The sequence below is a fragment of the Lissotriton helveticus genome, chromosome 4_2 (genome assembly GCF_964261635.1).
Source record: "Lissotriton helveticus chromosome 4_2, aLisHel1.1, whole genome shotgun sequence".
NCBI classification, from domain to species: Eukaryota; Metazoa; Chordata; class Amphibia; order Caudata; family Salamandridae; genus Lissotriton; species Lissotriton helveticus.
The window spans coordinates 131547246-131619334 of record NC_136064.1 but is presented as its reverse complement, the minus strand read 5'-3'; the positions used below and the strand labels follow the sequence as shown (position 1 = coordinate 131619334).

The following is a 72089-nucleotide window of genomic DNA, read 5'->3' as shown; positions in this document are numbered from 1 at the left end:
CCCTTTCTTGCATGAAATCAGTGAATGCGGCGACCGCTCTTTGTAGCCCCAATCTTGTTTGGGAAAGAATAGCCGCATCATCGGCATACAACAAGATTGGGATAGCTTGGCCTCCCACTTTCGGATAATCACATTCGATATTTTTCAAATGATCCCCAATGGCATTTATATAGAGGGAAAAAAGCAGGGGGGCTAAAATGCACCCCTGCCTAACCCCTCTATTGGTGGTAATCCTTGGTGAACATTCTCCTTTCAGGCCAAACCGCACCCTGGCACCCGCATCTCTATAAAGTTTCATAATGAAAGTAAGGATTGATGGATCCATCCCTAGGTGCTCAAGGACTTTCCATAACTGTTCATGGACCACACAGTCAAATGCTGAGCTTAAGTCTATATATGTTACATAGAGGTTGCCCTTCTTTACCTCTACATATTTAGACATAATAAGATGTAAATTCAAGCTCTGCTCGACTGTGCCCCTTCCAGTTCGAAAGCCATATTGGAGTTTTGAGAGTATATCCTCCTCTTCCGTCAATTTGTGTAAAGGTTTCAGAATGATTCGACCCGCGATCTTCATTAAAGAGTCGAGCAAGGAGATTGGCCGATAACACGATGGCAGGTGCCTATCTCCTTTTTTATATATGGGTATCACTATTGCTTCAGCCCAAGTTGGAATTTGGCCAAAAGCATTCGCAGAGTTCAAAGCAGCAGTTAAAATTGGTGCCCAAAAGTATATTTCAGCCTTGAAAACATCTGCGGGGATGGCGTCTGGACCAGGTGCCTTCCCGGACGGGCTCTCCCTTATAGCCAACATCACCTCCTCACAAGAAAACACAATGTTGGGAAGATTTTTTCTCATAAGCCTTGTGGTTATATATGAGGGGAGAATGGAATCCGATGTGGTGGTATTTGATGAAGTTGGTTTGCTGTATAATTCTTGGAAATAAGCAGCCCATGTATCTCCATCAATTGCAAGGTCCAAAAGCCTCTCGGGCATTTTTACCCATGGAAGTGGGGTGTTTAGAAATTTCCAGAAGGCTGAGGGGTCACGATTTTCGCTGGTTTCCAAAAGGGTCTGCCACGCTTCCACCTTCAAAGATTTTTTCCTATTTTTAATGGCTAGATGATATCAGAGTCTGGCCTGACGTATCTCCGTTATTGACTTTGGTGTTGTGTGTAATGCTTTCTTCAATGATTTTAAAGCTCTTGAGCAGTCTTTATCGAACCACCCTTTTGGGGTAATAGGTCCTGGCTTAAACTGTTTTGTAAGAAGTTGTTTGAGACTATCCTGTATTTTCAGAAAAGCTTCCAGAATAGATTGGGGCTGTTCATTTATAGTCAAACATATGTGTACCTCCTCCCACCTCAGCTTCAATACATTTTTAAGGAGATTGGCTGGATTGATTTTATCCCATTTAAGGGTATATCCATTTAATGACCCCGGTTTGATGGGTTGTTCATAGTTAGTTTTGGGATTTTCTTGTCTAATACTGGGAAGGGGTAACACAACAGATAGGGCCAGAGGATAGTGGTCACCAAATAGATGATCAAGTGTGTCCCAACAAGATATTAAGGAAGCATGCATCTTTGAGAAAAGGATAAAATCAATAGTAGAGTTTACTGCTCTGCCATGAAAGGTGGGTTTAAAAGATTTCAGAGGGAAAGAAAGAACATTTGCAAAGTCTAAATTGAAGGAAGCCATGAAATTATTTAATAATTCCCCTATATTTGAATGTAAAAAATGATTTGGAATGTCATCCTCCAATTCATTTTCATTTTCTTGTAGGGGAGGAAAGTCACACAAACCCTCAGCTATCAAAAAGGCATAAGTTGTTTGTAACTATTTCTAATTGGATGGAGGCATTTATAATTTATGCAAGTGTTTATTGTGAAAGGTTTCCAGAGACTAGTGTGGCACTGTTTAAGTGAATAAATGTAATTAGGAAGGCTAAGTTTGCATTGGGTCGTTTACTATAAACTGCTCACTGGAGGTTTAGGGATGCCTTAATTTTGCCAGGTCATACCTGAGGGGCAGTGAGGAGTCTAGAACACGTGGGATGTTTGCAGACCCCCAAAATGGAGAAAAGAGGTCCTATTACTGTGCGTTGCACCAGTCTGAGGAACACATACTATGATGAGCACAATATGTACCTGTGAGAGGGCAACGTTTGGGGGCCTATTGTGATTTGGGCAAAGTGTTCCCTGGGACTGACCGGGCTCCCACTGCCTCTCCAACCAGGCTCAACAATTGGACCCACTGGCAGGTTGAAATTTCATCAGGTCTATAATTATATCAAATTGAGAAAGGTTTCTTGAAGAATATTGACTGGTATTTAAAACATGGGGTATCCCAAATGAAAAAGCTAGCATTACAATGAGATGTTCCTTCTCCTTCAGATTAGGCTGACAGTAACTGGGGAGGGTCGTGGCCGAACCACCCGTAAGATGGCCGCGGGTTGTTGAAGCTCCGCTCAGCATTGGGGGCTGTTTTGTTCTACAGGCGCCAGCGTTATGGAAAATGCTGCATTAATAAAGAAACGGGTGTGCGAACATGGGAAGACAAGGTATTTCTCCTTTTTGAGGACTTTTGAGTCTGTTTACCTTGTTCTTTTTCCCCTGTGTCGCGTGTGGCTTTTACGACCTTGGCAGCGATGGCCCTGAAACCTTCTTTTGACGTATTTTTTGCTGTCCTCACTGTGTTAGCTGGATGCTAACTAATACAACAGGCATTTGACTCTTTTTTGTCATAAATACCTGACTCCTGTGAGGTATTCATAATGCAGGCCTTTTGACATTGTGCTTTTGCCTGTTTTGTGTTCTTTTAACAGTGCACTGAAGTAATATATGTGTACATTACTGGCTTATATTCCATATTCTTTAAAATATTGTTGAATCTTAATCAGTAGACTACCAGTTGGCTTTTTTCATATCGATGTGTCCCTGCACAATGTTTGTCTATGGTTAACCACTTCAGTTATTTTTGTCGCACTTTATAAAATATATTTGGTTTGTTCTTCAGCTTTTTAGGCCTTACCTGTTATTTTGGACTTGCTCATATATTTTTAATACCACCTTTTGTGTGGTGCAAGCCTATGGAGTCCTCTCTCACCTCTACTTCAAGGAATGCTACCTCATCTGCAGCCATGCCTGCTTCTTATAAAGATACAACTTCTTCCACTAAAAAGCAGAAATGGGATCCTTGTTCCCCTACAGAGTCTAATCTACCTCTGGCCTTGGAGGATCTTATGGAAGAAATCAAACATTTGAAACATTTTGTCATGGAGACGTATGTTACATATTGGGGAAAAGTGGTCTACGCTGGACTCCAGGGTGTCTGATGTTGAATAACAAATCAGTGATTTGCAAGATGCTGCCTGTCAGAGACTAAAGAGAATTCTTACCACTGAACTGGAGCAGAAGTTGATGATTCCCTGTTCTCCCTGCTGGAAACTTACGTAGGAGCTGAAGTTGCTAGTTCCCGACTCGTTTTAGAACTTGACTGTTTGAAACCCTCCAGGGGGAAGGGGGAGTGGATAAAATAAGAAATGGTAGAAGAGACTGCTCTGGACCTCTTCCTCTGCTTCTCTTGTCTAGTCCGTCCTGCAGACTTCGAATTCAGAGAAACCTAATAATGATAGCAGAAAGGTTATTATACAAATTCCTTCTCTACTCTAAGACTATTTCTATTCTACTTGTCGAATTCTTTACCTAATTTTCTCCAGAGACGTGCTTCTCTTCTCTTACGTCTTTTTGAGGGTTTTCTTATCTAAGTTGTATAAACCTATAGTAACTAGATTCATCATTAACTTCTGATTTATCCTTTCTTTCTATAGCTCCTAAGAATAAGGATTCTTACCTCTCTTTATAAATTCTGTGTCTGCATATCTTCCAAAATCCTCTTAGTAAGTACTCAACTATTCTATTCCCTAACACTAATTTTATATGTGCCTATTTGTAAAACTATTTCTTCTTCAGTTAACTAGTGTCTGTATACTACTCTACTCTATAAGTGTAATTTCAACTACTCTAAGTTCTATAAGTGTAATTTCAACTACTCTAAGTTCTATAACTGTAATTATTAATTGCCTCTTGATCTTCTCTTTTCAGAAACAACTATCGTGATTTCCATGCTCAGGTAAGCGCTTTTCATTTCCTGTTCAATGCAGTCTGTAAACGTTGTTAAATAACAATATATACATCTTCGTTGCCAGTTCAGTGACTTATCTGTATCTTCTTTTCTCTTTCTCTGTTGTCGTCATGTTGCTATACTCTCAAAGGAACTGCTGCGGTTGGAGGCCTCATGACGACTGAAGTGAAGAATGAATTACCAGGTAAGTACTCCTCTAATAATCAGAACTCTAGCGCTCTGGAACTTGAACTCGCTGTAACGTTCAAAATGCGCGAAACATATTTGCGCATCAAAACAGCACTCGAAAATGACTTTGGGGAACTCAGGAATACTTGACTGGTCTCGGCGGATTCTCAGGTGAAGTGCGCGGCGGTAAGCTTTCGCGCGCTTCACATCACCTGAAACACCTGTGAATCTGTAAACAACTAGACCGTCAACCCACAATCATGGGCGGCGGCCATCTTGAGGTTCCTATCATGAATCAGTACTCTCCATTCATTGCACAGTGGAAACTTAATGTTGTTTTTCTTGCGCATTTTCCATTGAAGAGTTGAAATCACCTGACCATAACGCTTTGGGGTTCTGACACTGCCACAAAGTTGTGGCCATCCTAAAGATATAATTGTTATTTTTCTGGAAAATACTGAGGGCCCGATTCACAGAACTAACTGAAGAAAAAATCCTAAACTTACTACCATTTTGATATTCACAAAAGGCTCCTACTCATGTTGGTATTCACAGAAGGCACTTACTCATTTCGATATTCACAGAAGTTTGGAGTCCTAACTTTAGGACTCCTAAATTCCTTCTGTGAATACTGAAAGTCTTAAAATTTGGATTTTTCTCAGTTATGTAGTAGTAAAAGTAGGACTCCTAAATTTAGGACTCCTAAATGCCTTCTTTGAATATCGAAAGTCTTACATTTGGGGTTTTTCTCAGTTATGTAGTAGTAAAGTTAGGACTCCTAACTTTAGGACTCCTAAATGCCTTCTGTAAATACCGAAAGTCTTAACATTTAGATTTTTCTCAGTTTAGTAGTAGTAAAGTTAGGACTCCTAACTTCTGTGAATACCGAAATGAGTAAGTGCCTTCAGTGAATACTAAAATGGTAGTACGTTTAGGATTTTGTCTTACGTTAGGTCTGTGAATCGGGCTCTGAACTTCTGATGGTGTTATCGGCAGCTAAGTAAAGAAAACAAATGATATGGTCTCCTCAAAAGATATTTAACTTCTGGCCAACTTTACGATCTATGAACCCAAGATATGGACTGGTGCACCCATGTTTCTTTAAAGTCATTTATAAAGACCAAACTTTTTTCTTTTAATTGCCCAGATGACCTGAAGAAATGTCTTTTCCAGCACAAGGGGGAAGCAATGGAGCTTGGGAAACCCTGAACTCCTTCGTTCTAGGATGATTCTTTGCTATGGACCATAATCTTCATCCTCTTTTCTGATCTGATATTCAGTATGTCTCGTATTTCTAGTTTGTAAATATGATGATATAATGGTAGCATGTTCAATGTTAATGTTGTTGTTTTATGGTTGTTCTCTTCAGTTAACTGGTCTAGTTTTTTAATATGATTCCCTTTTACAGTCATATGTTGTCTGCCCCGGACTTCCTCCGTTGGTTTGATGTATTGCCCTCTGTATACCTCGCATCCTATGCCTATTGTTTCTCATTTTCCTCATGTCTAGTAAGTTGATTTTGCTGACCTTTTATGTATACAGCATGTATATGTATCTTATTGATCTTAGTTTGGTTGAAATGTGTTTACTTCCCCACGCTCTGATAGTAATGATTGTCTCCGATGCTGTTGTCATTCTTTTTTTATAAATGTTTGCCTGATGTCTGTCTTCAGCTTTGCGCTCCCCTACCTCCTCACTATATTGTTTCAACACTGTGTGTGTTTCCATTCTCCTCACGATTAAAGCTATTCAACTTTTTGTCATATCCAATATTTCTATCAGATATTTTGTTTTGTGTCTTAAATACTTTTACTTTCTTTCTTTCTCCTTTTTCTCTTGCATCCCTCTTTTTATCTTTGATTGATTTTTATGCTTAGATCATTTTAGGTGTCATTTATATTTAGAGAGTTAGATGTTGTTTTCATACATTCTTTGGCTGTATTGGTTTAGGGTTATTTCTTGGAATGTTAATGGATTGCATAATCCTATCACAAAGGAAAGAGTTTTGACCCCTTTAGCTTGGCTTAAATGAAATATTGCTCTATTGCAGGAAACACACTTACTCGATAAAGATTTGAAATCAGTGCACAAAAATTGGGTTGGTCAAGTTTTCTGTTCCCCAGCCCCAAACACACAAATGGTGTTACTATTTTGGTCCATAAATCCCTTCCCTTAGGATGCAGATGGTAGATTGGTCTTAACAATGCTACCTTGTACCATATGCCTATTTCTATACTAAATATTTATGGTCCCACAGGTATAGATGTACACTTTCGGACTCAAAACTCAGATGCTAACGTTAATTTAATAGTTAGTGGTGACCTTAATCAATTTGCTGACCCTTTTTTTAGATAGGGAGTCTCAAGTTAAATATGTTCCCAACAAAATTCAGAAAATATTTACGCGTTTTATTCATTCCAGGGGATTAGTGGATGCTTGGAGATTGTACTCTCCAGACATATTAGAATATACCTTTTTCTCACCAACGCACTGATCCCAATCCAGAATTGATTACCTATTCATTTTACCACCACTAGTCTCTTTAGTTACACATGCTGAAATTGGGTAAATTTTAATTTCAGACCATGCTCCGGTTATAAAAGATGTGGATGTATTGCCTGCGATATCTAAGCCTATCAATCAATCAATCAATCATAACACTTGTAGATCGCGCTATTAACCCACAAGGGTCTCAAGGTGCTGGGGGTGGGGGGTGCTGCTACTGCTTGAAGAGCCAGGTCTTGAGGAGTCTTCTGAAGGTCAGCAGGTTTTAGGTCTGCCGTAGGCGGGTGGGGAGGGTGTTCCAGGTCATAGCGGTGAGGTGGGAGAAGGATCTGCCACCGGAAGTCATTTTTTGGTTGCGGGGGACTGCAGCGAGGGCGAGGCTGGTGGAACGGAGCTGGCGGGTGGGGGTGTAGAAGCTGAGTCGTCTGTTGAGGTATGCTGGCCTGGTGTTGTGGAGTGCTTTGTATGCATGGGTGAGGAGCTTCAAAGTTATCCTCTCATTGATGGGGAGCCAGTGCAGGTCTCTCAGGTGGGGTGTGATGTGGCTATGGCGGGGGATGTTGAGGATCAGATGTGCAGAGGCATTCTGGATGCGTTGCAGCCGTCTCAGGAGTTTGGCCAAAGTTCCTGTGTAGAGGGCGTTTCCGTAGTCCAACCTGCTGCTGATGAGGGCCTGGGTGACCGTTGTTCTTGTTTCGGTGGGGATCCAATTGTAGATCCTGCGGAGCATGAGGAGGGTGTCGAAGCAGGAGGAGGAGACGGCATTGACCTGCTTAGTCATGGAGAGGGTGGATTTAAGGATGACCCCTAGGTTGCATGCATGGTTGGTGGGTGTTGGGGCTGTTCCCAGGGTGGTCGGCCACCAGGAGTCGTCCCAGGCCGAAGGGGTGGATCCGAGGATGAGGACCTCTGTCTTGTCCGAGATCAGCTTCGGCGACAGCCTTCATTCCTTCTTGGAGGTTGGTTTTGATGGTATGAGGGTCTTTGGTGAAGAAGAAGATCAGATGGGTGTCATCGGCGTAGGAGATGATGTTGATGTTGTGTTGTCGGGCGACGTGTGCGAGAGGTGCCATGTAGATGTTGAACAGATTTGGACTGAGGGATGAGCCCTGAGATACGCCGCAGATTATCTTGGTGGCATTGGAGTGGAAGGGGGGGAGGCGGACGCTCTGTGTTCTGCTGGAGAGGAAGGATGTGGCCCCGTCCAGGGCCTTCGCTTGGATCCTGGAGTTGTGTAGGCGTGCTCGTAGGGTGCGGTGGCAGACCATGTCAAAGGCGGCTGACAGGTCCAGGAGGATGATGGCCGCTGTTTCTCCCTTGTCTAGCAGGGTCCTGATGTCGTCGGTGGTGGCGATGAGGGTGGTTTTGGTGGTGTGGTTTCTGCGGAACCCGGACTGGGATGGGTCCAGGATGCTGTTCTCCTCGAGGTAGAGGGTCAGTTGTTTGTTGACGGTTTTCTCAATGGCCTTCGCCGTGCACGGGAGCAGGGAGATGGGCTAGAGGTTCTTGAGGTCCTTGGGGTCCGCCTTGAATTTCTTTAGTAAGGCGTTGATCTCAGTGTGCTTCCAGCTCTCCGGGAAGGTTTCTGTCTCGAAGGAGACGTTGATGACTATCCGGAGATGGGGTGCGATGGCGGTGCTGGCTTTGTTGAAGATGTGGTGTGGGCAAGGGTCTAGTGGTGATCAGGAGTGGATGGTGTTCATGATCTTGCTGGTGTCTTCATGATTGATGTTGGTCCAGGAGAGCAGGCGGTTTGTGCGGGAGGTGGTCGTGGGAGCGGAGGTCTCAGTGATTGTCTGGGTGGTCGTGACATTGAAGCTGTCGTGGATGTCGGTGATCTTGCGGCTGAAGAAGGTGGCCAGTGAGTCACACATGTCCTGCGAAGGTGGGATGTCGTTGGTGTTGGAGAATTCCTTCACGATGTTGAAGAGCTCTTTACTGTTTTGTGCATTGTTGTCTAGGCAGTCTTTGAATGAGGCCCTTTTGGTAGATCTGATGAGGTGATGATGTCTGCAGGTGTCGTTCTTGTGGGCTGCGTAGCTGTCTGGTGTTCTTTCACGGAGACAGTTCTTCTCCAGTTTTTGGCATGTTCGTTTGGAGGCCTGAAGGTCTTCGGTGACCCAGGTGGCTTTCTTGCTGGTGTGTCTGTTGAAGGGTTTCTTGAGCGGGGCCAGGGTGTTGGCGCAGTCGTTAATATACTGTCTAAAGTTGTGGGCGGTGGTGTTGGGGTTGGTGGGGTCGGCGGGTGGGCTCTGGGCGAGGCTGGTGGTTAGCTGGTCTTCTGTGACTTTGCTCCAGCATTGGTGAGGCATCTGTTGGGTGCGGTGGTACGTGGTGGGCTTCCTGAAGGTGAAGTGGATGCAGCGATGGTCGTTCCAGTGGAGTGTGGTTGAAGGAGATGTGGGAGCTTGCGGAGAAGATGGGGTCAAGTGTGTGGCCTGCCACATGGGTGGGTATAGTCACGAGCTGTCTGAGTCCGGGGTTGTCAATCAGGTTGGTGGAGTTGGTGTCATTGTGGTTCTCGAGGTGGAAGTTTAGGTCCCAGAGGAGGATGTAGTCCGAGGAGGCAAGGGCGTGTGTGCTGATGAAGTCAGCGATTGAGTCGCTGAACTGTGGTCGGAGTCTGGGGGATCTGTAGATGAGGGTTCCTCTGAGGGTGTTGTTGGGGTCGGTGTGGATCTGGAAGTGCAGGTGTTCAGTGGTGCTGAGGGTGTCGTCGGTGTTTATCGAGACTCTGAGGGTGTTCTTGTGGACGATGGCAATTACTCCTCATACTCCGTTGATGCTATCCCAACGGGTGATCTTGTAGCCTTCCAGGTCAGGTGTTGAGGCGGGGTTCAACCAAGTCTCCGTCAGGACGGCGACGTCTCGGGAGGTAGAGTCAACAAGGTTCCAGAGTTCAACGTCGTGTTTGCGGCCAGAGCGGATGTTGAGGAGGATGCATCCAAGGTGGTTGAGTTCTTTCCTGGGCGGAGGTTTGGTGGGGCTATGCTGGTAAAGCTGCAGTTCTGGCAGGTGAAGGGTCTTTTGGTGTGCTTTTGGATGGCCTGGTAGCAGGTGTGTTCTCGTCCGGAGTTGAGTGCCTGGAGGGTGCTGGCATCGTAGCGGAGTCGGGCGTCGTGGCGTTTGCGGGGCCAGGCGCAGACGGACGCAGACGGGCTTGCCTTAGGGGGAGGTGAGAGGGAGGAGAAGCTGGGAGGGGGGAAGGACAAATGGGTGAGCGGGGGCAGGGCCACAGGGGACAGAGCGACGGGAGAGCGGGAGGAAGGGACGGCAAATGGAAAATGGAGGCAAAAGGGCACAGAAGTAACCAGGGGAGAAAACGGTAACAGAAACAAATAAAACAGGGTGCAAAAATACAATGTGATAGAAACGGTCACAGAAGACAAAGAGTACAAAAAATACAAAAATGCGGTGAAATCACAGAGCAAACCTATGGCCTCAAACACGCAGCCGCAGCGGCCGCTGGGCTAAGGGCACGGGCAAAATCAGGAGGAGCTGCAGGGCATGGGGAGTGACCTGCCTGAAAGCAGGGTCAAGGGTTGCTTGAAGGATAAGAGATTTCACAGAATTGTAAATGTTTTATAAAAGAGTTTTTTTGGCATAACTTTACACTGGAAATCCCATTCTGCACTGTTTGCCCGTGGTCATATAATTAACTATGTTTCAATTAAAAAGGTGAAAGCTAATGAAAAATCCTCTATTTTGCTTCAGTCTATAAAACATCTAGAACACACATTTGTCACTACTAAGACCGACACTGCATTACAGCATTTAATGAGTCCTAAATATGAGTTTCATAAAATGTCAGTTTAGGAGGGTGCCAGTAACCTGTTAAAAATCAATTCAAAGTTTTTGTGGAGACACAACAAGGCTGGCAAACTACTTACCAATTGTTTGAAAGTTAAATCTCAAAAGTCTAGAAATGTTAAGATTTTAGATGAGAGTGGGAATCCTCTGTTTAAAAACAAGATTATTTTAGATTGATTTACTGATTTTTATTCCAATTCTTATACACCAGACCACTTTACCACTGACAAGGCACTCGATTCCTATTTTCACTCTCTTCCACCAAGACAGCAACAGATGCATAATCTTTCTTTTCCAGAAGAGACTATTTTGGTCTCTGATCTAAAGTCTGCTCTCGGTGCTTTACCTAAAGATAAAGCACCTGGTTTGGATAGCTTTAAGCTGAATTCTACTCTTGTTTTTTGTATCATTTATTTCCCCTCTTACTCAGTCCTTTCTTTCACAAAATGAAGATAAAGGGACCATTTTAGAGTCTAATATTTGGATAAGGAAAAGGATAAGAAGCCCTCCTTATGTGCCAATTATAGGGCCATCTCCCTTATTAATTTAGATTGCAAGCTTTTCACCAAGATTCTAACAATGCGGATTTATCCTCTAATTCTTGATATGGTTGGACTTGACCAGACTGGATTTGTTAAGAGTAGACACATTACAGAAAACTCTAGGCTGCTTCTGGATATTTTACATATGGCTTCTTCAACCAGTACTCCTATGGCTGCCTTGAATTTAGATGCCGAACAGGACTTTGACCGAGTCAATTGGAAATTCATGATGCAGGCTTTACAATGGCATGGTTAAAGTCCAACATTTCTTAAATATGTAGGTTCACTATATTCCTCACCAATGACGTTTTTCTAAATGGTTCCCAATCTTCGTATTTTCCTGTGTTACCAGTCAGGGATGTCCTCTTCCCCCACTATTTTATCACTAGAACCCTTTTTACATACATTACGTAATTCACTATCATTTCATGGCTTTCAACGTAAAGACACTGTGATTTAGTTCTCAGCCTATGCTGATCCGGGCCTTTACTAATCATCTTTCATTGTACACTAGTCTATGTGGATACACACTGAATTTTTCAAAGTCTGAAGTAGCCCCTCTCAATAAATACTGTTTGAAGAGTATGTTTGATGGTACTGGGCTTAAATGGTCTGCACACAACATCAAGTGTTTGGGGATTTAATATTATACTTCCATGGCAAAGACAATCCAGATCAACTTGTTCATCATACGATTCTTCTGTCATAGTCTGAACGTTGCAGCGCCTGTCGAGTCCCAGAACTACATTTCCCATGATGCTTGCTATCAGGAAAGGATTTAGTCAAGGACGTGGCGCAGGAAGTGGTGCATAGTTCGGTTTGGATTTGTTACTCTCTCTCGGCTGAGAGAGAGCGGTGGTTAGATTGCGCCGTTGGGGAGTTCGGCTTCTTGTGGTCATTTCCATTGCAGCACGGAGTTCGCTTATCGAGTGGAATACAGCGGTGCTCCCGAATATTGCAGTTTCTTTTGTGTGCATGTTTTCTTTCATTTATTAAGGGAAGTTTTATCCTAACTGCGCAGCGGAATACAGCGGTCAGGCTAACCGCATATTACCGTATGTTTTCTACTTTTTCGCAATTACTTTGGAAAGTGTGGGGACCTTAGAGAGCAGCGGTTCTTAGCGGTAAACGCCGCTAAATTGTACTAAGGAACCACTCAGTGTACTTACTCAAACCTGATTCTAGATTACCCATTTGTTTACGGTGGTGAGGCAACCCTGTAGGACTGTGTTTTGGGCTGCTACTCCCTGGAGAGGGGCTACACCTTCCCTACCTACTAACATTGGATTGAGGTTGTCAGCATCACTTGAAAGTTTATTATTATAGTCTCATGCCTGTGTTTATGACAACCTCTGGGTACCTGGCTTCCAAATGCTGGAACGAACTCCCGCTTGATCTCCGAATTGAACCCTCTGAAACTAGGTTCCGGGGAAAACTTAAAACGTTCCTGTTCCCCCCTGCATAACCCTCCTTCTTTCCTTTTGCACCTTTCATGGCTCACTTTTGCTCCTGCCTCTGGCGAATTAGCAGTATTTAGCGCGGGGACACACTGTTTTCTGTGCAGTCAGGCGCTTTAAAAATCGTTTTATTATTATCATTATTATTATTATTATGTATGATGACTATGTTGGCACCTATTGGTTTGTGAGTTGGAATGAGTCTGTAGAGTTAACGTTTGCAAGTTCTTTCATTACAGGTCAAATGTTTGGTCTGCATAACAAGGATAATTCCCCAGGATTGTAACAACACCTGTAATCAGTTCAGTTATATATGTGATCCTCTAGTGAGATATTATTGAGAGTATATGTATATGCCCTGCTTATATCTATATGTTTTGTTGTTGCAGGTTCTATTCCACTGCTGTCCCTTCCCTCTCCTTTTCCCTCGCCTGAACATTCTAATACCCAGTACTTATATATATCCCTGGGTATTGGTAATATCAGGAAGTGGACCTTTTTTCTGCTACAACTGAACCCTGCGGAGCTGGGCCTGACATCTTTAAATGACAGAGTAATGGACCCCTTTATATTGATCTTGGTGGGTAGGTTGACCTTTATCATGATGATGTTTTCACCTGTTATTCCTTTTTACCTGTCCATGTTACCTATTAAATTACCCGTGACCGTTTTTAAGGTATTAAATAAATCACTTACAGCATTTATATGGAATGGTAAAAAAAACATGCACCTCTTTAACATCTCTTTGTAAACCCAAGGCATTGGGAGGGGTAAAGTTCCCACATTTTCAGGAATACCATAATGCTTTTGTTTTAAAACAGGTCTTACCTTGTATGGAAGGCATAGAATCTTCACCCAATATTATTTGGAGCAGATTCCTTTTTATTATTTACCATTTTTCTTGAAACCTCCACAAACCTTTTCTGTTCCCCCCATTAAGTATTCTAGTCTTGTGTCTTCCCTTATCCTCACAAGGTCCTCATCCCTGATACAATAATTCCTAGAATCCTCTATATGGCATAGCAAATCTCTCAAAATTTTGAACCGAACTATCTTCTGAAAAAATTGGGCCCTGAAGGGTATCATTCAAAATAAACAATTGCTGTGTGACATAACTCCTCTTACTTTTTCTGAAATACATAACAAATTTGCTATTCCTTCTAGTAATGCCATCAAATATGAGTCTCTTAGAAATGCTCTTTGGCGAACCATCTTCACATTCACTCAGTCCCAATATCACATAAACTCCTTGCCTCCTGCTCCACTTGTACTCTTGTCATCTCTTAAAGCTTCATATACTTTTGAATATTTGCATTACATTACTCCTTCCGTTCCTAAGTGCAAAGTTGAGACATTGTGGAAATCTGACCTTCAACATTCCTTATCCTTAGGAGATTGAGGTTCCATTTGGAATAAAATACACCACATATTGCCTAATGCTAGCACTACACCAACCCTTTATTATTTGTATAATATACTATATATTACCCGGGCGGCTATGACTGGCTTTACAGTAGATATATTTCAAGTTTATATTGTTTGAAGACAGTGGCGAATAAAACGGAGAATCACCACTCTAAGATGGCGCCCGCGGTTTTGGCTATATATTGCCATTCAAAGATGGCGCGCGTGTAGTACGCGACCGTTTTGAACACGGAGGGAGCTGATATGAGGTGAGCTGGGTGCTATTATAATAGCTATAGTTTACAATGGAGTTTAACTATGGGGCGCTTGCTAAAATATTATTCTAATTTGATTGCAGCCTGCTGTTATGAGATTAACGAGACGTTAAGATATAATTACGATGGTTTTGGACTTGGAATTTTGCTGACTGGCAACTTCGAATTGATAAATACTTGGGAGCTATTAACTGGATCACGAACTATTGCTCACAGGTACTTATATGTAAATTAAATAATTGAGGATTGATTATGGTGTGAACTGTATAGGGATCATGCATTTAGTTAGGGACTTAGTGATTAAATATATGTATAGTGAGTACTTATATACTATATATGTGCTACGTGGTAGCCCAATTTGAGCATAGAATTGTGTGGTGGCATATGCCAAATGTGGTTTACCTTTTTCCTAAATAATTCAATGTATATAGAATAAATGATAACTCTTTAGACAAGAGAGAGCCTATGAGAAGTGACATAAGGTTTATTTTCTGATTAGAAACTTGTTTGGATTGGACTGAGGAGATCAATGGAATATTGAAGATTACGTACTACATGATTTCGCCCTTATACTATGGGTGAGTCTTTATGGTCAAATTTGTATATATTATGATGACCTATCTGCTAGTATAGTTGGTGACTGGGTCCCATTTGGTTTTTCAGGTTAATTGCCATTATTAATTTTCGCAACATTTGGATTGAAGTTAGGTACGTTACTCCTCCACTGATACTTTAATCCAGTGTGAATGGGGGCTCTTTCTTGGGCATTAAACGCATTAGCCTTACACTTTGGGTATTTCTCGCTTTATTCTTGGTGACTGGGACTTCCTTGTTGTACTTTTTCTGGATACACTTATTCGGTGTATTTTATTGTGAATATGAAGTATAGGATTATGTTTTGTAACTTTGGTTACTGTATCAATTACAGCCCTGAAGAAGTCTGTTTGTCATAGACTGACCAGACGAAACACGTGTTGGCTGGTATTCTGTTACACATTGGATGAAGAAATCTGATGACGAATTGATGGAATAAAAGACATATGAACATTGATTCTGATTGACTTAATCTGAAGACGAGTGCTTGGTGGATAACTGTTAATGCTTAGTCAATTTTGACGCTGAATTGAGTAGTGGTAACCTACTCTCTCCACTTTGAGCACCAATTGAACCTTAATTTGCATTTACGTTTTCTTATACACGCTGTGCGCTCCAGTATAACTGTTACCAATTTAGTGAAATTGTTTGCATTGGTTAGGGAGCAGCCGCATAAGTTAAGATGAATAGAGATAAAGAGGCAGAGCAATTATTTGATAAGTTAGTGGCAGGTGGAACAATTGGAGCTGCCATGGGACCACCCAAAGAGACGAAAAAAGAAGGCCTTAGAGCCAAGTTTGTGAAGCTTGAATCCCTTAAACGTACTGAGTTGAACAAATGGTGGGATGCCGCAACTTTAAAACAATATATAAAGCTCAATAGAATTCCACGTGGCCTTAGGTCCCAGATTATACCAACCTATGAGGATCTAGAGCCTGATCTTTATGTAACATGGGAGAAGGAACTAAATACCAGTTCCAAGAATCTAATCAATATTCTTATTGAAAATGCAGAGAGAAAAATAGCGAAACTATTGGTAGAAATACAGAAAGTGGAAGATGAAATTAAAGAAATGAACCTTCCCGAAGCAACTATTAAAAATTACAATGTTTTGGATGATAAACTTAATGATTTACAAAATGATATTAAGCAAAGGAAGGCAAGAAAGATTAAACGCGACGAAAAGGACTATCGGTCAGGTCGAGTTTATACTTTTGCAAGGAAATTTGACTATCTTATTACTAAATCCACGACTGATAAACAAAAGAGCGGCACTCCATCAGCTAGTGACAGTGATCCTGGGACTAGTAACATTTCCAGTAGTGATAATGAGGAAAACTCTGAGACCGCTTCCCTTCAATCAGTTGAGAATAATTTTTTAGTAGAAGTGCGCAGGCTGCACCGTGGAAACAGGGACTCAGAGAGGAACCGAGGGGCAATTGCAAAAAAACCAGGAGAGGTGGCAGAGGCGGTAGGAGGACAAGGAGGAAGGGTAGGCATGCGAACGAGATCATGGAAACCATAACTGATAATGATGCTAATGATGTGGGTAATATTGAAATTGTGAACTTGTCGTCAACGGAGTTATCTGAGAGTATGATCAGCTTACTTAAAAAAGGAATGGGATTTTGCCCTATGACTATGTCAGATTGGTATTTGATTAAAATTGATGTATTTAAGTTTGTAAGGAGGCTCAAACTGAAAAAGTACTTTGCTAATGTACCAGACAAACCCAGACATGAGAAAATAAAACCTGTAAGTGAAATTACCATTCAAGAACTTAAAGAAACTCAATTATTACTGTCCCTTACTGAGAGAGAGGAAGATCCAGTGACTTTACTTAAGTTATTGGATGATTTGGGGATAGATAGGTTCTTGAGTGAGGAAAGTGGGTTGAAAGAGAGATCCAAATGGACACCACAGGTGGCATCTGGGAGTACAATCGAAGCCTTCTTTAAGGCGGTGAATCAGGATATAGACTCAATTACTGATGCAAAATGTTTGGATAAGACTAAGAAGTATAAAGATAACTTATTGCCTGGAGAGAGACAAGCATTAAAAGAACTCACCAATAATCCGGACATTACCATACGGAGAGCAGACAAAGGTGGGAACATAGTAATTTTAAATACAACAGATTACAAAGAAGAAGTGTATTCACAATTGAATGATACTATGTATTATGAAAAATTGCAAAGTAACCCTCTTACAAGTCTGTCCAAAATTATTAATGATCAATTGAAAATTTGGTATGAAGAAACTCTCATTGATCGTGATGAATTCCTCTATTTACAAGTTACTACACCGCGTGCACCATGCATGTATACGCAACCTAAAATTCATAAATCTATGGTAAAACCACCAGGCAGGCCAATAATTTCCGGCATTGGGGGGCCGACAGAGCGCCTTTCCCAATACGTCGACACTTTTTTACAGATTTATGTCAAAAATTTACCTTCCTTTATTGAGGATTCAAAACACGTACTCAATTTGATGAATGATCTGGTATGGGATGAGAGAATGATATTGGTTACACTAGATGTGGTATCTCTCTATACCAACATCGACCATGAATTAGGTATACACGCTATTGATTTCTTTCTAGGCAATAGGAGTGCGGAATACTTTGATCATAATCAGATGATTTTGAAGATGACAAGACTGGTGCTTCAAAATAATGTATTTCTTTTTGATGGTAACTGGTATAGACAACGCCTTGGTACCGCGATGGGTTCTAGATTTGCTCCGTCCTTTGCGAACCTCTTTATGGGGTTCTTTGAGGCGGAGAGAATCTGGGGCCCATCCGGTAGAAAATGGATACAATATATACACTATTGGGGGCGATACATAGATGATTGCCTTCTCATTTGGACAGGTTCGGTTGATGAACTTAAGGGCTTTTTTGATTATCTGAATGATAATACACTGAACCTGTCATTTACTACCCACTATGACAAAAACAATATCAATTTTTTAGATATTGAACTGTTCAATAAAGATGATAAAATTTGCAGTCGCATGTTTCGCAAACCTACCAGCTGTAATGCTGTTTTGCATGCTCGAAGCTGTCACCCTACTAGCCAAATAAATGCGATCCCTTATGGTGAGATGGTAAGGGCGAGACGGAATTGTTCGATAGATAATGACTTTGAGCATAATCTTACTGATCTTACAAAGAGATTTCTAAAACGTGGATATCAGAGTAAAGTGGTTGAAAATGCAGTAACAAGAGCTAAGAAACTTAAAAGGTCAAGTACTCTTAAAGACAAATCTGTTGAACCAAAAGAAGATAAGATTCGTTTAGTAACAAATTACGGTACTGATAGTGCCCAACTGTTTAAAATCCTGAAAAGACACTGGCACTTATTACAAATGGACAAAGATCTGACACCCTTTATTGGAGATAAACCAGGACTCACTTTTAGAAGGGGCCGCACCCTTTCTAATTTCGTCAGTCCAAGTTACCCCCTGAAGATTACTGTTCCTGATTGGCTCACTGGGCGATCTACAGGCTTTCACAAGTGTGGAAGATGTAGCTCCTGCAGATGGGCGGTGAATAAGATCAAGACTTTTAACTATAACAATACAGGAGAACATTTAATTAACATGTTTATTAACTGTGATACTACTTTTGTTGTTTATGTTATAGTTTGTTCTTGTAAACAGATTTATGTTGGTAGTACCATCAGAAAACTGAAGGAGAGAATGGTAGAGCACTTTAGAGCACTGAAAACAGGGGATACCCGTTATCCCATTGCCTCCCACATTGTCAGAAACTTTCATGAAAAAGAGAAACATACGTTTAAATATCATGGAATTGATCATATTAAACGTGACGCTAGAGGTGGGAATAGACAATTACAGTTAAGGCGCAGAGAAGTGATGTGGCTATTGAAACTAAAGGCAGTTGAACGCGGTTTGAATATCGACCACGAATATGAATACTACTTAGGGCAAGAATAACCTGATGATGCTGTATATAGTTTGGTTTTGCTCTGATGTCACTTAATTAATGTACTGTATAATAACATACTATAACAACTGTTTCTAATAATTATGCCAAGATGGAATTATGAGGTAGAATGATACTACTTCATCTGATGTAACTGTATCCTTTTACCCTGTCCTCCTTTCCATCTCCCCCTGTCTCCTGAATGTGCGGATAGACTATTCTGCTTATATTAATGCAGAATGGAAAGACCATCTGGACCCCGTTTGCTGACGTATATTGTCAGATGTAGGTCGGGTTACTCTATTGAGTGGTAGTTTATTACTAATAGGACTCAGATCCTCAGATTCACATACAATGTGAAATGTAGGTCTGTTGTAATTGTAGAACTGTAGAATTATGGTGTAAAGGCCCATATAACAATTATTGCTCTCAATATATATGAAGGTTGGCTAAACCACTATTTGGTATGGCTCTGAATACTTTAAGGTTGGTGTGCAATCATATAAGTGATATACTGACTATATCTACATGACCTTCGAATTACGCAGTGGATTGCGTTAATAATGTTCACTATTTACTTTATGCTGAAAATTACGAATGGAATGGACCAGTTTAGATAATTTTTAATATAGGTCTGCTACTTAAAAATAGCGCCCGCCAATTTGGTTACTCTTTGTGAATGCATGGAATGTAAATAACTTTAATACTTATATTTTACCTCTTTATGGGTGCGGGCGGCTATGACTGGCTTTACAGTAGATATATTTCAAGTTTATATTGTTTGAAGACAGTGGCGAATAAAACGGAGAATCACCACTCTAAGATGGCGCCCGCGGTTTTGGCTATATATTGCCATTCAAAGATGGCGCGCGTGTAGTACGCGACCGTTTTGAACACGGAGGGAGCTGATATGCGGTGAGCTGGGTGCTATTATAATAGCTATAGTTTATAATGGAGTTTAACTATGGGGCGCTTGCTAAAATATTATTCTAATTTGATTGCAGCCTGCTGTTATGAGATTAACGAGACGTTAAGATATAATTACGATGGTTTTGGACTTGGAATTTTGCTGACTGGCAACTTCAAATTGATAAATACTTGGGAGCTATTAACTGGATCACGAACTATTGCTCACAGGTACTTATATGTAAATTAAATAATTGAGGATTGATTATGGTGTGAACTGTATAGGGATCATGCATTTAGTTAGGGACTTAGTGATTAAATATATGTATAGTGAGTACTTATATACTATATATGTGCTACGTGGTAGCCCAATTTGAGCATAGAATTGTGTGGTGGCATATGCCAAATGTGGTTTACCTTTTTCCTAAAGAATTCAATGTATATAGAATAAATGATAACTCTTTAGACAAGAGAGAGCTTATGAGAAGTGACATAAGGTTTATTTTCTGATTAGAAACTTGTTTGGATTGGACTGAGGAGATCAATGGAATATTGAAGATTACGTACTACATGATTTCGCCCTTATAATATGGGTGAGTCTTTATGGTCAAATTTGTATATATTATGATGACCTATCTGCTAGTATAGTTGGTGACTGGGTCCCATTTGGTTTTTCAGGTTAATTGCCATTATTAATTTTCGCAACATTTGGATTGAAGTTAGGTACGTTACTCCTCCCCTGATACTTTAATCCAGTGTGAATGGGTGCTCTTTCTTGGGCATTAAACGCATTAGCCTTACACTTTGGGTATTTCTCGCTTTATTCTTGGTGACTGGGACTTCCTTGTTGTACTTTTTCTGGATACACTTATTCGGTGTATTTTATTGTGAATATGAAGTATAGGATTATGTTTTGTAACTTTGGTTACTGTATCAATTACAGCCCTGAAGAAGTCTGTTTGTCATAGACTGACCAGACGAAACACGTGTTGGCTGGTATTCTGTTATACATTGGATGAAGAAATCTGATGACGAATTGATGGAATAAAAGACATATGAACATTGATTCTGATTGACTTAATCTGAAGACGAGTGCTTGGTGGATAACTGTTAATGCTTAGTCAATTTTGACGCTGAATTGAGTAGTGGTAACCTACTCTCTCCACTTTGAGCACCAATTGAACCTTAATTTGCATTTACGTTTTCTTATACACGCTGTGCGCTCCAGTATAACTGTTACCAATTTAGTGAAACTATATATTACCCCACTTTCTTTGCAAACATATAACCCAAAACTTTCCAACATGTGTTGTTCTTGTAAAAATCTTCCTGGTACATGTTTTTTCACTGCCCACCAACCACTGTTATTGGTTACAGGGTTGCATGGCTATTTCCGCTATTTGTTCTTATTGATTTCCCTTTTTATGTCAAAGGTATTTTTCTAGGTAGTTCCTCTCGCTTTTGGCCATTATGTTCTAAATTAGGCACATTGTTATATCTATCACTTGCTATTTCCTTTCACGTCAGTACATCCGATTGGAAAAATGCTGAAAATATTAATGTTACTAGTTGGTGGAATCTTCTTTGTTCTCATCATAAACTCGATACAGCAGCAGCTACACCTACGCTATAAATGATGAAAAAGGACCTATTTTGGTCCCCACTTACTGGTTACTTAAATAGAAAACCCAAATCCCCCAGCAATTCCACATTGGTTTTCCAGCCACCATGATTGCTTTGCTTTTTCCCCTATTCTTTAAAATATCTTATCAAATGATTTGCCATTGTTACTATATGAGATAAGTAGTTAATAACATGACTTTATTACATGAACATTTTATTAGATGATATCGGTTTCATTATGAGACACATGTGCAGATATGCAAAACATAATATTTATTATTTCTCTTCTTCTTTTTCCTTTTCTCCTTCTCTTCTCTCTTCTCTCTTCTTCTGTTTTCTTTTTTTTCTTTTTCTTAATAATACTCCAAAATTAGATGTTTTTTTTTTTGTGAAAAAATATTATTTATTAAGCCATTAACATCACCTTGTACTACAATGACAGTACTAAATCATGGAATAACAAGTTACACATTTAGGAGTTAAACATACACACTAATACTTTTGGAAAAGAAGGAACTTTGCAAAGCATGACAACCATCAGAAATATTTTGTTACATTAAGTTTTCATTCATAAGGTTTCTTTTTTTATTTTTTATTTTATTTTTAATTGGAAATATTAATGCATTTACAATGAATAAAAAAACAATACAGATAAAATCCGGACGTAAAAGCAGTAGTTCTTAAAAAGTCAGACTCATCACAAATACACAATCAAAGGGTTATACGACAGTACAAAAATATTCTGGCAGCACAATACGACAGGACCAAATACATCTTATTTACAATTCATGAAAGTTTGTTCTTAAAAATATAGTCATGGTGGTAATAGGAAAATGTCATCAATGCTCCTACAACTTCAACCTCTTCCAGTCTGTGACACGTGCCCAGAGCCTTCTTCCAAAATCCCGTGTTTTTAATCCCTTTTGTTCATATAGGCAGGACTCAATATTATGGATTCCCAGCAGCCTAGATAGCCACATTTGGAAGGAGGGGGCCATAGTATCCTTCCATCCTGCCGAAATTAAAAGCCTAAGTACAACCACAGATATAAAAATCAGTGCTTCTTCCTCTTTTCCTAGTTTTAAATTGGAATCCATACCCAAAATCATTAGGGTAGGGGATAGGTCGATCTTAAGACCTAGCAGCCCCTCCCAAAATGTTTCAATCTCATTTTTAACAGGGGTTAAAAGGTTGCAATTAAAAAACATATGTAATAAGTCTGTTTGACCATCCCCACACCTTGGACACGTATCATCAGTCCTGACCCCCCAAGCAAATAATTTCGCCGGGGTATAGTACAGGTTAAATACCGTCTTGTAGTGTTGGGCCTTTAAATTTGTGGCTCTAAAAATCTTTTTATTCAATAGAAGGGCCTGGTCAACGTCTATATCTGGGTTACCCAATTTTCTGGCCCAGGCTACCTCAGTCTTATCAACATCATCCTGGATCTCTGAGATAAGAATGTTATACAAGATCCTAATTTTTTTACACCCTCTAGTCATAGCCTCCAATAAGGGACAAATACCGGGGATATCAATTTTGGTCTCTGAGCCTTCAATGAGCGTATCAGTTGGGTATACACAAACCAATGGCTGTCTGGGATTCCATACCTATTTTGTAAAACATCAAAACTTACTACTCCCTCTCCGTCCATTACTTGCCACAATGATTTGATGCCCAGCCCTCCCCATACTTTGAAAGTCCTGTCTGCTTCTGTCGCTGAGAGGAGACTAGAGTTATAAATGTGTAGATATGGATTAATTTTGGGGATGTTACAAAACTTTCTACAGACCATCCAAACTCGCCAGACACCATCAATAATCTTATACCTTGCCTTCTTATGGAATCTACGGTCAATCTCACAAAGCATTAGCCCCAGCGCCTTCCTTCCTAACAATAGCTCAAATATGGAAGGAGGACTCTCAATTTCTAAGGTTACGTCATTAAGAAATGTCTCTGGCTGGAAAAGCACAGTCATTTGGGTCAGGAGGCAGGTCCAATGATACAGCTTTAAATTAGGGAGAGCCAAACCCCCCCTATCTTTTGGTAGGGACTACAGATTCGTGGACCGTCTAACTTTCCCAAATTGCCAAATAAATTTGATAAAAATTGATTCTAGATTCGCGATTATTTTCTCCTCGAGAAATAATGGAATGGCTCGAAATAAATATAATACTTTAGGGAACATAGTCATTTTGACAGCATTCACCCTCCCAACCAATGATAAATGTAGCCCGTCCCACCTTCTCAGATCGGATTTGATTGATTTAATAAGTGGTGTAAAATTATCTTCCACAATTTTATCTACAGTAGCATTTATTGTTACCCCTAGATATACTGCTGCGTCCACAAATCTAGAATCAACTTTCACAATATTCCTTGTGCAAATGTTCTGGGTCTTTGCTTTGTTTAATAAGTTTCCTGACCTAGCACCAAATTTTTTCGTTAGATCAGACAGAACCTCCATTGCCTGCTGGGGATCGGATGAAAATACCGCGATATCATCCGCGTAAGCTAAAAATTATTTTCATATCTGTTAAAAACCACTGGTCTTAACCTAGGACACCCTAGTATAGCCTGAATTAGTGGATCAATGAAAAGGGAAAAGAGAATCGGGGAGCACGGGCATCCCTTACGGGTTCCTCTCTTTATAGAAAACAGATTCGATTTCTCGCCCATAATCGTCACACTGGCAACTGGATCTTGGTACATCGCCTTAAGTGCTCTTATAGTTTTCTGTCCAAACCCTCTTCCTGCTAAGATATCCCAAAGATAGCCCCAGACCACCCGGTCAAAAGCCTTTTCTGCGTCGAGCAGGATCATGGCCATCTCCCCCCCCCCCCCCGTGGCGGCATGGGCGTCAAATAGAGCAATAGCTTTGCTGGTATGATCCGTCGCGCCACGTCCAGGGACGAACCCATGCTGCCATGGAGAGGCGAGACCGCCTATGATCCTGACCAACCTTAAAGCCCAAATCTTAGAATATAGCTTCGTATCAGAATTGATAAGCGAAATAGGTCTGTATGACCCCGGATTCTCAGTGGGTTTACCTTTTTTATGGAATATAATAATATTCATCTCTTTCCAAGAATCCGGGGTCTGGCCTGTGCAAGCTATCCCATTAAAAAGGTCTACCAGGAGAACAATGATTTCTGATTCTATGCATTTATAGGCCTCCAAGGGAATACCGTCGGGGCCTGCAGCCTTCCCTGATGCCAAATCATGTAGGGCCGTCTTAATCTCCAGTTGGGTAATATCCTTATCTAATTCTTCTCGTAATAAGGTATCAAGGCGCGGTCCTGAATCTTCCAAACTATCTTGCTGTTCACCAACCCTACTCTCCTCATCATATAATTTCTGATAGAATTCTTTAAAAACACGTAGAATCTCTTTAGTTTCAGTATATTCTTTACCCCTTTCCACTATCTTTGAGATTACATTTTTGGACCTCTCTTGTCTTAAGCGGAGAGCAAGGGCTCTACAGGCATGTTCGCCTGTTTCATAAGGATTGGTTCTAGTGGCCTGATATTCCCCTATCGCCTTTTGAGTGCTCAATTTCTGTAGCTCTGCCTTAATAGCAGAGAGGGCATTATAGCTATTGTTTCCATCCCCGCCTGATGCTATAACCCTGACATGCTCTTCTTCAGTATTTGATAGTCTTTCCAACAGTTTGGTTTCCTCCAACCTATCTTCCTTTTTCATTTTTACTGAAAAACTAATGGTCTTGCCTCTCAAAGCCGCATTGAAAGATTCCCATACTATATTTTGGGAGGCGCTATATCTATTAGCATCAAAAAAAGCTTCCGACCAGTTCTTTAAATGGGCTACAAATCTTAGGTACCAGAAGACCACAACCTGACGTTCCTGTATGCGCTAGCTCCCTGATTGTTCTGTGGGCCAACTTTTTTCCTGTCGACAACGACTGTGACGTGAATCTGAGATCTTACTTATAAATCACTAATGAAAGAAACTACGTGATAATATTACCAAGACGGATGTGAAACTTGATTCCAGAGATTGTGTTATAAGCCCTGAAGAAGTCCGGCATCGGACGAAACGCGTCGGCTATCCGCAACTTTCAAAAAAAGAAAATAAAGAATATAAATTGAATAAAAGAAAAAAAATTTAAGTCACTACTTTTGTGTGTCTTTCTGAATATTTGGGAAAACTATCATTTCTGTTTATCAATATGTTCTAAAATTGTTTTTGCAACTAATGTGTAACTTTTTGAAGGGTGCTGTCCAACTTTCATAATTAGTTTCTTTGGGCGATAGTTTGTCTACCTCCCTTAAGGCCCGTGTGGGAATCACGTGTCTGGACATAGCACCTTCAGTCTTGACAAAGCTGATGGTATTTCAACAGTGGTGCAGTTTTTTCCTCAATTCCCAGTTCTTTTGTCCCAAATCTTAGGTCTGCCAATAATCTCCTCTCAAAGGTCCAAGGGGATTTACCTCTTTGACCACCAACCCTTTTATACAAGACTACCAATGGGTTGTGATCCGACAACACCCTCGGTAGCCTAGTGATGGTAACTTTATGGATTTCTGAAGAGGAAATAAACAAATAGTCCAATTTGGAATGCTTCTGGGCTGGGTTAGAGACGTATGTAAATCCAGAGCTTTGTGGTTGTTTAGTGCCCCAGACATCGGTTAAGGCCAGCTATCCCATAAGTGCTTTAATTGCCCTGAAAACCCTGGGGTTTCGACCACCATACTTTGCATTATTGCCCCAGTTTGCTGAGATATTAAGGTCTCCACAAACTATTAGAGGTCCCGGCCAACCGGCTAATTCGATCTCCAGAAAATCAAAAACCTCTGGGTCATCTCCATTAGAGCCATAAATTACACATAAAGTTAGGCCAATTTCCAATTCTGAGATAGCCCATCTCCCATGGCTGTCAGTCTTCACCCTTTTGACACCGCACAGGGATTTCCTCACCAAAATGGCAACCCCACTGATCATTTTAGATTGTGAGGAGCATGCAACCAGCTCAAAACCATTTAAGAACAGAAGGTGCCCAAGGGAGATGCGTCTCCTGGAGACAGAGTACATCTATTTTATTGAATTTAACAAAGTGGGTCAATCTTTGTCTCTTTCTCCAGTCATTTAGGCCGCCCACATTCAGTGTGCAGATATTACAGTCTAACATCATAGCTATTGGTTTGATGACCCTGTGAGCCCTGTCGCTTAATTCTATTACCCTTAATTGTCTGCTCTTTTTGTCCGGACAAATCAATCAAAACAGTAAAGCATTTTATATTCCCATTTTTCATTTTCGACCATCTGCACCCCTCCACCCCCCACCCCCAACCCCCACCCCTCCCCCCTACTCCCCAACCCCTCCACCTCTACCCCCACCCCCGCACTGTGAGGCGCACAGATCTAGTCTGTGCATGTGATGAAATGCATAGTTTACGGCGAGGACAACTAGAAATACATTTCAGGAACCTAAAAAGGAAAGATAAAAAACCCACAGAAACCCAAAAAGTACATTCAGATGTACATTGAGAAGTTTACGCACTGAGAACCCTTACCAGTAAGCTAACAATGGAATAAATTATACCTGTTATACCCTTATACCTTTGTAATCAATTAAACTACCAGTTTATCAGAATCCATTTGCCCAGACTGTCTAGATACTCCTTAGCCTTCTCTTCTGAGGTAAAGTACATAGTTTCCCTTCATTAATTACTTTTAACTGTGCAGGGTTAATCAAATAGGCTTGAAGTTTCTTATCTTGAAAGGGTTTTATCAACCCCCTAAGACACCAACGTCTTTCTACAGTCACGTGGCAGAAGTCTGGGCGAACAAAGAACGACACCCCATCTACATTTCTCCTGGCATCAGGTCTTGCCTTATCCGCGATCGCCTGTCGAAGGACAAAATTACCCAGAAATATCAGTACTGCTCTGGGTTTATCCCCTTCCTTGGTGCTCCTTCTTTGATTAAAGGGAAATCGGTGCACTCTTTGCAGCTCTTTGGGCCAGTCCCAGCTTGATAACTCCGGGAAGGCTTGTTGAAACAGTTTAATGATAAAGGCCCTTATGTCCGAACCTTCGGCCCCCTCTGGAATTCCCAAAACTCTCAGATTGTTCCTTCCAAGCCGATTTTCCATCTCTTCCAGCTTCCACTGTATGTCTGAAACCTGAGAGCATTGAGCATCGACCTTAGATACAGCTCCTGCCACCTCGGTTTCTGTTGCCACCACACGCTCCTCCAGGTTTGACACTCTATCTCCCGTAGTGGCACAAGCTTTAGAGAGTTTCCGCACCACTCCCTGCATTTTCCTCATCGCAGCCTGCGATTTCCGGCTATCCTGATGCGTCTCCTCTCTGTGAGCTAAAATCTCTTGGTGTATAGACTCCAACAGGGATAGTTGTGTCTGTTCCATCAGGGGAGTACCTATTAAAGGCAGGGCAGAGGAGTGGTCCCAACTTAATTCTCTTTGCTTTTGCTCTTGTCCCCCGGCAGCCTTCTTGGTTTTCATGGCAGTGGCCGGCATATCATTCTCGAGGTCAGTATCTGACTCTTCACAAGAGCTGTGTTCTTCATCCTCTTCAGACCACTTGCCTCCGCCTTCGGAGACTGAAAAGAAAGCCTCACTAGAGTCATTCTCCTTTTCACCAGCGGCTTCCGCTGTTCCCCCATCAATCATATCTTCATTTTCAACAGCTGGGGGTTCTAACAGGGTTTCTAATGAGCTGGGTATACCTTCTACTCCCGCAGATCTAATCTCCCCATCACTCGCAATCTCCAGATTTTTATTGCTACAAGGTAGCGTCTCATTAATGCAACCTACTTCAATAGGCGTTCCTTCCACGGGATTTCCCCTAGATGCTTGGGGAATATGGGGTGCATCAGAGTTCCCAGGTAAATCATGCAGAACCAAGGGAGGCAAAATTAGATGTTTTAAGTGCAGAATGATCTCATTTAATAAGTGCATGATGTAACTTCTCCTTTTGTATTACGTATTAGTTATTTTTGCTTTCTTTGTTAACAAAAAAAGGCCGACAGTAACTGGAAGTTGTACCTTCTGGTGCACATGACAGCTGCAGCCTCTTTGCTTCCTACTGTTCTAGAGCTGATGTTTATCTGCACAGGCCCTGTTGGGTCTGTAAAAATGTCATTAGTGGAGAGATTTGAATTTTAAAGAGAGACAGTAGTACATGGCATTCTCTGAGATCACATAAAATAATTTCTCACCTCTTTCTTTCTATCACTAAGGTCTGAACTATGAGTGAGGTGTAATTATGTGCAGAATTAATTATTCTACCTAGTCTTTTGCACATAATTGCATTTACTGTTGCATAAAGAACAAATAATTGGGGGTAATTGTGCAGACATGGATTCGCCTGAAAGAGTTAAACACACACTTTAAGAACCTGTTCTGATCATGTGACAAATGTGTGGTAGTGGCATAAGTGTGTTGGCTAATGTAAGTGAAGTATGTGGCCTGCCTTGGAAGAGGGTCAGACAGTACAGTGCCAGGCTGCACTACAGCCCACTCACAGTGCAATTTTACCACAGGGATATTCTGGCAGGTAAAATAAGGACCAGTGCTGATTCACACCATCATCTGGGTGGAGGGTCAGGTCACTTATGATTAGATAGAGGTACATCTCACCTGGAGATACCACTCAATCTAACTAGTAATTAGGTACTAACTTGGCTATCAATCAATCAATCGCAGACATTTATATAGCGCACTACTTACCCGGAGGGTCTCAAGGCGCTAGGGGGGGGGGGGAGTGCACTACTGCTCGAATAGCCAGGTCTTGAGCTTCTTCCTGAAGGAGAGGTGGTCTTGGGTCAGGCGCAGGTAGGTCGGGAGGGAGTTCCAGGTCTTGACGGCCAGGTAGGAGAAGGACCTTCCTCCTGTTGTCGTTCTTCGGATGCGGGATGCTATGATTATGAAGAGATCTATCAAATGCTTTCTTACCATTAAAGAGACAAACATTCAGAGTGAACTTCTTACATACCAGTTGACGAGAGACAGGGCATATGATTAATATAACAACAGGCAATAAAACACCTAAAATATTGGATAGCATACAATTCATAATTTCCATCCCGGGTTCCAATCAGAGATTACTGTGCAAAGTGGCAAAGGGCCAGATGTATCAAGCTAAATTGCGATAGCAAATGCTGAAATTAGCACAATGTTAGCGTTTTCAATCGCAGTTGAGCTGTGTGCAATGCAGGAAAAAAAAACTACTCACAAAATCAGGAATCACAAAATTTGCTCATGCATTTAGAGAATTGCAATTTGTATCCATAGCATACTGTGATATTGTTGTAAGGAATCTCAAATTACCACCAACGTTAAGTTACTGGTAATTTGCAATTTCCTCGAAAAAAATCACTTCATTGCTTTTTTTAAAGTGCCATGTGACACACACACATGCACATTTCAGGGTGTCCTTTTGGAACCTATTGGGAACTCGTAAATTGCGCATGCAATTCCCATTCATTCCTATGGGCCTTTTGGAATGGATGGATGGGACGGGATTCCTTAAATTCCGTCCTCAATTTGCGATGCGCAACAAAGGAATACTTAGGCATCGCAAAAACAATTGCGATTACTATCTACATAGCATTTTGCGAGTTCTTAATAGCGATTCTCTAAAAGTTGCTATTGAGGACTCGCAAACTGCTACAATGATACATCTGTCCCAAAGTCCCTTGCAAAAAGTGCAAATGTGTTAGTTAATATTTGAGTGGTCATCAGAGCATACAGTTACATTTGTTTAAAAAAAAACACACAACTGGGTTTTAAATCAATATTTAAAAACATCAATCTTTACAGTAAAAGAAACTAAAAAGGAAATGTAAGTTTGCTTATATTCAGGAGTTAAGAACGATGACTATTTGTATTTTGTAACAGTGACTGTCCTGACAGATAATCTTAATAAGGCAGATGATCATATCTGCAACTCTTAGGAGTGAGTCGAGGGGGCTACCTGTGCCCTCCTTCTGATCGCCCATGAGTTGTGCACACAAATAAGGGTCTTGCATCTGATTTCAATAGGCGCAGGGCACTCTTAGACCTTGAGTTCCAAATTGCCTACAACCTGGGGTCAGCCATTTGCTCCAGGGTGTTGCATACGCTGTACAGGCAAAGAAAACATTGCCAATGTATTCTTGAGGGCAGGGACAACAGGGACAATGATTTGTCTGTGCTCTCTTGGTCAACCATGAGTTTGTGAATGCATTGATTGGCTGGCCACCATACCTACATTGAATGTGGAGCTTCCTGTCAGCTGGCCCCTTGATTGTATCGAGTTAGCTTTCTAGGGATCGGCTGACTTTGAAGTCTCTATATTCTTCAGTCAGTTTGCCCTGACTGCTGTGAGAGTATGTATTTGCTCAACCCATTCCCAGTAAAGTAGTTTAATCTGTCTTTTGGTGAAGGTTGGTGAACAAAGTTATGTCCTGAAAGAACAATACTGGACATAAGACTTCGGATTTATTTAATCTAGCCTATGCTGTGTGTCGTGTCTAGGGCACAGACCTCCTCAAAGGCAGCGGCATAGGGTTTCAGTTCCGCAGTGGAAACCATCTGCTGCCAAAACAACAGGGGGCGGAGTTTTGCTAAATCGCTGATGGGTTTGGTACCCATGTCGAGCTTCCGTGGGCAGAAAGGAGTGCTTTGCAGGAGAGAAGCCAGGTTTTTGTGGAACTTGTTGTCCAAGGTTGTCATGGCACTTGCTCTTGCTATACCCCACAAAGGGCACTGCTCATAGCCTTGAAACTATGTACGAGCTATGTAGGAAGGCGTTTGCGAATCGCAAACAGCCTTTTGGTATGTAGGTGCCACATAGCAAAATAAGGCATCGCAAAAATTGCGATGCCTTATTTTTCTCAAGCGTTTAAGGAATCACAATTTTGCGATTCCTTAAATGCTATCTAGGGGTGCCTTTTAAATTGCGATTTTGGCTTAGGGAATCATAAAATACCACCTACTCCAAGTAGATGGTATTTTGTGATTTCCTGTCAAAAGACATTTTTTTTATAAACTTCAAAGTGCCATGTGGCGCACAGACATGCCCTTAGCGTATTTATGTGCGCCACATGTACTTACAGGCACATTCCAGGGGTGCAACAGGTGTCCTTAGGACACCCTGGCACGCTTGGATTTTCACATAGTAAATCACAATTTGAGAATGTATCCCCATTGGCCTCTTGGCCCATAGGAATGAATGGCACACTCATTCCTTAATAGCGATTTGCAATTTGCTAATCGCAATTAAGGAAATTTTGAGATTTGCAAAAAAATTCCGAAGTATTACCTACATTCCATTTTGCAATTCTCGAATAGCGATTCATTTAAAATTGCTATTTGAGTATCGCAAAATGTGAATTACCTACATATGACCCGTAGTTTCTGTGCTGGTGAAATTGGCTTAGTGTAGGAGAGACTTAGGGGCAGATTTATGAGGCCCTTGCGCCACGTTTACGCCGCTGTTGCGTCACGCAAGGCGGCGTAAACGTGGCGCATCCCTACGAACGATTTACAACGTGACGCATCTAGGCAGATGCGTCACGTTGTAAAGCCCTGCGCCGCTTGTGGGCGTTCCGGCGCAGGGTGGGCGTTCCGGGGCAGGTGCGCCTCGCAAAAGTGGCTGAGTGAAATCTATAAGATTTCACTCAGTCACTTTCAGGCCAATGCTGCGTCAAAAGCCTGCGCCTGCTTGAAGCAGGCGTAGGTCTTGACGCAGCATTGTTAAGATGGGGCACCCCCGAGCCTTGCTGGAGCTGCGTCGCGCTTGCGACGCAACTCCAGCAATGCGCCACCTTTACGGCACAGATGCGTCACGCATCTGTGCCGTTTTTGCCCCATGGTGCGCCGCATTATAAATGCGGCGCACCATGGGTGGCGGAGCTGTGGCGCACTGTGGCGCACATTAACTGGCGCATCCCCGGGGATGCGCCAGTTAACATAAATCTGCCCCTATGTTCCTTATGTAGAACCCAGTTACCTGGGAAAATTTGAGGTAGGCCTTGTTAAGATGGTATTTCTAGGCCACACCCTCCAACAATTTAATTCCCAGGTAATCTGTTTACCAAACCTTTAACCAGTGTTTCCATAGTAAACTGTGTAAGTATTTTAAAATGTAGATAAGTGTATCTTTAAGATCCTTGAGAGGAAGGCTATAACCTCTTTTACACAAAGGAAAAAGTTGGCTCTAGGAACTCAAAACAGAATATCAGATGTAGCACAAATGAAACACAAAACTCAACAATCACACAACTGTACAATTTATTGGAAAGTAAAGTAATCAACTCTGTGAACACTGCCTAACAAAGCTATCATGTGTTTGAAATTGGGGTGGATGAGAAAGAGTAATTAACTGAACTACAACCCAGCAGAGATAAGACAAATTAACAACCGAAAAGGTAAATAATCAAATAGTGAGACAAGAGAGAGAAAGTGAAGTACAATTAGTGTGAGCAATAAAGAGTGGAAACTGGAAACAAATTCCCTCTGCTGATTGACATGACGGTTTATCAACGATCTATTTCTTGTGTGCCTTCACATAAATAATGCCTTTATAATCTGCCACATCATGCAAACGATTAACTCCCCTATGCAACACCTCTGACTCCTGAATGACACACCCAGCATCAAGAACAGCTTTCTTCACAAAGGCCTCTTCAAGGGATAGATTTGGAAACTTGAAGTTCTCAACCAGGAAATATGTTTGTTGCAGGCAGGCTATAATGATGAGATGACCCTTCTTTTTTAACAGCAACAAGGCATTTCTTAGAGTGCTGCAGAACTCCTCTTCGTTGGTCACATGACATTCCAGGCAATGCTTCAAGAAGAGACAGTCAACCAGGGGCAGGACTGTGGGAGAGAACGGGTTCTTTTTCCTGACATCATATCTAAGAACGCGCTTGATTCTGCATCGCAACCCATTTTGCTTCTCAGGCCACACTTCCCTAAAAACAAAGATATATGTACAGTTAGCACCAGGTAAATGTAAATGTACAGGAATTTATATAGCGCAAATCACCAAGCGGTTTCTAAGCGCTTGCTTAGGGAACCCGTCCTGGTATTCCCCTGTGAGATAACCCCGGCAGGGTATCCGCAAGGTGAAAGCCAGGCATCCCGCCGCAAGGGCCGTTGTGGAGATTAAGCAAGCTATTTCCCAGAGTCGCAGAGTGTGAACCCGTGAATCGAGTAGGCACCGGAGCGAGAATTGTCCAGTCCATGGACATTTTAGGACTCAAGACCCCGCCGAGCCAGGAATTGAACCCTGGTCCCGGGCTGACCTCTGCTTCCAGGTCTGCCTCCTCTAACCAGTGAGCCACACTTCTCCACATTATATATATTGTGTTGTAGGAAATATGAAAGGTGAATATGCTGTAGAATATATGAAACACTGCAAATTTGGGCAACAACAATCACAAGCAGAAACCCCACACCTGTTTGTGGTTAAAAAATAGTTGAGGCCCAAATCCTGTGCTGACACCAATATGGGGGAAAGGCCACTTAAGGATTCAATGGAATAGTAAACTGGAAAGGGTTTTCAGGTAAAGGCCAACTACCAGTTATCAGACTTGAATGTATTTATGAATTTAGCACACATGTCCATGGGCACGCGCCTTCAAACAGATTCTGGCCTGTTTAGACAATGTATACCAGTAACCACATTACCCAAACAGGAGCCTGATTAAACAGTGGGTGCAGGGTAGTAAATTAGTTCTGAGTACACAGAGGTCTTAGGCTCACAATACTGGCAGCACCCACTTCATTGAAACTACATTTACAATGAAACACACATTACCAAGCAGAAGAATGCTAATTTGTCAAGCATTGTTGTGAATGCAATAACAAATATAGAATGGTTTAGGTCAGAACTCTGGGTTATGAGTTCACATGTCTTTAAGTGTTTTTTTAATCGTAAATCGGTAACTTGCAAGTTTGCTGTTGTTTACTGTCTGTTAATACATCTTTGTGATAGTATGAATAAAAAGGCCTGGCTCAGAGCATCAATTTGAAATAAAGCCTGAGGTGCAGTCCTGATTGCCTGCTGAAGGCTCCACTCCCTGCCACAGCAGAGGGGTTTGTGTGGATATTATGCTTTGGAGCGTTTTGAGACACCCCGCAATCGTTGGCGAGCCAGCCAGGAGAGCCCTTTTGCCTCCCCCACCCCGACTGGTACTGGAAGACCGCCTCCCCACACTGCAGTGGCCAGTTCACACTTCTTGAAGAGGTAAGCAGACACCATGCACAGGCTAATATTATGTCTACGCACGGGGTTAAGGAGGATATGGGGACTGCTGTCTTCTTAAAAGCGAGTTCAGAGTGGATCATATTCTTTGTTTATGTAAAAACATGTCTTTCTTGGCAATGCAAAACACAGATGTAAATATTATTTAAAAACACACTGTAAACTTCACATATAGACAAAAGCGACTGCGAGAGACATTCTTTGCTATAACTGATTTGTCTCATGCACACTTTTGCTGTAATCCATTTCAGACATTAGAAAAAGGTCAAATCATCATTGATTACACAATGAACTATTTCTGAGATGATGGTTATATTGAAGATATGTTAAATTGTCAAGGTTTCAGTCTTTGCTGTGATAACATCTATAAGACCATCTTCAGCACAAATCGTTCTTATGTGGACTAGGTACTAGGGTACTGCATGTACGTTTTTTGACTCTGTATTTCTCCTGCACAATAAGATAACTGAACAAGATATTGGGCAACCCTTAGAGGCTTGGATAACACAGACTAAATATCAAGTAAAAGTGCACACAAAGGATTGTTTTAGAGGTAGAATGTCTTGAGTAATCTTCAAAAATGAATTATTTTAAGCCCTTTTTAGTGGCTTGTAACTCAATTTCAGAATCAATTATTTGTTTGTACAACAAATCTATCATAGATAAATTACACAACAAAAATGAACAATGCAAATAAATGAATACATTTCAAATGACTCATGTAAAAAACCATGCTGTGTAAAAGGGTACAGAATAAAATTCACATATAGACAAAAGCGACTGCGATATACATTCTTTGCTATAACTTATTTGTTTATGTAAAAACATGTCATTCTTGGCAATGCAAAACACAGATGTAAATATTTTTTAAATACACACTGTAAACTTCACATACAGACAAAAGCGACTGCGATATACATTCTTTGCTATAACTTATTTGTCTCATGCACACTTTTGCTGTAATCCATTTCAGACATTAGAAAAAGGTTGTACCTTCATTGATTACACAATGAACAATTCCTGAGATGATAATATAATGAAAATATGTTAAATTGTCATGGTTTCAGTCCTTGCTGTGATAACATCTATAAGACCATCTTCAGCATAAATCGTTCTTGTGTGGACTGAAGACCCTGGAGAACTGGGGACGTAAGTATATGGTCAAGAGCATGGAGTGATTCAATGCAGGAACAGAGAATTAATTGTAGTCCAAGGATAAAATTTACAGTGGAAGCACCCTTCTTCATGCAAGCGCACACTGCAAGACTATAAAAGTCTGTTGTTTATAGATCCAGCAATGAGTAATGTTGCTCAAGGGCAGCTCCTATATTATTCAAGAGCTGCCGTGGTCTGCCTCCCTTCCGAGTCTAAAGAGGCACAATAAAATAAGGCACTTACATTACTAGGGGCCTCACGAACCATATACTAAGTAAGTGGTATAAGAACCACTTCAGGAATAGTGAAGTGGTACTTATACCACTTACCTAGTATATGGTTTGTGAGGCCCCGAGGGCAGAATTGTATTTGTGCAACTTAAAATATGCTGAATGAGTAACTTGTAATATATTTCGATCTCTAACCTCATATCTGTATTTATTTCTAACACAACCTCCCTGAACTCTTTATGAGGTCAGAGATCGAAATACATTACAAGTTACTCATAAAGAGTGCAGAGGGGTTGTGTTAGAAATAAATACAAATATATTGGATATATACCTTGTGTGGTGTCCTTTCATTTGGTATTCAAGGGATTATAGGCCAGATGTAGGTAGCCAAATACCGGTCTGTAACGGCCAAAATTCGGTAATTTTGGCCGTTACCAACCGGTATTTGGAAAATGAGATGTAGGACTCAAAAATCTACCGATTTGGTAAATATGTATCGAAATGATACCGAATCAGAATTTACCGAATGCTTCTTTACTGATTTCTTATTTACCGAATCGGTAAATAAGTAATGGTAAAAATTGTCCATTGAGAAGTAGGAAGCACAAAAAATACCGAATTTCATGAAAATCGGTATTTAAGAGTCAGTATTAACCATGGATTGAAATCAGGTGGTAACCAGGTGCAGGCTATAAAAGAAGGTCCCAAAATGCAAAAGTGTAACCAGAATGGCGGCATTCTACGTCAAAGCAAGGCAGCTATGGCTACAGGCAGCAGGACAGAGAGTATGGAGAAGGGAGGAGCAGGTCTACAGGCAGAGGATAACACTCTTCCAGCTGACTGAGCCAGAGATACTGCAGAGGTACAGGCTACACCCCAGAACCATCCTGGACTTGATCAGGGACCTCCAACCACACCTGGACCACCCAACACCAAGGGCGCATGCCATCCCACCCCATGTGCAGGTGCTGTGTAGCCTACACCTGCTTGCCTCTGGGAGTTACCAGAGTGTGATTGCTGCAGTAGGTGGGGTGTCCCAGAGCTGCCTGTCCCATTTCTTCAGGAAGGTCCTTGAGGTCATGATGCAGAGAATGCATCATTACATTCGGTTCCCTGACACACCTGCGGAACTTGCTGAGACCAAAACAGATTTCTATCAACTGGCAAACTTCCCTCACGTTATTGGCTGTGTAGATGGCACCCACATCCCACTATGCCCACCTGCAGCAACAGAACACATCTACAGGAACCGGAAGTCAACGCATTCAATTAATGTGCAGGTAATATGCAACGCTGGCAACATCATAACAGACATTGTGGCTACATTTCCAGGGAGTACCCACGACTCATACATCTTCTAGAATAGTGGGATATACACACGCCTTGTTGCCGGCGAATTTTGGGATTGATACCTGCTAGGTAAATAACTGTGACACACCCTGACAGTCAATGCACATCGATCAATCATGAGTATGTGAATAATGTCATTCTCTTTTACCCCCAGGTGCTAGTGCACATGCTCTGCGGTCCTTTGTCCTCACCCCCTACTTGAATCCATCTACCAGGAGTGAGAGGCGTTACAACGCAGGACACAGAGCAACACGCAGGAATAGGGTGGGGAGTCATGTCTATGCATCTTACCTTGTTTTCTTGCAGCTCTGGCTGAGCTGTCAGCATCCCCAATCCCATGTATGCTTTCAGGCTCCAGGATGGATTCCACCAGCTGCTCCAGGTCTGTCAGTCTTGGTGCATGGCTCCTCCCTTCTCCAGTGGCTCCGGCTTCTTTCCTCTGTGTGGCAATTTTCTTTTTGGTGATGATCCGCAGATCATAGCACCTTTTTTTGAGGTCATCTATGTCCCTATGTATGACCCCAATGGCATTTACTTTTTGCCTGTATCTCCAGCCAGGTGTTCCATTTAACTGACTCTGCAACATGCAGAGACTGTTTGCCAAAGAGCTGGGTGTGGTGTTTGACCACCTCCTCCACCAGCACCTGGAGTTCAGCTGGGCTGAGTTTAATCTTCCTATTACGCTTAACTCCATCCTTCTGGCCTTCCTGGGACTCCATTTTGATGCTCTGTTGTGCTCAGGGCAGCCTGCTCCTCTGTGTTTCCTCCAGCTCTCCAAACTGTTCAGTTGCTCTGCACCTGCATGGGTGTGGCCAGCTCCAGGTACTGGGTAGGGGTAGTTGCATCTGATTGGATGGTTCCTCTGTTGCTTTGTTGTGGGGTGTGGTGGGTGTTCCTGATTGGTTGACTGGCTCACATGGCTTCTTTTCAAAATTCCCGATTCGGTATTTACCGATTTGGTATTTACCGATTTGAAAAATACCAAATCGGTAAATTCCGAATCGGTAAATCCCATTCATTCCAACGGGCCTGGAGGCCCATAGGGTTGAATGGGTTTTACCGATTCGGTATTTACCGATTCGGTATTTTCCGAATCGGTAAATACCAAATAGGGATTCCGATTGTTACCAAATCGGTAATTTTTACCGATTTTTTATCTACATCCCGTTTTCTGAATCTGAAATACCGAATCGGTATGAATCGGTATTTAAGAATCGGTAAACTGGGATTACCTACATCTGGCCCTATATATGGTAATACAGCTGGCTTCACATGCTCTCTGAAGTTTTAGCCTAAGACTGCTGGTCCATGCTACCACTAGGATAGCAGGTCTATAAGGTTGACGTTACACTCACCACCATAAGGGTCGTCTAGACTCGTGCAAGGTGCCCACTAGAATAGTGGACATCATATGCCAGGCTAACTTCTCACATCATGATCCAGTCCATGAAACAAATTGAGGATCCTGCACTGTTCATCGACAGATGAAAGAAAAAGGACTCAGAAAATAGGTCAGCATTGGGCGGTGACAGGAGTTAACTCTGTATTATTCTATGTCATAGTCAAGAAAGGGTTGCCCCCTGACGTGCAGGACAGCTTAGATAACAAAGTGACGCTTGAGACCAAGCCCTGGATAGAAATACAAACACATAATCCAGTTGAGCAAGAGATAGCAAGAGGAAGAAAGAACAAACAGAAAGTATCAGAGAGAACAGCAGCCAGGTTAGTGAAGCACAGACTAGATAAGAAAGGACGCGTAGAAGGGACTGTAATGGCGGTGTCAGACATTAAAATGTCTGTAGGATCGGTCCCAGTGCTCGCCCCACGAAAGGACCCACAGTGGCAGAATTATGTAAGGGTGCTAGGAAGTAGTAGAGGAGGACAAGGTGGAGTAGAAAATGGAAGGATGGCTCCTCCAAAAAGTGATGTGGCATGTCATTATTGTCAGTAGTTTAGGAAGTTGATTAAAGCCTGCGAAACGGAGGAGCAGGAGTTTATAATCAACCAGGAAATATGACAGAACAACCACAACCTAGTCCAAAAATCATATATCTGCCCCAGGCACCCTTGCAAAATAAGCAGCTGCCAAGGGTGCCATGAGCACTGCAGGGACACCCTCCTCAAAGCAACCATGCTCTCCCATGGGGACTTCCCTTCAAAGCAGACAAGGAGGTGTACTTGTGAGGAGAGGAAATCCTTTCCAGAATAATTCTATGGGAGGAGACACAGAATGAGGGTACCCAAAGAGTGTTTCTATGTGCCCAGTTGTGTCATTAAGGCACAGGCCAGATGAGGGACCCACTGCGATGGTAGCGAACAATGACAAAAGGTATGCATTTCTCTTAGATATTTGTCCAACTAAATCCTGTATCTGAGAGAGAGGTCTACCGATTTCAAACAGATCAATAGACATACAATGATTCTCTGGGAAAGGTATAAGGGTTCCTATTACCAAACTAGTGTAGATAGAAGTGGGAGTGAAACACATTGATGGATGTCTACTGTTCTCTCCAGCGTCCCCAGCAAATATGTCAATAAGTGATCTTAGGGCTGAATTAAATATGACCATTCACTTTGAATCAGATGGTACCATGGTTTGGTTCACCCCTGCAGTTCCACCAGACAGCATCATGGCACGAAGGGTAAATTCTTCCACCACAGACCAGATTAGAGAATGACCCTCTGACTGTGAGGCGTTAACAACAGCAGTATATGCCATTAGAGCAGAGACATTCGAGTTACTGGGAAAAGTTGCTGAATTACCCAAAGAATTCCTTTTTTTACAGCAAGGACAAGACACTGGTTGCTCTGATGCTGAATAAACATTGCGGATAGATGCCATGTAAATAACATCAACCCATGGCCCTCTGATAGCCAGCAACCGTAATCATGTCTTATGGGCATTTACATTCTTCTTTGAGCCAGGAAAGATGTTTAGGGAGATACTGTATGACCAACTGTTCCAGGATGATCACACAAAAACAGTCGTTATTTTTCAAGAAGGCGTGCTATTGAAGAGAGTGTTAAAAGTAAGAAGACCCACACCAAGCAGAGTGTTTGATTTAATCAAAGAAGCACATCTGTTCCACGTACTAGACATTTTGTGGACTAAGGGTCTCCATCATCAATCACGATTTATAATGCTCGGTCAATCTCCCGATATGGTTTCCAGGTGCTTGTAAGTCGCAAAGGCAAATTCAAATAGCCAGGTCTTGAGGGCCTTTCAAAATTCTAGAAGTGAGGTGATGGTCTGGAGTTGTGTGGGGAGGCTGTTCCATGTCTTTGCTGCAATGTGGGAGAAGGAGAGTCTACTGATTTTAAGAACGCATTTTTCAGCATCCCTTCTTATCCAGACAGCCACCATCTGAGCACATTTTCATATCGTGTGAATCAGTATTTGTACTCTTGTTTACATCAAGGCAATTGCAAGTCCCCTAGCATGTTCAACAGAGTGATATAGAACGACTTGTCAAATTTCCATTGTGGTGTCACTCTGTTGCAATATGTCTATGACATATTAATTTGTGGACCCACTGAGCAACAGTTCAAAAGAGACACTATATCACTTCTAACCACTCACAAAAGTAGAGAGGGAGAACATTCAGTACAGCCAGGAGTAAGTCCAATACTTAAGACAATTGCTGTCAGTGTCAGGTAGAAGTGTAACACTTTAAAGGGCAGCCTCCATCTGCCAAATGACCGAACCAGAAACTGTCAAAGGAATGCAGAAGTTTCTGGGTCTCTGTAATTACAGTGGGTTTTTGAATATAGCACATTATTAGCACACTCGTTAGCTGATTTCAAACAGGTGAGAGACAGAGGGGATGGGATAACATGCACACAAGACATTGATATTTCAAAAATTTAAAAACTGAAATAACAAATGTCCTAGTCTTGGGAACTCCTGATTGTTCTAAAGAGTTTTATTTATTCTGCTATTGTAACTGTCGGGTGATGCAACTATCCTCGCGGGGAAGTATAATCTAGGGCGCAAACCCTCTGCTTTCTTCAGTGCGCTGCTGTATTTAGTTATGAAGGACACTATGCCTGTGAGCATGACCTGACCACTGCCGTCTTAGCCGCGCAGAAGAGCACCTTTGACGCTACACACATAAAATGCAATATTTGCCACCATTCAGAAGATGAAGAACCAGAGAGTATGGGGTCTGGTTGTGTGAGAGGGAGCAGGAGAAAACTGTTGTGGTTATTCAAGTCTACATATCATTGATGACAGTGATAGAAATAACAACACACCCACCAAATAGAGTGTTCAATTCAGTCAAGGAATTGCCCCTGTGCCTATTGATGGTTTCAAGTCTTTTTGTTCTCTGGCAATCCCACCACCAGCAGGGAGGGGCAAGGGGAGTTTGGTTGTTTTTATGTTAGTAAAATTCAAGAACCTTAGTGTCAAGTGGTTTTGCCATGTTATTTGATTCTACGGGTTGTCTCAGCGAAACAAGTTAATGTCACTTTGGTAAATTTGTATTTTTAATGTTTTTCAGCACAACCTGTTGGGATCATACAGGAATTGTGGAAATTAGAGGAAAGCCATTCTTGTAGCAAAGGATGCTATATACCAATTACTTTGACTTTAATATTTAGCAGTGTACGTTTAGCAATAATTAATTAGATTTGTGGAGTAACCAATGAAGAAAGGGAAGAGGCAAGCCATTTTAAGCACATGGCCTATAGGGAAGCATTACATAATAATTTCATCCTTATAAATAATATGTCATCGTCATACAACTTTATCTCCCAAAATATCACACATGTCCTGTCGTTTGTAGGTAGGGGTAAGGGCAGCACGATTGACTTTGCAATACTTTCCAAAGATCCTACAGTGTAATTATTAAGCCACAAGGAGCATCCCTTACCCCATAGTAATGACAACCCCATCGTCTTATGTTTGGCCAGCCAGCTGCAAGTGGGGGGGCGGCGCCTTACTGAACCTCACAGTTCATCTTTCCCAGGAACAGGGAGTATGGACTAAATGGGATCGCACTGACCCAAGTAGATTATTCTAAGACTTAGTCAAAGATGCTAGTCAGGAGATCTCTCAATGCCTCTCATTAGAAGCTAATCCCAATAAAATCCAGGATAGTTAGTCAGCAATTTGCAAGACAGCTGCCCAACTACTACGAAACGATAGGCCACCTAAAGGCACTATATTCCACTCCTGGTACAACCAGGACTTCAGTTCAGCTTTAAAAGCCCTTAAAAATGCAAACAACTCAGGGGCATATTATTGCTTTGCTTGGTTAGAGACAAAATGTTACTGCTGAGCTGCGGCGATTTTTACCGCAGATAAACCTTGGTATTACCAAGGCTTATCGCAAATGCGATAAAAAACTGCCGCAATGCATGAATATAGCTGAAAAGTCCGCGATATTCACGCATTAGCGACCAAATGCTCTTAGCCATGTTATCCACCTCCCATTGGATAACATGGCTAAGAACTGCTCAGGGGCAGGTGTTAGCTTTTGGAGATATTCGCGCTTAGCACGAATTTCTCCAAAAGTTGGTAATAGGAGATAGCGATGTTAGCGACTGTTTCCAGTCGCTAACATCTTGGCACGCCCACTTTGCATGTCATTAGTGATGAATATCACTGATATGCAAAGTGGGGCCCAAGATGGTCGCTTTCTCCTTCTAGCTGTCGCTAACTGGTGTTAGCGACAGCTAGGTAATAGGGAGATCATTTTATCTCCGCTTTCTTGGCTTTTAAAGCCAAAAAAGCAGAGATAAACCCCCTTGATAATATGCCCCTCAATTCCTTAAATCACAGAGTAGGTAAGCTCAAATCAGCTATGAAAAAGTGCTGGTAACCAGGAAACGGGAGATCAGGGTCAAAGCTTGGGAAGACCTAGATAAAGCAGGTCATTGACAAGACAGAAGGATTTAATGGGACGTTATCAATAGTCAGAGGACCCTGTAAACAGGAATGAATGTCAGGTCTTAGAACAAGCGTGAGTAAGTCATTTCTTCTAAATGTTTCATCCTGAGGACCATCCCAATTAACCCCATATGGAACCAACAATTGACCCACTCTTTTTTTTACGACATCTAGTCACGCAAATTTGTTGTCTTCAAAGCGGTCACATCAGCTGTTCAGAGTGCTGCCCCACGCCAGGCCCCAGGCACCGACGGCGACCCCATTGACATGCTAAAACCTAATTTGGAATTTTGGGGTCCATTATTTATTAAAGCAGTTGTGAAGAGAAGCCCAATTAACACATGGATGGAATCCACTGCAGTACCTATAGTTAAGAAAGAGAATAGGAATTGCCCAACATGTCATGGCCTGATTTCTTGGTCAGATGCCACAGTAAAATCTCTAGGATAGATGATTCTGGAAAATCTGGAAACTTGGGCAGAAAATAACTCTTTCTTTTCAAAGGTTCAATATGGTTTCTATCCAGGACTGGGGACCATCGAACAGGCACTGCACTTATTTCTTATCCCAGGAAAATATGTCAAAGTTAGAAGCCGTTCATTACATTTGGCATGTATGGACTTCTCCTGTGCTTTTGACTTGGTGAATAGGGGAAAGCTGCGGTCATTAATAGAGGTAGCTGGGTGGATCCACCATTACTGTAGCTCATAAGGCGGTTACACTGTGATACTACCACCAAGGTCCACTACACTCAACACGGTGTTGCACCCAATCCATAAAGGTAGCCTGAGGGGTCAGGCAGTGTTGTATAATGCCACCTTTTCTGTTTCTATTTTATATTAATTCCCCAGAAAAAAACTTGCATTTATGTAGTGATGATACCCCTAGAATTGTCTCCCGACCAGTCCTATTTCTTTTATATGCCGATGATGCAGTTTTAATCTTAAAAACAGCAACTGGCCTCCAGAAACCTTTAAATGGTTTTAATAGTTTTATGATACACCTGAGTCTAAAAGTAAACCACCAGAAATTGTTTAATTTACCTTTAGTCGGAAACACACTAAAACAAACAGACGTATTGCCGAGACTACAATCACAAAGATTGTCCAGTTCACTTATTTAGGCATCCCGTTAGAAGCAAACCTGCAATGAGGAGGCATGACCAGTCAGAGGATACAGAAAGAGGGAATAATGAGTGAATCTATTCTTAGATTAGCAAAAAAAATGGGTCAGAAGCCAATTAAAGAGACGCTCCAGTTACTTAAGTCTAAATATCTAGGAGCGAGAACATAGGGAATGGGCATGTGGGGACACAAACAGCACCCATAATAAAGGCATTTGAAAACTACCCCAATCAACCCCAAGCTTTATATCCCACAGTGAATTGGGTATGAGCTATTTAGAAGACACCGTTTAAAAGGCCCCCCTCTTATTCTGGGTCAAAATATGGCCTACCCCACGTGCAGATTTTTCGAAAGACATTTTAGATGACTGCCTGGAATTGGACAATAGATGCTCTATCCTGTGATTGGCATATGTAAAGAAAAGCTTTAATAACCTGGGCATGATTACATTTTTTGATTCTCCAGACTACATTGGGCCCCAAACTAAGTCCATAGTTAAGAGAAACTGTAACATGATAAATTAGGAGATTAGATTAACAAGGGTAAGTCGTTTAAATTCAGTTCTTAACTATTTACCTATCTCAACAATGCATGCAACAGAGCAGGACTTAACATGGGTAGAAAAATCAGAACTCAAATGTTATCTTAGAAGGCTCAGATTACATACAATGCATTTTGTGGTTGCTTTCCCTAACCTTGGTTTGAATCTCTTCAGGTTTGCTCATGTGACAACTCCCTATCATTAACAACAGCACACTTTATACTTGTTTGCGCTTTATACAGCAGCTTGAGAAGACTCTTTTTTACGACCACTTTTAAAGTGTAAGGGATTGATTGTTTTTAAATGTTTAGATACCCCTACAATTTGCTTCTCTGTCCTCAACTACATTTTATCAATTTCAAAACTGAGGAGGATTTACCACTTCTAAGGATACTTATTTTATCAAGATGAGAATGCTAAAGTTATAATGAGCACAAACCACTAGGGGTGCCTCACGTCTCCCACAGATCCGACCCCACCATCGCACCCAAGCTAAGCCACACCATCAATGCCAACAGTAGATCCAACTGCTCGCGCCGCAGCGTCAAGCAGACTCAGGCATCGTCTGGCTGTCTGAAGGCACCGTCCTTCCACCAAGGCCCTCTGACGTGGACTATTCTTCCCGTGGTATCAATATCCTGCACCAGATCTTGGGTAACTACAGGAAAAGGTACTCCTTGCATCCAGCTGTTCGTATGAGGTTATCACGCCATTGAGGGGTTATGCACATGGATTAAATTGAGTGACTTTACCCTAATTGTGCACATTGTGATTCTATGTGGCACGCCCTTGAGGCTTACTTTAATTACACAGGCATGTGATATATGCCGTGCTGATGATGATACCAGTATCTGTTCCAAGGGATCGAAATGCCGTCGACCACTTGTATAGTTACACACTGTCAACCAATGCGTTTCATTAGTGTGTTAACTACTTTGGATTGATCTGTTATGTTTTATCATTGATCTATAGCATCCAATCTTTCGTTGCCTGAAGAAATCTTTTGTTTATTTGTTTTTGTTTGTTATGTTTTTTATGTATTGGATACAGGAGTGTATCCCACTATATTGTCTGTTCTGAAAATTTTGTTATATACTTCATTTATTAAATTCTATGTCCGGCTGGACACCTTTTTGAATATAGCACTTATTGTGTGCTATACCTTATTGAATTGTTTTATAAAATGTGTTAACGACCATTGTTGTTTTACGAAGAGACACCATCAATGCCAGCTTCGATTCCGGCTTCTTCTGCGACACCTGGAAGTGGGCAGAGGTCAAGACGCTCCTCCAAAAACCCTCAACAGACCCGATGGACCTTAAGAACTACTGTCCAATCTCTGTCCTTCCGGTGTCAGCCAATGTCACTGAGAAAATCGCCAACTCCAAGCTGACTATCTTCATCAAAGAGAACGCCATCCTCGGCTCTACTCATTCTGGATTTTACTGTAACAACAGCACTGAGACTGCCCTCCTTGCTGCCATCGATGACATCCGCATGCTCCTCAACCAGGGCCACACCACGGCCCTTATCCTACTAGAGCTCTCCACAGCCTTCAACACCGTATCCCACCAAACCCTCGCAGCCAGACTCCATGATGCTGGCATACAGGGAACCACCCTCAACTGGATCCGTTCCTTTCTCACTGGCAAAACCCAAAGGATCAGGCTCCCACCCTTCGTCTCCGAACCCATGGAGATCAACTGTGGAGTCCCCCAGGGATCATTGCTCAGCCCCACGCTTTTAAAAATCTATATGGCCCCCCTTGCTACCATAGTCAGATAAAATGGGCTCAGCAGGGTATCCTACATGGATGACACCCAACTCATCCTCTCCCTCAATGAGAACCCGAAGATACCAGACTAATTTTCCAGGAAGGAATGAAAGACATTGCAGCCTGGCTGAGAATCAGCTGCCTGAAGCTCAACTCAGAGAAGATAGAGGTCCTCATCCTTGTATCCTCCCCCTCTGCCTGGGACATCACCTGGTAGCCCCCTGCCCTCAGAAACCCACCCTCCCCTATGGACTATGCCTGGAACCTCAGCATCATTCTCGACTCCTCTCTCACCATGACTCACCAGGTCAACGCTGTCGCCTCCACCTGCTTCGTTGTATTAGAAAAGATTTGCACCGGGCAAAGAGCTAACTATTTAGTTGTGCAGCAGTCCTATCAATGATATACCAACACCTGCTTCAACTCCCTCTGCATCCTCAGCAAGATCCCCCTGAAGCCAGGAAGTCAGTCACCCATGCATTTTTAACTAGCAGACTGGACTATGGAAATGCCCTCTAAGTTGGAATCAACAACTCCCTTCAACTCTCTACTACTCAAACTCCAGCCCATAGTGGCCAGCACCCCTCCACAGGAGCATCTGCTAGATCTTCACTGGCTTACTGTCAAGAAGGGGGAAACCTTCAAGCTACTCACCCACACCTACAAATACCACCACAACATCAGACCCAAATACCTCAAAGAAAGAGTCTCTTTCCACTTATCCAAAAGAAACTTCAGCTTCATCAACCTTGCCAGAGCAGAAACCTCACACATCCACAGAACCAGAGCAGGTGGAAGAGTCTTCTCCTCCGTCGCAGCCAAGGCCTAGAACAAACTCCCAGTCAGCATCAAATGCTCCTGCTCTCTGAACACCTTCAGGATGAGCCTCAAGTCCTGGCTTTTTGACTGACCCAGATCTGCACCACCCCAGCACCGTGAGACCTAATGGGTAAATCACAGATTGATTCATTTATATAATTGTGTGAAAGTTTATATAATTAGGCAAAGGGCATATTTATTGGGTCCTCATGTTGTTGGCCTTATCTGTACTGACACGCCATCTCAAATCACACTGAAAGAAGGTGCCATTTTGCCCAGAGTGAAGCAATATCCTCTACCCAAGGAAGCATATGAGGGCATCATCCTTTCTATACATCTGTTGCTGGAGCAAGGAGTGATTTACACTGAAATGTCTCCTTGTAACACCACAATTTACCCAGACAAGAAAGCCAAGGGTAGTACTTGGTGCATGGTTCTGGACCTGAGCCCTCTGAATAACATAGTGGTAACAGAATTCCCAATTGACCATGACCCATCTATCATCTTGATTAATATTTCCCTGGACGGCAAGAGCTTTTCCATAATCAACTTAAAGAATGCCTTCTTCAGCATCCTTTTCCATCCAGACAACCACTAGCTGGCAGTATTCTTATATTGTGAGCCCCCTAGCAAATCCAACAGAGAGATAAAGAATGACCTTTCAAAGTTCCAATGTGACAGCACTCTGTTGCAATATGTTGATTACATATTGATTTGCTGTCCTACTGAGCAACAATGCAAAAGAGACTCTTCTAACCACTCTTGCCCACAGAGATCACAAAGTAGAGAGAATTAATTACAGCCAGGTGTAAATCCAGTACTTAGGAAAAATGTTTTCCAGCATCTGGTTGCCATTCAATGAAATTAAATTAAATGAAAACATATTTATATAGAGCAATAGCTACCCTGAGGCCTCCCAGAGCTGCAGACGAAAGTGGACAACGGAGAAAGCCCAGTAGTCAGAATGATTTGTTAAAGAGCAGTGTTTTTAGGAGTTTACGAGAGGGCAGCACATTAGGTTCTGCCCGTATGCATGGGGGGAGAGTGTTCCATCGCTTTGTGGAGTTATAGGAGAAGGGGCATCCGCCACATCTTGCTTTCTTTATTCTTGGGGGAAGGGCAAGGAAAGAGGATACTGTGCGGAGTTTTCTGCTAAGTTGATAGGGAGTTATCGTAAATCTCCAGAAGGTCTTATGAGCAATACACATGGCTTTGAATTGGATTCTCTCCCTGACAGGTGTAGTGAAGGCTGGGCCTTACTTGCGCACATTGCTTATTGCTGCTTTTGCACACAACACTAAGGGGCCGATTCTGATTTTGGATGGAAGGGCTCTGGAGCATGTTCAGAGCCCTTCCGACCGAACTGGAATGTGTGGGCCGATTCCTTTCTGGCCCAGTCGGAAAGGAATCCGACTCGGATCTCCGGATTGCAGACGACAGGCTCGGAGTGCCTGTCAGCAGTCCAGAAATCCTTCCAGCACTCCCCCTGTCACCTTTGTATGATCGAGGGAGTATGATGGCAGCTCTTCACTGCCTTTTCTTGACGGTCTGTCCGGCACAAAAAGGCAGTCGTAAGCTGTCTCTGGGTACCCCTAACAGGGCCCCCATGGATATGAGGCTGCCGGATGGCAGCCTGGGGGCACCTATGGTGCCCCCCGTTGATCCCTGCACCCGGTGGCAGGCACCTTGGGGTGCTGGCCACAGGGTGCAGGGATGAACTGCACCCCTGCTTTCTACATTGCAAGCATGTTTTCCGGTCGGAAAGCATGCTAGCATTGTAAGGTATACGAATGCGACCGAACACTGTTCAGTCACAACATACTCGCAGGGCTGTAACCGACGACAGCAGGTCGGTCGGTTACAGCTCCTGCCTGATGTCGGACGGACTCAGGTCCATCCGACATTGGAATAGGCCCCTATATGTAACTGTTGTTGTAAGTTAGGCTGTGGGAATTGCTTCACATGAGAGTGGCTTGTTTTCAACCTCCCTAGACTTCCTGCTCGACCTTAGTCTGCACAGTGAGTGCTGAAGCCTCCAAGGTTATCAAAACAAGGTTAGGTGTTGATCGGGCTGATCGGCTCATGCGCTAGACAGAACATGCATGCAGCTGCAGCTAGCTGAAATTCTGGTGCCTTTAATATCACACTGCATGCATGAGAGCTTCACTGGCTTTCAGTGAAAAAGAGATCATCTTTCAAGATCTGCTGCCTCACCTTTAAAGTTCCCTCACATCCATCCATGGTTTTTGGTGCATTCTCAGATATATAAACAATAGTAGTTCTGGGAAAAATCTGCCCCTTCCCAGGTGGGGTAGAACAAGGAGAGATATTAGAAAGAGGAAAAAGGCTTGGAGTATAATTTGTGTGCAGGAATGTGTCTCTTCCTGAGCTGTAGCAATCCTGGCTTCATTGTAGGCACCCTGGCACCATGGCACAAGGGTGCTTGTGTAGGTGCAAGGCAACACTCAGAGCAGTAGGCAGATAGAGAGAGCAGGAATGGGTTATATCTTAGTAGATGTGATACATTCTTACTCTCTCCATGTCACACAACGCAGAGCAGCAAGGCTTCTTGCTCCGTTTCATTACTGTTTTATAAGTCTTCCCAAAGTATCATGACAGGTGCAATGGTACTCCATAAAAAGGAAAGGTAAAGTTGTTGCTCCATTGCATTGCCTGACGTTTTCTTAAATCTTGCCATGAAACCTACAAATGATGTGTCTTTCCAAGAGTTTTACTACACATGCATTAATGTCAGAAATGTTGAAAGTGTACTGTGAGTCCAAACTTTCACACTTTTACACATGCTTTCAGCCCTCTTTTTCTCTAGTGGCATTACACCAATCGGTACAGAATACATACCTGTTGCCTTGAAGCTCACAAGTCAACTTGGCAGCATGGCTGCAGTCAATAGCCCCAGGAGCATTTTTCAGCCATTTCTCCACCTCCGCGATGCCTTTATCAGTCGAGCCACCGATAATGATCTCCGTGAAATAGTCACAGCATGGAAGAATGTAATGGAAGTAAGGACCAATGGACAACTGGCATAGAGTTTCTCCTTTCACATCACCTGGTTAGAAAACAGTTCATAAATAGAATTATTACTAAAATCCCTACAAATGCCATAGGAGCTATTCAATTCAATACTTTTTTACTTATACATTAGATGAAGATAATTCTGTGGCTTCATACTTGTAAACCTTTTGTTGCCAATGATGTATCGGTTGCATCATCAGCTGTGGCACCGGTTTGCCAAGGAAGTAAACGTTACGCCCTCTACATACTACAGATTTTTATTATTTAGCTTCACAAGCTGGGGAAGCTCTGTAGATACTATACCAAAGTGAGGTATAGGGGGTACAGAGTCCAGTGCAACCCAAAAGGCAGGCAGAGGTAAAGTTAGATAGCACCTCACTCTCTATTTGTGGTAGTATGGTCGAGCAGTAAGGCAGTATCAGAGGACAGTGTTAAGCTTTATTGTACATACTCAGTCAGCAAAGGCATTCACACACGCTAAGACTGAACTTCGGTCCAATTGTTTTTGTATTAAAATATTCTTTTAGTTATTTTATTTCCTAGAACCAAGCAAGCCTGGCACAAGTAAGTGTTACGTACTTTGCAGTATAACGTTTGTAACACAGATTGGATTGCAATTGTAAATGCACTTTGTTTTGACTTACAGTATTGTTTCTGAGAAATGCAGTGCTTTGTAAATACAGTACATATACTTTGTAAAGGATTTTCAGTAAGATTACAGGTAAGTTACTTTTGAGATTACTTTTCCCTCACAGAGTGGTATACCTGGCTACTACTCTTGTGGCAGAGACTCTGCACATAAAACATATGGCCATCACTTTTAAGAAGCTTGCGTGTGTCCTTCCATCTTGAGAATGGCCTGTATGATAAGGTCAGTCGTGCTTTGTGATGGGGAGACAAGATTATACTGAATGTGGAGGCCATATTTTGGTGTTTTATGCAGATCCAGAGAGTGGCTTTTGCCCTGGCTGACAAGAGATAGACTAAGTGGGAGAGTTGGAGCTCAGTGTACTAGTCCTTTCATCAGTGAGTGTAATCCACAGCTCCAGGGCCAGACTCCACTGGCAGGGGGGTGCCATGAAGCACATAGTTTAGTGCATGTGGTAGAGAAGGGAGATGGGTGTGAGGGATGTTGGGTTTAGGGAGTGGGGGTGTCATCGTGGAGAGTGACATTTAGGGGAGCATGAAAGGGTCCTTATAACCCCGGTAAAATGAGCCCAGATTAGGCAGTATAGAATTTAAAGGCGTTCATAACAAGAGGCCACCTCAGGGGCACAGTGTCCATCCGATAATATTCATCTGGAAGCAGCGGGTTGCCAATCATTCTATCTGGAAGGGTCTCTGGCAGGTCCACTGGCAGCCGGGGAGGTAACTTCAAGGGTGATCTTCCTCCATACAACTCACTGTTTGCTCCTTATCTGAAGATGTATTGAAAGGCCTGTGGAGCAGTCTCTCCATTAAGTGTGATAAGTGTCCACCTTGTTCTGTTGGGGAGTTGTGCAAATGTAGAGCCAGGGTGGGATGAATGTGCTTATTATCTAAGAAGTTTAGGAAGTGGACTGGATCATCCAGTTTAGAATTGTCTCCCATCGGTATCCACATTGTGGCGGGTTCCAGGAGTCCATATATGATGTCCCATTCTCAAAGAGGTGGGCTGAGTTGCAAAAAGGCCTTTCATTTTGCTTTGGTTTCTATGGAAAAACCTGCAGCTGTTTGCACCTTGAGGCCTTCTAAGAGACAAGATCCGCAAACTCTTGCTGTTGATAAAAAAATGGCAGGTGTGCTTGTGGTATAGGAGGAAAGCAATAATCGGACTGGTTCTTGCCAAGTTCCATGTAGGTGGCACACAGGAGTAGATTCTGTGGGCCCGCTGCATCTCTAGATGATGAGTAATGGTCAGGCCAAGTAGAGGTGGTATCAGTTCCATTAGAAAAGCCCCAATTCCACTTTACACATTTATCTTGTATCCTACAGATTAATCACCTTCTGTTTGTGGGGCCAGGTATCTGGGCCACATGACTCCCTGTAACATAGTCCCTCCTTGATAAGTGTTCCCTGCCTATCCAGGTCATCCATTTTGGAATTAAAGTGCATTTTCAATCCTAAAGTCCTTATGTCAGCTTTGTGCTCAGAGATCTTGGAATACATTGAGCCTAGTTTTGCACAGACTGCTAATGTTCCTTTTTGGATGTGTTTGTGGGAGGCTTTAGAAGGATGGGACTGGGTGCTCTTTGGAGACTGCATGAAGCCATCCACTGCCACCATGAATAACATTTTGTGGTGGCTTTACTACTAGCCATGGTCAACAGTCGACACTACCAGTGCACCACTGACCCTAGCTATGGTCTTTATCAGAGGATTGAGAAATGGAGAAAAAGCCAGGGTGCCAGCTCAAGTATGGGGCCCCTGTCAGCAAGGACACAGCGGTAAAGGTGAAAATAGCAAGTATCTGTAGGGTGCAGTAGAAAATGAGGTCCCTTGCAGAAAGGACCTGAATGGCAACTGAGCCAGCAGTATGTAGTGAGGTAGAGGGGGTGAAGATGTTGGTGCTGTGTAGGTTACCAACCCCCAATGGAGCCTCCAGGTGTCCCTAAGTCTGGGGGGGTCAGCAGGACTGGTCCACAGTCTCTCACAGCAGGGGCAAGTGAAGCAGACAGTTAATAGTATGTAGTTGGGTGGGCTTTGTGAGTTTCTCACTCTGGGACCTGGAAGGTAGCAATGGTGGGGGATCCCCCTCACAGCAGGCATGGAACCCCCAGTCTACTCCTGGGCCATCTGATCAGGTTGGGCCACATTAGGGACAAATTACCGCAGTCCCAGCCATGGTTGCGTAGTTATGCAGATATTGATGGTGGAAACGGTGCTCCCTATTTGCCCCCCCTTCTCTACAAGATGTGGATGTAGTGTGGGCTGCCCAGAAACTGCCGACTATGGAGGAACATGGTTGGTGGGCTACAGGGCTCCCTTGACATCAGCACATACTTGAACGGCTGGCTGCAGTCTGCCGTCTTGGCATCAGTGGGGCACGGTATTCCTCAGGCCTGCAGGGTCAGTGTTGTCATCATGCTGGCTCACAAGTTTTATTTCCTCCAGCTCTGCTGACAGCAGCCCCATCTCCAATGTGATGTCCGGGCACACAGAGGGAGACAGTGGAGCAGCCTGAAATTGCCTCTGGCCAGATAATTTCCACATGGAGACAGCCATATTTATTGGTGGCCAGACTCCGCCCCTTAATGTAACTTTTAGGTAAATGCAACTTTTAGAAAGTTGTCACCCTGTGGCCCACTTTTCCAGTGGAAATTCACAGATGCTGGCCACAGTACAGTGTGCTGCTCTCCTAGGGAGAGGTTTGAACAACTCCCAGTATATGGAGCAATAGAGGTCTGATGATGAATGAGACGTTACCTCTCCCAGGCAGGAAGCCACACAGGGTGTGAGTCCAAAAGGTGAGCTTCAAAGGGGAAACCTTGTTTAAAGGGCAAAAGTGAACAAACACAAGAGAGGCAACTTTTTCGTTCAGGTAGATGGGTTGGCATTGAGGACATAGGAGGGAGAACAGTTGCCAAACATTTTTTCCATGGAGAGGGATTAGGCAAGCTTGGAAGTTGACAGAATAGTGCACTATGGTATACTTACCATGTCACACACTGAAGGAAGTCATCAACAGGAAGGAAGGGACCCAGTAGCTCAATGGCTAATACCTACAACATATTCAAAAGCGGAAACAGCCATAACATTGCATGGTGGTACAATGCGGCCATTACAATAACCAAACTGTTACAATGCCTGCCATTACATCGCCAGTCGTTTCAACGACTTGCTGTAGGGGGCGCACTGGTGTTAGATTTACAATCCAAAACCTTCCCTGCAGTTGCACAAACTGGAGTAGGAAAAGTAAATTATACTGTTTCTAAGTCCAGCGCGCCCCCTACAGCAAGTCGTTTAAATGACTTGCGATGTAATGGCTTGCATTGTAACAACCACGTTGAAAAGCAGGCGATGTAACACATGTGATGAGAAGGTATATGTGCATTAAAAACTCACTTTCTGGGCATAAATATGTCAACCTTAGCACAAAAACATCAGATCTCATATGAACTGGAAAGTGGACTGAAAAAGGAATCCTAACTGGCCCCCTTAACCTCCATCTACCGGAGTTGGCTGCCCACAAGGTCCTGGAGTAGACAAACACAAACTTATAAAACTTTTACAAAGTTTCCAAAGTATTGGCTAACTGTGGTAGTTAGCAATGCTTATTGAAATTTTGAGTGAAAAGTAGTGATTCACATTTTACTTAAAAATCAATGTCTCTGGAATCGTCAGGTGGTTAATTTTTGTGTCTAAAAACTTTATAAGGGGTAGGGGTGGATCCTGCTCAGTGGCAAAGGATTGTCACCCTAATGCCGGTCTCAGAGCCAGCAAATGAAAAATAACACAATATTCTAGCATTGTTTTATTTTTCATTTGTCATCCCTCATCCAGTTTGTGTAGGGCGGGGAGAGGCATGGAGAGCGCGCATATGTGTTTGGTGGCTGACTAAAACACACAAGCGCACCTAGGGTTTCTCCAGCCCAGCTGCATTGAGCTGCCGGGTCTGGTGGCTCAGTGGACTAATGCGTCTACTGCAGGGGCCTGTGTTCGACCTCATGGTCACAGGTTCAAATCCCGGCGGGTCCACTCAGCCTTTCATCCATTTGGGGTCGATAAAATGAGTACCATTGAGTTGGGTAACATCAAACATCTGTTATTTCAGCGCCAAGATGCCCGTAGTGGTGAACGTGTGCTTTACAAATACTCATGTTATGTTATGTTATGAACAGCCATGCTTGAGAAATCCCCCACAGACTCACTGGTCTGACTGGAATGTCTTTCCAGCCCACTCAGGCCAATCTCCGCACTGCTTTCATAGTATGAGCATTTGCGGAATTGCACAGGGAGTCTGTGATGCTGCCCCAGTGCTTGCTGGGACCAGAGAGGATGAGATGCGGTACAGGAACCGCATAACAATTTGAGGTAAGAGCTTATCTTTTTATTATTAAACCCCCTGCATGTATTCCTCCTCCAGCGCTCCCCCACGCCTTCCCCAACCACCCCACCACCTCTTCATTGGGGCGACCGCCACTGAATAAATGTAAAGCCTATTTCCTATTTAATAAATTAGTGTCAGATTTCTTTGATACTTTGTGACTTTCCTATTTCATTGTTTTGGTATTTATTTCCAAATGGTTTACACCTGTTCCTTTGCCTAATCCTTGCAGGTCGAAGCCACAGATACCCAGGCTTCAGCTGGAGGTTTCACAAACAAGCCCAACTGGACCCACAATGGTATTAATGTCTCAGAACCACACCACATCACACACTACTTTCCTCACAGTCTGTAACACGTCTGAGGTCCACCTGAAGCTTTCTGAGAACAGGTCTGTAACCGCTGGAAGTAAAGTGAACAGTGAGAAGGAAAGGGGAGGTGTTCATGTGAACATAGCAGTTACTGTGGTCTCAAATTTTATTGTCGAAATATGAATAATGAAAAAATTTCATCTGGTTTTTAAACAGGAACATTTATTTTCCTCAAAAGTGAACACATACTTTTGTATATAAAATGTGTAATATATTTTTATATGTGACATGCTGCACAAGGTTGACAGGTGCAAATATCTATTTACTCAGAACTGCTGAAAAGGGTTGGAAATAGAGTTTCACACTCTGTTTTATTTTCTCTATCACCCATTCCTTCACTCTCTCCCTTACTCAGCTTTAAAATGTACAGGGGTCATTAAAGGCTGAACTGACTTCATGAGCCTAGTTGAGTGAATATTAAAGGCCTGATTTAGCGTTTGTGGTGGAGTGACCCCTCCATCATTCAGTGAACCAGCTCCTAAGTCATTACAAATCTTGAGAATCTCATGTTGAGGGACTTTTCAAGAGCAGAGTCACTGATTACAATGTACAACAAACATTTGTGAGTATAAAAAGCATGTCCATCTTGCAGAATGGTAGCTGTGACTCTTTCAGACTAAACCTCGGTCACAGTGGTTTGCATCCTGAATTACCTGTGCAAAAGATGGAAAGGCTATCAGCATTGATTCCAGCTGATCAATACCTCTGTGGAGGACAACACCCTCCCCACTTGAAGGTTCACCTGGAGTGGACTCATCCTCCGTGCTGCTCCCTGTCGTTCCACACACTGAAACACAACTGGAATCATGAAAGAACCTGCTGGGGATTTTGGCTATCTGGACCTGTAATTGTATGGCGAGAAGTGGAAATCCCGGCCATGTTCTCCATGTAAATATTAATGAGCCATCTTTATTTTGTGATGAAATTAATTGTTGCGGTACAGAAGGGGGTGGTGATGGACGGAGCATATGAACCAATCAAACACTCACCCCCAGTCAAAAGATCGGGTTTAATCCATCACCGTTCTTTAGCCCACTCCGCCACCCCAGTTTAGACATGGCTATATGCAAATCAGTCTGACCCTATGCCTCATGGGAACAGTGCAGCCAGGCACTGCACTCTGTGTGTGATGTGAGATGCGCTCTGTGTGCTGCGTGACACACTCTGTGTGCTGTGAGATGCACGATGTGTGCTGTGAGATGCACGATGTGTGCTGTGTGCACTCTGTGTGCTGTGAGATGCGCTCTGTGTGCTGTGTGCGCTCTGTGTGCTGGGAGACGCACTCTGTGTGTTGTGAGATGTGCTCTGTGTGCTGTGAGACACATGTTAAAACGAAGTAATGGGGTAGACATCTCTTGTAGGTGGTATATGTAGGTTTATTCACGTATTAATCAACAGGTATACAATTGCAGGAAGATCCTTAGGATATCTGGTAATCTCTGGTAATACCTGGAAATGCCCCACCAGGAGCAAGGTCCACTCTGCTCAGCCCATCTCACCAACTGATCATGCCACATACAAAGTCACTTTAACATTCTACATGACATCATAGTAGGCTGAGTAGGCAGAGAGAGTACTAAAGAGGAGAGACATGAAAATGGCAATAAGTACATTATAACACATCCCCCTCCTTAATAACTGAACAAATAAAGGAAGCAAAGAAACAGAGAATGTATTAAAATATAGAATCAATACATCCCCTAATCATACAAAGGAATTGGAGAAGAAGAGAATGCATTAATGAATGCAACAAGAGGAAAAAGAGAAAATGAATCAATAAAAGAAACCAAAAGGAGAAGAAGAGAAATGCATTACTAAATGTTACAAACTCAACTCTCCCCATGGATAGTGATCATAAGTACAAAAAGAAATGCACAGGTGGAAATCGCATTTCCAACAGAAAGAAGAAGACACAGTATTAACACAATACTATACTTCCTTCTCCCTGAAAATGATCAAAAACAACGAAAAACAAAACAAGATAACCATCCTAAAAACCAGTAAATCCAAAACTTCACCCAAAACCTAATGTGCCATACATAAAAACTGCAATAAAACAAATCAAGCACAATACTAAATGCGGATAACCTGGGGCAAGACAGGGAATTTCAACCCTTAACTGCACAAAATCCCAAAATAAAGGTAATAAGTGTGTACCCGTCACACACAGACTGTGTAGCCAAATAGCACAACCAGAAAAACCAAAAACCTAGGGTAACTCTTAACCCATGTGTGAAGAAAACACACACAGCATGTACATGCTAATCAAAAACCAAGGTTAACTTAAAACCTATGACATTCTCGTAATTGTGGGCAAGCTTTAACCCACGTCACACACCCGAAAAACTAAAGGTAAACCTTAAGTCAAAAATCCTATACAAATTTGACCAAGACTTAAAATTCAGAAAAAACCAAGCACAACGTGCAGACAAGACACTCCATAACACAGAATCAAGGGAACAACCGCACTCAAAGGAAAACTAAACATGGATCAACAAGACACACGACAAAACCCAGGAAAACCACTAAACACCTAACATCCACGCACAACCGTAAAAGGGACACACCACACAAAGTCAGGAAAAAAAAAAAACTCATACTCATCAACACCACCCTAGAGAACAAGAGACAAAAATACAAATGTCCAGCAATGATAAAAGTGTCTCAAGCTCCGGGGAACTGTTTCAAGTAAAGAATGTTGTAAATACAGGAAGATTCGCGACGTCTTCCGCAAAACAACATTAATCAGACTAAACACACTTAAAAGTCACACACAAATCAATGACAATAACATGTCCCCAATACAAAGTTGTGAATATGCAATTATAAAACAAGGTAATATTAACAAAACAAACTAAAACAAAAAACGTGGTCACCGTAGTCTAAGATGAGCGATACCTCACCCGAAAGTCCAGTCAGCAAAACAGAAAGTCAAATCCATGGAAGTCTAATTCAAATATTCATTCATCCAAAATCCAAATGTAGCAGGTTAAATCCAACGTGAGTAGAGAATTGCGCCACAAACAGCACCCCCAACTCGAAATCTCCCAACATGTAATCCAAAGCAGTGACACTGGAAAGCACCAACAACACGATCTTCAACCTTTCATGGTAACCGTTGTGGTTCTCTGCACATACAAAGGGATCTTTCCCAATGTGCCAAAATGGCCGTCGCAGCGTCGTCCAGCGTCTATTTCTAATGGAAATAGGCCACACCACGTCATAGGAAACCTTCACCAATACCACACAGGATTCCAAAGACGTCATCAAACAAGATATGCAGGCGAAGTGGAAGGAGCTCCTGAGACCAACCGTCACCGCTTTGACAAACGGTGAGTTGGCAGATAATAAATGAAGCGCAGGCTCAATTTTAAAATATAAAGTATCTTCCACTGTCAAACACGCTGTGAGCGTAGACTCCATCTGTCTACCGGCAATTAATTTTAATAAAGCAACGTTTCTTTTACTGCCAGGACGCGCTGTACATAAGTCTGAAGTCTTTTTGTTAAATTACGCAGATGCTTAGTTCGAGCACCGAAAGTAAATGAATTCCTTGAGCATAAACTTTTTTTTTTTACCAGTAGATGGCAGCAACTAGACAGAAATCAGTCTGAAATGTAAAGGTGAGATCCTAATCGGCGCTCAAAGCCATCAAACATAAGCGGTGCATGCTGTACACTTCGAAAATAAACCAATCTCAATGCGCTGCTTTAACACCAACACTGCGTGTTATTTCCAACGGGGTAAACATTAGCAGTTTAAGTCTTTCCATCAAAAAAAACGATGTTGCTCTTTACTTTAAAGATCACCCTTCTTCACATTATCAACATCAGTGTTTGCAGGCTGTCTTAATATGTTGGGGAAACAGTCACCATAGTCCAGTAAATTCAATGAGCTAAATCACACGTTTGTGGAAAATCAACACTCACCAACAACAAGCACTGGCACATCCACGTTAGGGCCGACCGGTCTTTGGTCACTGGTGGGGCAAGTGGAGAGCCAGTTTGCTTTTTCTTCATGCGTTACTTCATTTTCATTTTTTTCTTTAGTTACAGGAGTTTCAGCTTCTTTGTTCTTTGTTCTTAGTTATTCAACAGTTCCATATATTCAAATTCAATTAATGTAGATCACGTAGGTTCTCCTCGTCGTCGCCAGTGTTAAAACGAAGTAATGGGGTAGACATCTCTTGTAGGTGGTATATGTAGGTTTATTCACGTATTAATCAACAGGTATACAATTGCAGGAAGATCCTTAGGATATCTGGTAATCTCTGGTAATACCTGGAAATGCCCCACCAGGAGCAAGGTCCACTCTGCTCAGCCCATCTCACCAACTGATCATGCCACATACAAAGTCACTTTAACATTCTACATGACATCATAGTAGGCTGAGTAGGCAGAGAGAGTACTAAAGAGGAGAGACATGAAAATGGCAATAAGTACATTATAACAACACACTCTGTGTGCTGTGAGACGCACTCTGTGTGCTGTGAGATGCACTCTGTGTGTTGTGAGACCCACTCTGTGTGCTGTAAGATGCACTCTGTGTGTTGTGAGACCCACTCTGTGTGCTGTGAGATGCTCTCAGTGTGCAGTGTGCGTTCAGTGTGCTGTGAGACGTGCTCTGTGTGCTGTGAGACACAGTCTGTGTGCTGTGAGATGCACTCTATGTGTTGTGAGATGCACTCTGTGTGCTGTGAGACGCACTCTGTGTATTGTGAGATGCGCTCTGTGTGCTTGAGATGAGCTCTGTGTGCTGTGAGACGCACTCTGTGTGCTGTGAAATGCACTCGGTGTGCTGTGAGACGTGCTCTGCATGCTGTGAGACGCACTCTGTGTGCTGTGAGACGCACTCTGTGTATTGTGAGATGCACTCTGTGTACTGTGAAACGCACTCTGTGTATTGTGAGATGAGCTCTGTGTGCTGTGAGACGCACTCTGTGTGCTGTGAAATGCACTCGGTGTGCTGTGAGACGTGCTCTGCATGCTGTGAGACGCACTCTGTGTGCTGTGAGACGCACTCTGTGTATTGTGAGATGCACTCTGTGTACTGTGAAACGCACTCTGTGTGTTGTGAGATGCGCTGTGTGTGCTGGGAGACGTGTTCTGTGTGCTGTGAGACGCACTCTGTGTGTTGTGAGACGCACTCTGTGTGCTGTGAGACGCACTCTGTGTATTGTGAGATGCGCTCTGTGTGCTTGAGATGAGCTCTGTGTGCTGTGAGACGCACTCTGTGTGCTGTGAAATGCACTCGGTGTGCTGTGAGACGTGCTCTGCATGCTGTGAGACGCACTCTGTGTGCTGTGAGACGCACTCTGTGTATTGTGAGATGCACTCTGTGTACTGTGAAACGCACTCTGTGTGCTGTGAGACGCACTCTGTGTGTTGTGAAACGCACTCTGTGTGCTGTGAGACGCACTCTGTGTGATGTGAGATGCACTCTGTGTGATGTGAGATGCACTCTGTGTGCTGTGAAATGCACTCGGTGTGCTGTGAGACGTGCTCTGTGTGCTGTGAGACGCTCTCTGTGTGTTGTGAGATGCACTCTGTGTACTGTGAAACGCACTCTGTGTGCTGTGAGACGCACTCTGTGTATTGTGAGATGCGCTCTGTGTGCTTGAGATGAGCTCTGTGTGCTGTGAGATGCGCTCTGTGTGCTGTGAGACGCACTCTGTGTGATGTGAGATGCACTCTGTGTATTGTGAGATGCGCTCTGTGTGCTGTGAAATGCACTCGGTGTGCTGTGAGACGTGCTCTGTGTGCTGTAAGATGTGCTCTGTGTGCTGTTTTCGCTGTGTGTGCTGTGAGACGTGCTCTGAGACGTACTCTGTGTGCTGTGAGACGCACTCTGTGTGTTGTGAAAGGCGCTCTGTGTCCTGTGAGACACGCTCTGTGATTTGTGAGACGCGCTCTGTGTGCTGGGAGACGTGTTCTGTGTGCTGTGAGATGCGCTATGTGTGCTGGGAGACACACTTTGTGTGTTGTGAGACGTGCTCTATGTGCTGCTAGACGCGCTCTGTGTGATGTGAGATGCGCTCTGTGTGACAGGCATGCTCCTTCACTTGCTGGGACACTCAGTGCTGGCTTCAGTTTGTGTGCTTGGCAAGCCTTGGAGACAGCTCTCCCAAGCACTGCGCTCTGTGTGCTGTGAGACGTGCTCTGTGTGCTGTGAGATGCACTCTGTGTGTTGTGAGACACACTCTGTGTGCTGTGAGACGGGCTCTGTGTGTTGTGAGACGTGCTCTGTGTGCTGTGAGAGGCGCTCTGTGTGTTGTGAGATGCACTCTGTGTGTTGTGAGACACACTCTGTGTGCTGTGAGACGGGCTCTGTGTGTTGTGAGACATGCTCTGTGTGCTGTGAGAGGTGCTCTGTGTGTTGTGAGATGCACTCTGTGTGTTGTGAGACACACTCTGTGTGCTGTGAGATGGGCTCTGTGTGTTGTGAGATGTGCTCTGTGTGCTGTGAGAGGCGCTCTGTGTGTTGTGAGATGCACTCTGTGTGTTGTGAGACACACTCTGTGTGCTGTGAGACGGGCTCTGTGTGTTGTGAGATGTGCTCTGTGTGCTGTGAGAGGCGCTCTGTGTGTTGTGAGATGCACTCTGTGTGTTGTGAGACACACTCTGTGTGCTGTGAGACGGGCTCTGTGTGTTGTGAGATGTGCTCTGTGTGCTGTGAGAGGCGCTCTGTGTGTTGTGAGATGCACTCTGTGTGTTGTGAGACACACTCTGTGTGCTGTGAGACGGGCTCTGTGTGTTGTGAGACATGCTCTGTGTGCTGTGAGAGGTGCTCTGTGTGTTGTGAGATGCACTCTGTGTGTTGTGAGACACACTCTGTGTGCTGTGAGACGGGCTCTGTGTGTTGTGAGACGTGCTCTGTGTGCTGTGAGACGGGCTCTGTGTGTTGTGAGAGATGCTCCGTGTGCTGTGAGACGTGCTCTGTGTGTTGTGATACACGCTCTGTGTGTTGTAAGACGCGCTCTGTGTGTTGTGAGACGAGCTCTGTGTGTTGTTAGACACGCTCTATTTAATGTGAGATGCACTCTATGTGCTGTTAGATGTGAGCCTCTCCAACACAGGCTGGCGTCTCTTCGGTGCTTCAGTGGTGACTGTCAGTCACTCTCCTCGCTTGTACTCCTTTTATCATTTCTGCCACACTTCAACCTTTGATGTACAGTGTAATGTCCTGTAATTACATATGTTGTTTGTTTCTCTGTTGTATCTTTCATTATAGAGTTGCTGCTTACGTTTAAAGCAGCTCCACGGTGATAGAACCAGGTGTAAAGCTGTAGCTGCAGTTGAGTGGTCCGTTGCAGCTGGCATGTCCCGCTTGATGGAGGGGATCACTTTACTGGAATAAACCTACATTTCTAATTAGCCTCTTGGAGCCTTACCATTTCTGATTATTACTTGAATTGTACACTGGCGACGAGGGTGGGACGCTCTCAAGTAACTGGATTGTGATCCCAACATCAGACAACATTTTGTGATTCTCCAGTGGACTACAATAGGACTGGAACTTATCATTTAAAGTGTGTACTCTTATTCTTTTTGACTATGAAATATAACTAGAGCTCTCCTCACATACACCAATTACCATTTGCTCATGGTTTAAAGGTCACTGTGTGTTGTTTAATATTAGAGCATTCGCCACACAACTCATCTTCTGTCATATTTTTTTAAAGTATTGAGGTTGGGAGATTTCGGTGCAGGCTCTAGGATTTATATCTTTACTGTTATGAGCTCTAACAATTGAGACTTTAATTTAGGTTGATAATCCATGGACATTTAAGATTAAAAATTAGTGGATTATCATTCTCATCTTTTCTAAACTCATCTCCAAGCAGTGCTGATCATTTTTTGTCATTGATGCTTAGTAGGGGTGGGCGGAATTTGCGTAATCGCGTTACGCAAATCTCTGCGAAATGGTAAAAAATCTCTGCGAACATGCCGAAATCGCGGAATCGCTTGTTCGCAAAGCTTTTTTTCTGTTCGCAATCGCTGCTTGCGTGCTCGGTGGGAAACATCTTGCAAACACACATTTTGTGAACGCGAACAAGAAAAAATGTTGCGAAGTCGCGGAATGCAGAATTTTGGGCAATTTTGCGTTCTCCGCGGAACGCTAAATTACCCAAATTCCACAAATTCCACGAACGGAACAGAATTTACCACCCACGCCTAATGGTTAGCGCTTCTGACTGCGAAAAAAGCACTCTATCAGAAATGCAAACTTGTTAATTGACTCTGGCACCAATCACTTCTGCATTTGTTTGCTATTAATCAGAAGTATTTTCACAATGAAATTCTTCAGGAGTGCGTAATTGGAAGTGCTCTCCCCTCTCTACAGTGACAGTTTGCGGGCGGCACTGTGATTTCATATCCAGCATCTGCATGACAATTAGAGAAAGACCCAACAGGTGTCTCTACAAATGTTGGTGTCCTTGTGATCTTTCCATGAATAATTAAACCTGCTGACATGAGACTGATCGGCATTGTTTGCAAGTTTCTGAGAAGCCTGAGTGAACATTGCCAGCCTGCTTAAAGTTTCTCCCATAAGAATTCTGGTTTCTGGTTTGAATTGAGAAAACCTTCGCTGTGAAATTAAACATTTCTGATGCCGCAGTACCATCTAGTGGTATTTCAGTTTATAAACTTGCTTTAAAAGTTTATTTTTTCAGCATTACAATCACACCATTGTTATTTACATTAGTGCCTTAGTCGTGCTCATATCTTTGGATTAGCAAGGCTTTAGCATTTATTGTAGTTTGTATTTTTTTCTCACAAACTTTTGAATGACAATTTCTTTGCTATTACTACATTAGGCGTAAATTGTGAGTTTCATTGCTCTTACCACACTAGCTGTATAGTGTGAATCTCGATTAATTTTATGCACAATTTTACTTATCATTGCACTAATAATATGACAAAGCCAATAATGCTCATCTGCGAGACCTTTTGGCTTTGCCAATGCTTGTTTATAAGGTATGCCCCGCACTGACAATACCGTTTACACCCCTCTGCGCAAATCACAGACAGGACACAGGAGGAAAGAGGCGCAGAGTCCATGATGGTGACGGGGGTGTCCCCGACAGAGAACCGGACCCGCCTCAACGTCCCTCAGGCCGCTTCTTTCAGGCAAACACGTCACAGACTCATCAAGAGCTCTAATGAAGATAGGTTTTCATATGGAATATATTTTTCCTTTCAATTTTGAAAGTTTATTCACCGTAGAAAGCTCCAGAATCTATTCTAGACATCACAGAACAAAGGCCTGTGTTTAGTATTACCGAGGCAGCTAGAATTATGAGACTCACATAATTATATGCTTGTTGCATTTGCCCAAAAATATTCATTATCTGCTGCATAAGCAGCAGATTGTAAGAAAAAGAATATTGTTTCCAACGCAAACATATCAAAAGTTGCTAAAAACATAGTGATGTGCATTACAAAGGGTAACTGGTCATCTTTCGGTTGATTTTTTTTAAACTTTATTGATAAGCTGCTACTAATGATTTGAAACATTGGCCCAGACAGTATAACAATGTGTAATAATTACAACATAATGATTTACTACGATTAAAATATGTGCTGCATTATGACACATCATTTGCCCTTTCTTGCTGCATAATTTAGTCAACATGTCATATAAATTGGTGCGCACCTGTCGCATAAATTCAGTGGCCCAGAGCATTATCCGCTCACCGCCATTGAGATTAGAGCAATATGTCTCTCTGACTATGATTGCTGTACTTCTCTGAGGGATGTTTCTCGTTATCTGACCACGGCGCTGACTCATTTGTTGGTGGAGTGAGAACTCTGTCGCACTGGCGAAGGAGTTCCCTCCCCACCCACATAATGGTCCGAAGTTAAATGTGGGCGAGCCATAGTTTGACAATGTCAGAGACTACTCCTTCTCCACTGTGTTTAACTCCTTCACTGCGGGGCTCTTTTTCCCCTCTGTGCTTGGGGGAGGGGGGGCACGTACAGCACCGCGGTGCTCATGACAAGCTCAGCTCGTCATGAGCCACGGCGCTCCGGTGCTCATGATGAGCTGAGCTCGTCATAACCACGCCCGTTTAATGGAACGCTCGCTCAACAGGGGAATCAGCCCAGCGTGCGAGCATTCCAACGGTCATGACGAACTCAGCTCATCATGAGCACACGAGCGCTGTGGCTCATGACAAGCTGACCTCGTCATAAGCACAGGAGGGGTTAAACATCTCGAATGCCAATATACTAAAGGCCATCAGAGAATTGGACGTATGTCTACCCACAGATTTTAGATGGACAGACATCAACCATTTTCAATGCTAGTTACTGCCAGGAGAAACCTAGCGGCAAGGGGCACTGAAAGGTGCTCAATGCACCCCCTCACCATGGGAGTAAAGTCCTAAGGCATAGAGCATTATTTTATTCCATAAAGAAAATCCAGCTTTAGAATTTACTTTAAAAATAAATAAAAATTCTAACTTTGCCGTACGGCTCGACCATGTTTGATGTAGCCTTACAGCAAAGTTATAATGCACTAAGCATGGGCGTATTTTGCGAATCTGGCGTTTGCGAATTTGCGTATTTGCGAACTCGCAATCCGCAAAATCCGCGAATTCTCGCGAATTTGCGGATTCTTTTGTTTTTATAGTGTTCGCAAGGGTTTCTGCCAGTTCGCGAGGATTTTGTACCAGTTCGCAATTGCGAACTTACTTGTCGGCACGCAACGGTCGCGACTATGTTGTTTCTACGTCTGGTTCATCATCAATGGTTCACAGCACCCTCTGTTTCAACACTGCCACCCTCTGTTTCACCCATGCCACCCTCTGGTACATCAATGCCACCCTCTAGTTCATCATCATCACTGTAGATTATGGGGGGGAAAAGCAAGCACACCTGCCCTGCTTCAACTGCTATGAATTAATTTGGGGTTGATTTATTAATGTGTCACTGTTTTAAAAATCCAGTCTGGCACCTGCTTCCTTAACTGTAATTTGATTTCTGTTGCAGTGCAATTTTTTTTTCCAGGACCTTTGTGGCCTACTTGTAGCTATTCTATGATCCGGCTGTGAGGGTCAGAGCAGGGTCATACAATTGTTGCAACTAGCAACTGAACTCTGGAGGGGCCCCAGTCAGGAAGCACTATAGGGAATGGTTACTAATGATGAATTTGAACTTTTGCACCTGCTGAGTGCTTTCAGTTTAGCAAAACTTGTTTTTCTGCAGAACAGCAACTGTAATGCCCCAAAAAAACTTACTTGTGAAAGTTGATTTCTAATCCAAAAGTGATCCAAAGAAAGTCAAAAGGCCTCAAATCCAAAAAAGTGCAGGCAAATGTCAACCTGAGGAGTTATTCTGATAAAAATCATCATTTTCTGAAGGTCTATGCTGCTTGCTAGTGGATTTCTTGTGCAGAATTGCAAATTTTGTAATTTCGCGAGATTGTTGCTGCCCGCCGCACCTACATGTTCGCAATTGCGAACTTACGCCACACGCCGCAAAATTGTATCACCAAGAAAAAAAAATCCGCTGCGTGCGAATTTGCGGATTTTCGGTAAATTCGCGAGCGTTCGCGGATTGCGAATTTACCGAAAATCCGCAAAATCCGCGAGCGGAACGGATTTTCCGACCATGCTTATAATGCACTGCACAAACCTCCTTGACGCTGGTTCCTGTCAATGCTTAAAATGTTTGCAAACTTAATGAATATTTAAAGATTTAGCCATTGGACAGACTCATTTACTCAGTCATCCTGGCGGAGGACGGTACAGCCACTAAATTATACATCGGGCCCCGAGTCACTGTTACCGTTACACAACATATAGCTGAGGGTTTTCTGGATTTGCCTAGACTGGTAAAGTTAATTATAGGTGTCACAAATACAAATATGGCAGATACACCTTCAGGTTTGTTTTGATGCTGGAGGTTAATGGGTTGTCCACAGATCTTTCACTGCAAACTTATTCCTGTATTTTTCTCTCACTGTGCCATCATCAGTTTATTTTGCACCCTCATGTGTTGTTTTTAGGGGTGGTTGGAGCTCGCAGAGTTTCACTCCGTGGATTTTCATGAAAACAAAGTGATATTCAGCGGAGTTCCTCAAGCATGCGTAAATCGGCATACTGAGCTACTTCTCCTGATTTTAAGCCCTTGTTCCACACTGCAAAATTGGCTCGAATTACACCTAGCGGCATGCCAGAGGGTGCTTCATCGTTGCTGCTGCTCAAGTGGCAACTCTCTCACCGCGAATGTTCATGACCACTCACGTTACGAAAAGTCTCATCGGGTGCTTCCCTAGCGCCTGAAAATGACACTAGGGAACGCCAATTCACTCTCATCAACTTACCGTTGGCAAGCTGTGCCCAAGAAAGAACTCTGCCATGTGGTGGTTGGCTGAGTTTGGCTGGAACTCTACTAGCTAACAAGCAGTGGCATAAACTGTACAATCTCCATCAGTGGAGCTGAAAATGTTACACACCCCTAGTTGGTTTTGTGTTTTTGAAACTTTTTCAAATGATTCCTGTTGCTAATGCTGTCCAGGTGTATTTAATATGCCAGGTTTGATTGTTTATGGGGTCTAAGGTGTGATTATAGATGATCCTTCAAAAAGAGGTCAGTGCATTATTTATGGTTTGGGTGCATAGTCATCCTATTTGACTCCTAATGTCACAAAGAGGAAGGTGGTGAAACTTGTGCTTCCAGCTTCCTTTTCCTGCTTTTTATTATATTCACATCATACTAATCTCACCAATGACAAGATTAAGAGACAAGTAATTAATATACACATTATGGGGGCAATTATGATGTATTTTGAATAGGCTCCAAATGGCATTTGGTTCGTACAAATCCTATTCGGAACCCATCTTTCCAACTGACCGATTACAATGTTCTCAAATCGTTGGGCCATTCCGACTCGGTTCTGACTCCCTTCCGAACAGCATTTGGAGGAACCGAGTAGATTGAAGCACACTCGTACAGGTCTACAGACCTCGTTTCTGACCAAGGGATTATGATATTGGTTTCAGACAGCCTTTCCAAATTGGTCTGTCTGTCATGGATTGGCTGTCAGAGCCTGACTTTGGGAACCCTTAGCAGGCTCCCTTCACCTGGTGACCAATGAATGGGGCCTGTGGGGCCCTGCCTAGCAAAACTTGAGTGTCCCACTTGTAAGAGACATAGAGGGGCCCCCTCCCGGACTCATTCACTAGGTCTATGGCTAGAATACTGGGCTGTGGGGGCCTGGGGTACACCTCTGCCATGGAGCTACCCATGGGTCCTCTCTTCCAAACCAGGCACAGTGTGGCAGGCACCATTGGGTGCTCACCACAGGGTACACGGTTTTCTGTAACCACCCCATTTTTCAATGGGAGCCTGCGTAGTCGTTTGGAACACAGGCTCCCATTGAAATTAATTGGAGTCCAACCGAGCAGTGTTCGGAACCATCGTAATTGGTTGGTCGGACTCCCCGAGTCCGATTGGGTCGCAAACCATTCTGAGACCGGGTCGGTTGAATGCTTTCCGACCGACATCCCAATGAGGCCCTATATCTTTTCATCAGGAAACCAGAATTGGGAAAAACTGTGACTCCCAAATGAAATATATATTCATCAGGATGTTTAAGGGTTCAATGAATACCAGCATGTGTTCTCAAGAGTAGTGCTACTCCAGGCACCCACTATAAGTTAGGAGAATAGATAAAACACACATAAGGGTGTGATGGATTGGAAGGGCCACTTACCTGAACAGAAGGTTTTGTGCAATCGAGTGAATATCCATTTAACAGAGTCTTCGTGAAAGCCAGAATTCTCTCCTGAGTATGTGTCAAGCATTGCCCTGGGATCCAGGCGTTGCTCATGGAGCGCTTGCAGGTCAGAACAAGACGCCATTCTTGAGAATGCAAAATTACAAGCTGCACTTCTACGGCCTGTGCATTTATACTGTATAATTTAAATTGCAAATTGTCAAAGAATAGACATACATAAGTTTTAATAGTCATGTGCTGCAAAGCTCACAGATAATTAATCCCTTACTTGTTGACAGTTAGCAGCTGACTGAAGCTTGTAAACCGCTCATCTTGTTCCCAAGCATAATTATTTGAATCATAAGACAGACAAAGTGAGACAAACAGAAAGAAAGTCAACTTAGTTGACTTAGCCCCAGCACTCCTAACCCAGTAATGGGTCTCCATAGTGCCTCTCTTTGACCTCTCACCCGGGCTCAGAGTCCGAGAGCAGCCGAGGTAGCAGCGGTCTCACGAGCCCTCACACTGAGCGAGTCTGGCTCCCACTGACCAGAGGAAGCCACGATGTTGTGGAATTTATTTTACTTCCGGATGGGCAATAATTACTTCTCAGCTCTGGAGCACTGAAGAATATAGCCTTATAGCCCGCCGTAATGGGCTATAATGTCTATTAAAGGCCCGAGCTGAAGGCGAGGGACTTTAACAAGGCAGCAGGACTTTAATTGCCGGTATAGCCCTGCTGCGAAGGGCTATAAGGCTATTAGAACATTCTGCCACTAGAGGACAGAATGTTCTAACAAATTAAACAAAGGCTTCGGGAAGCGCGAGGGGATTGAAATCCACTCAGGCTCCCTGAAGCCGTTGTTCACAGCGACAAAAAATCATTGGAATGTTGGAATTCCGTGCTTATACCAGCCATTATAAGCCCAGAGCACTCCATTGTTTTCAATGGAGCTACCAACATTCCAATGTTCTAATTTGTGTCATGTAATTAAGCCCTCACTACATTCATCAGTGACGGGGGGGCACTTTCTACCTCAGTCACAGTCCTGCCAGTCATTCAGTCATTTATTCACTCATTCAGGCATGAATCCAATAGCTTTTTCATGTATTATCTTCTTTCATTTTCAACAACAAATTTCCAACCTATATTTATATGCATTTGTGGTCACAACTTTGTATTTTTGCAGAAAGTCAACAACAAATGTTTCTCAACTTTAGAAGTCACCTACATAGTATCCTGCAATATCCTGCAAGAAATGTTTCTGAACTTTAGGAAACATGTGTAGTTTTCTGCAGTAATCTACAGCAGGGGTCCATCAGCCATTGTCACCTCTTCTATTTCAGTTTTCCTATGGAGAACACATCATGATTCCTCTGAAGGAGACACCCAGAGGTCCACAGTGGAAATGACACCTGGATTCCTTTTGCAGAGGTAGGTCCAAACACAAGTGGGGTAAGATATGTGTTGGGTGCAACAACTAACAGCTGAGTGTTATCAAGAACTTACATGAGACCTTGTTAGAAGGAGAGCTGCACAAACTGCCCAGAGACATGATAATGGACACCGTGCTCCGCATGAGTCCCCATGTCCCCACCAGCAGCATTGAGGGTCACCTCAAGGGGAAGAGCTACATGAACCGCGTGGATAACAGAACATGTTGGTGGCAGGACCGCAACACGCAGGGCCCAGAGGCATGTTAATGGACACCGTGCTCCGCATGAGGCCCCATGTCCCCACCAACAGGGTTGTTCTGGCCTCTCTAAAGTAGTGGTCACCTCAAGCGGAAGAGCGATGTGAACCGCATGGATCGCAGAACATGTTGGTGACCAGACCTGTCCATGCAGTGCTGGGTGGAGGTGTTACAGACCCATTTCAATAAAGTTAACTGGTACACAGGGATGCGGAGAGAGATGTCACCCAGAGAGTGTAATTTACACGAAGGTTCCTGTTTTAGCAAGGGTCCAATTTTTATTTCAACTTCATTGTCACGCGTAAACTTGCAATCTTTTGAATAAAAAAGAAAAGAGCTGATTGCATAAATTAAATGACGGAAAAACATATTTGTGACAGCCTCCTGAAGCACCGTCACCATTTTAAAGAGATCTTTATTCATGTTGGAGGCATGGTTTTAACAAAAAGATAAAATATTTAATTTAGCAAGTTTAATCTTGTTACAATGCTCTTTGGCTTTTAGGGAGACATTTTATGTAATACGTTTACGCCAGTGTTTCTCGATTTTATGAAGTTCTATTTTATTTTTACTAAGCTAGTTCTGATTTGGAATGTCTCAGTGTATTGTATAACTGACTGCAATAATAATTCAAATACAACAGAGTTATTAACATGAAATGCAAAGAATTATACATAATCAATTATCAATGAATCCAATACATATAAAACAATGAATTCACAAATATTATAAA

The 72089-nt window shown here is 42.9% G+C and overlaps 1 protein-coding gene across 1 annotated transcript; it reads right to left on the bottom strand.

Moving 5' to 3' along the window:
- Nucleotides 1–32626: 32626 nt before the first annotated feature.
- LOC144752113 (indolethylamine N-methyltransferase-like) lies at nucleotides 32627–69807 on the bottom strand. The gene is made up of 3 exons (XM_078640056.1): nucleotides 69660–69807; nucleotides 50367–50574; nucleotides 32627–33326 (listed from the first exon to the last, which is right to left on the bottom strand). Exons 1-3 carry the CDS (start codon nucleotides 69805–69807, stop codon nucleotides 32900–32902), a joined length of 783 nt encoding a protein of 260 aa, XP_078496182.1. The 3' UTR covers nucleotides 32627–32899.
- Nucleotides 69808–72089: the final 2282 nt, after the last annotated feature.

Coding starts and splice junctions, on each gene's coding strand:
- LOC144752113 (XM_078640056.1), bottom strand. CDS start 69,807: ATGGCGTCTTGTTCTGACCTGCAAGCGCTCCATGAGCAACGCCTGGAT. Junction 50,575..69,659: donor GCACAAAACCTTCTGTTCAG/GTAAGTGGCCCT, acceptor TTTTCTAACCAG/GTGATGTGAAAGGAGAAACT. Junction 33,327..50,366: donor TGTGAGCTTCAAGGCAACAG/GTATGTATTCTG, acceptor CTTTGTTTTTAG/GGAAGTGTGGCCTGAGAAGC.